Source organism: Hemicordylus capensis, chromosome 4 (assembly GCF_027244095.1).
Source record: "Hemicordylus capensis ecotype Gifberg chromosome 4, rHemCap1.1.pri, whole genome shotgun sequence".
NCBI lineage: Eukaryota > Metazoa > Chordata > Lepidosauria > Squamata > Cordylidae > Hemicordylus > Hemicordylus capensis.
The window spans coordinates 307,162,483-307,234,571 of NC_069660.1; the positions used below are offsets into that span (position 1 = coordinate 307,162,483).

The 72,089-nt window shown below is 45.0% G+C and overlaps 1 protein-coding gene across 5 annotated transcripts; it reads right to left on the minus strand.

The window, feature by feature from the left end:
* Positions 1-493: 493 nt before the first annotated feature.
* HHLA1 (HERV-H LTR-associating 1) lies at positions 494-56,632 on the minus strand. 5 transcript variants are annotated; one of them, XM_053249515.1, is made up of 19 exons: positions 56,362-56,632; positions 48,101-48,204; positions 42,728-42,787; positions 39,035-39,115; positions 37,767-37,850; positions 37,592-37,675; positions 37,235-37,318; positions 35,648-35,704; positions 32,806-32,892; positions 29,420-29,512; positions 27,823-28,074; positions 23,544-23,786; positions 22,418-22,492; positions 20,107-20,184; positions 17,229-17,297; positions 15,560-15,628; positions 3,500-3,650; positions 2,029-2,111; positions 494-797 (listed from the first exon to the last, which is right to left on the minus strand). In XM_053249515.1, the coding sequence occupies exons 2-19, from the start codon at positions 48,174-48,176 to the stop codon at positions 754-756; spliced, it is 1,770 nt and encodes a 589-aa protein (XP_053105490.1). In that variant the 5' UTR covers positions 48,177-48,204; positions 56,362-56,632; the 3' UTR covers positions 494-753. The 5 variants fall into 5 exon arrangements, 4 of the variants coding, with proteins under 4 accessions (XP_053105490.1, XP_053105491.1, XP_053105492.1 ...); XM_053249516.1 differs by lacking the exon at positions 56,362-56,632 and adding an exon at positions 50,193-50,303; XR_008307032.1 differs by lacking the exon at positions 3,500-3,650.
* Positions 56,633-72,089: the final 15,457 nt, after the last annotated feature.

The window sequence follows — 72,089 nt, forward strand, 5'->3', positions numbered from 1 at the left end:
ACCTTTATCATCAATTGTTATGTAAGCCAGAGGGCACTGTGTTTCTAGTCAGTGCTTTTAGGACCTCTGAACCTCATGGAGACCCTGAGTTGTTGTAACAAAAAGAACAGTTGTGTTCTGAGACCTGTCTGATCCTTGCATTTCCCCTGCTACCAACACAGTATCAAATATATATGGCGGCCAACATTCCATGCAATGGTACACCGAGATTTGGATACAATGGAAGTAGTGCTGCACAACTGTCTGGAAGCCATTTTATGTTGCTGCACAACTATCCTGTTGTACAACAACCTCAGGGTTGCTTTTCCAGTTACACAGGAGACCCAGGGGTGGGGGGTGGGGGTGCTACTCCGCCATATCACTACCCAGAATGCCGACCTGTTTTTTTTTTTTTTTTAAAAACACCTCCAAGATGTTATTGCAATATTATTCTTACATTTATTTATTTATTTTCCAGAACTAGTTTAACACTGTTTTGAACACTGTTAAAAATCCCCAACTTTCATCCATTAACAACACTAATAAATAAAGTACAATATACAAAAAATTGGAATTGTTTCATTACATTGAAATTTCTGGTTTTGAGTTTCACTTTCTAGTAATATGTTCTGTTTAATCATTATGAGGAAGAGAAAAGATTCTACCCTACAAAGAGAAAGAGAGCTAAACTTGTCCTCATTTCTTGTTCTTCTAAGGAATACAAAGCGGTGATTTTTGCAAGTCTTCTTGTTATCAATGGTTCCTCCTGAAGATTCAGATAGATTTACAAATGCTTGCAAGGCATTTTTGCTTTAAAGCTGGAAGGAGAGAGGAAAAAAGCCTAAGAATCTAGTTTGTGTATAAACAGATGGTTAAGAAATGTACAGTGGCATTACCTTCGTCCCCCTCTGCTGAGTACCTTGAGGATGTTTAGAGGGCAATATTCCAGAGATTTATGGCAGGGAGCAGCCAGCTAGAATTAATCACCTGGGAACCTAAGGACCTGAATGGGTCTGGCTGTCCATCCTCTCTCTAAGTTACCTATTCCTTATTCCTTCCACCCATTTGCCCAGAGTTTCTGCCCAGTGGCAGGAAGCTGGGAGGCTGGAGGGAGAGTCTGGGGAGTGGAAAGTGGTTAAATGATCAGAAAGCCCATTCACAATTGCCTCCCCTGGGGTCTAGAGGATGGGAGGGTGGAGTCCCTAGTGGCTCAAGACCTCTGTGCACCTAAGGCAAGGTGCCAAATGCGCGCGCGCACACACACACACACACACACACACACACTTTTAAGCAGAGACAGGCAGACATCTTCTACTTGGCTGATGCCCGAATGATCTGTTGCCTGAAGTGGCTGCCTCACCTTGCCTCATGGAAAGGCTACCCCTGGGTAGACTATCAAATTTGAAAAGGAAGTGGCATGAAAGATTGAAATTGCTGTAGAGAACATGGCCAGGGGATGGGACAGATGGGTAATAGAAACTGTAGATGCCAGGTCAACTGTAGTGATAGGAGAGAAAAGGGGCATTCAGGGTACCAGCTACAGTGGGGGAAATTACCAGGTCTATTAGAACATAAGAACAGCCCTGCCCAAGGCCTGTCTAGTCCAGCACCCTGTTTCCTACAGTGGCCCACCAGATCCCTCTGGGAAGCCCCACAAGCTGGAGATGAAGGCATGCCCCTTCTGCTGTTGCTCCCCTGCAACTGATATTTGGAGGTATCTTGCCATAAATTACATGGAGGTAGTTTATACATAAGTATGTATGCATTTGCTAAAGGCTAGTAATCCCATTGAATAGTTTTATTTTTTATGTTTTGTTTGAATTACAAGCTGCTCTGATGTCCCAATAAACATGCAGTCTATACATGTTTATTAATTCTTATTATTCTACTGCTCTCAGAGGTCGGGTGCCATGATTTCCAGCCACTTCAGATTTTGCCTTCCACACTTTTAGTGGTAGGTCTATTCACTTCTGCTGGCCAGATAAGAATTTGCCATATTATATTTGAGAAGAAAACATTAAAAAAGAACAACATACAATATCTACTTACTGTTTGAGTAAGCCATTCTTTTGACTTTTTCACAGACATATGCTGCATTTCTCAAAAACCAGGAATAGTTGTCAATGCAGTACCTGCACGTGTAATCAGAATCAAAAGATCAACAGAATGTTTTTATGCATATACTTCACATATAAGCCCCAATCTAGTAACTCCGTAAGCCCCCAAAGCTCCAAAGCACACAGAGGTCAGTGTCATAAAAATGGGGACTGCAACATTCATATCCATCTCTGTAAATTGGGCCAGTATAGCTTGTTGTGCAGCATCCTATGCACACTATTTAGATAATGTCTAACTGACTTTGGTCCCACTGAAATCCAAAGAACATAAATTAGCCCTTCCTCTAGGCAGCACTTTCCCTCTGCAACCCTCTTTGTTGCTTTGCCCCCATTTGGAGAGCTCTCATATGCATGTCTGCTATATCACAAGTGTGGCGATAGTGTTGCATGGGCAAGATAGTGGATAGAGGAAGTGAATCATCTGCCACCAATTGCTTCTCCCCTAAAAGCTATATGCACAGAGCTGCCTTCCTTTTATGGTGGAGAAGTAGGGACCAGCCCATGTTTTCGGCTGAATTAATTTCATCTTGAGCTGGAGAAGGCTGGTCTGAAGGCAGATAATGGGGTCGGAGGCAGCGCCGAGTTGCCGAGGGCCCTAGCACAAAGCCCTGGATGGTTTCCCCAGCCCTTCCGCCCTCTTTGGAATCTTACCTGAATGGGAAGGGTGGGGGAGGACGATGCAGCCAAGGGCCTGGACATTCAAATGTCAAAGAAATTTGAAAGCTATTTCAGGATTTCCCCGGAAATTTGCCTCATGTGGTTTCTCCTCAACATTAGCAACAGCAGGCAGCTGGTGGTGGTGATGTGCAGGCTGGTGTGCTGCCACCTCCTTCCCTCTTCCTCTTTGCATATGAAGGGTGGTGGTGGCAGCAGCAGAGCTCTTCACCCTCCTCACCCCCAAAAAGTGGAAGGAGGAGGAGCTGCCAGCGTATCCCCCCCCCCGCCCAGTTCACTGAGGGAATGTCTTGGGTGGGGGAGAAGCCAGCAAGTCTCGAGAGAGTCCCTCTTGAAACTCCAACTCCTCCTCCTCCTCCTCACCATGAATGGGTTTTCTTCCTTCTCTAAAACCCCTACATCCAACAGAACCCATAATTTGGGTGGCTGGAAAAGCTTTGCTAGAATTATAGCCATCTGGATTTTACCAGGCAAACCTCAAGAGAATGTACTGGCCTCTCCCTCTCCCTCCATATTCAGTCACCTGAATAAAAACTGAGGTAATTAACAAAAGCCAGCAATACCAAAATGGGGGGTGCAGGACACCTCCATGGTATACTGGGAGTTCATTTTATTACTTTGAGATAATCCAGAAGGCTGCTCTGCTTGTTCTGTGCTCCAGAAAAAGAGGATCTACTCAGTGGGTCAGGCCTGATAATGAACAAGATGAGGCAGGTCCTACTTTTTACCTCATAGCTTCTTCTCTCGAGTATCTTCTTTGCCGCATACAAAGGCACTGCTGGAAGAATTTGCATAGCTCCATCACACAAGGGTTGATCTTTTGATCCGTAATGACAGGGGTGGTCATGAAGGTCTGTTTCTTGGCTGCCTGTGGACATCCTAGGAGAAAAATATAATCCAAAGGTATTGCTTGACAGCTGCTCCTCAGCCTGACAGATCAAGATCACAACAAGAAGATGCTTGAGGATATATTGCATAGTTTATTTCCAAAAAGAGAATCACATTTCTTCACAAGGAGGAACAGTTCTCCAAAGGGTCTTCAAAGCTCACAGCCACATGATACCAAGGCATTCTAGGAGCGCCTTCCTTCAGCCTGTCAGTTGCTAGGGTGAAAGAACTCCATTATCGATTCCCTTGGGCTGACACCTCTACTGAAGTGTGATTTCTTGACAATCCCAAACTCTGTGATTTGTGGAAAAGAAGATATGCTGTCATTTTGGGGTGAAGACAGATGTAATGTGTTTAGTGGAGTGGACCTCCTCTGGGTCCCTTCATTGCCTTCAAGACAAACGTACCTTTTGGCTTCAGGATCACACTCTGAAAAAGCAACTGTTCTAAGAGTCTCTGAAGTAGAAAGAAGCTGCTGGTTGGCTGGATGTATAGCCAAGAATCCTGCCTTACTCACAGTGAGGGAGCATGCTGTTAGTTTCTCTTTTAATGTTACATTTGTCTTCTAGGATTGCCTAGCTCAATCCGAATTGAACTGCCTTCCTACCATCCAATTGAATTAAGCCTGAATCAGACACCTACCTGCAACCTTGGAGAAGCCACAACACAGTATATCTGTGTAGACATACTGATCTAGATAGATGAATGTTCTGACTCAGTATAAGGCAGCTTCCTATGTTTTTACTGAGGCAGGAGGAAAAGCCATCCTACCCAGTGGCTGCTTCGCACACTAGCATTCTCCCTGTCTCCTACCTTAATGTTTGCAAGCATACAAATGAAAACCAGGAGCACACCCAACTCTCCTACCCAGTTGGTGGTTGTGTAAACAAGCTAATAGTTTGGCCTACGATGTACATGGTAAACATCTTACAATAAATGAAAAGAAGCAGCCAGGCTTGCACAAGTGGTGACCCCACAAGTGAAATGCAGCTCGCCTGCCAAGTCATGGGGCCTGTCAGCAGCTGCTTGACAGCTTCCACCAGGCAGCAACACAAATATGAACACAAAAAATATTTATATACCGCTTTTATATACTGAGATGAACTGTGCCCTGTGTAAGCCTCCATCTATTTCTGGTGGTCTACTTTTAGCTTGGTGATGTGCAAGTTACAGGAGAACCTAGTTATTCGCAGAACTGCTATCTGTGTGGTGTCTAATAACACCCATTTCCTGTAGCCATGGTTCCTAGTAGGGGTGTGCACGGAACCGCCACACTGCGGTCCGGCACTGGGGTGGGGGGGGTAGCTTTAAGAGCGGCGGGAGGGTTTACTTACCCCTCCCGCCGCTTTCCCACTCTGGCGCCATAGTCTTCAGAGTAATTGGGGCGGCAGGATACCTCCCTGCCACCCCTTCCCCGCTGCTGCTCTGCAAACCACCCAGGAGTGCTTTGCGCACGTGCGCGCACATCAAAAGCAGCGGGAGGGGTAAGTAAACCCTCCCGCCGCTCTTAAAGCTACCCCCACCCCCGAACCGAACCACCAAGGTCAGGAACGGTCCGGACCAACCAGTCCGGGCCCATCCCTAGTTCCTAGAGGCTGGAAGTGACTGCAGAGGTCACTTCCACCCTCCATTTTGTCTTTAAAAAGCCATTTTGTGGCTTGTTTCTTCACAAAATTGGATCCCCCCCATGGTTTTTTGAGGCATTTTGTCCTTTCGAGGGGCATTCAAATTCAGAGATGTAAGTTTTGGGTGGTATAAAAATGTTTTAATAAAATAATAACAACAACACACCACAGTTTGCCATTCTGGGCCGCTTTCAGCCTTTTAAAAATTTTTCCCCTTCACCCTGGAATGTAACCCCCTTTCCCCATAGCTGTAATGCCTTGTTACTCACAGTCCCGTTACTCATGGTAGTAGCAGGAGAATGGAACCCCCACAAGTAACGAGGTTCTCCCTGTTCATTTTCTTACAGAAGATAATTCTTCAGTGAATCAGGATCATCTTGAAGACAAGAATTCAGGGCATCCAATTCAACTGACTGATGGGAGACTGAAGGACAAAGGATAACCATCCCCCTTTTCACATAGCACATAATTTAATTTCTGGGATTTGCTGTCATAGGATATGGTGATGGCCACTAGCTTAAAAGGGATTTGACAAATTCATGGAGAACAAGTCTATCAATGGCTATTATTTATGATGGCTGTGTTTATCTCTGAATACCAGTTGAAGGAGAGCAACAGCAGAGGGATGCTATGCGTTCATGCCGGGCTGTGGACTTGCTGGAGCCGTCTGGCCGGCCACTGTGGGAAACAGGATGCTGGACCTGATAGCCCTCTGGTCTGATCCAGGAAAGCTGTTTAGGAGACACAAACCAGTACTGGTAGCCAAATGCAAAATCGCATCTACAGCCTCCTTGCTGTCATTGGAGCTCTTTTGGAGAACTATTTGAAAATCAAGACTCAACTGTATGTTTCGTGAGTTCTCTTAGCTATAATCTCTTTGGACAGGGTAATTGGATTAGGGGGCGCTTCACATTCTTTATGGCTCTGGTTGTGTTACACGATAGGAGAGGTTAGGAAGGTTACCTTTAGAGTAATGAAGCGCTGTTGACATACACCTGAGTTGTCAGAGGCTGACGTGAATTTAATATAAAATGGCATTTGCTGATGGCAGAGAATTAAAGCTGCCGTCATCTTCAAAGCAAAGGCTACGGAAATGCTTCAAGAGCTGCACAGACTAGCAAGCAAAGTAAAATGTGGTTCTTTCAAGGCACACCAAGCTTCAGCCCACTCATTTATTTGGCCAGAGTCCAAATGGCCACTCAGCCATGAAGAGCAATGGCTGAGGTCCAGATTAACACGGTGCAAGTGCAAATGTGCTGCACTAGGACAAGGATGTTGCACTGCCTAGTTCTACTAGGTTGGCAGCTTGTGCTTCAGGCTGGTGTTGCACCGGTGCAGCAGAGTGCCTTGCACAGCCTGGTTTATATAATATAATATAATATAATATAATATAATATAATATAATATAATATTATATTATATTATATTATATTATATTATATTATATTATATTATATTATATTATATTATATTATATTATATTTCTCTCAAATTTGTAGACTTTCCCAGATTTCCATCTCTGGATGGTTTAAAAAAGTAAAGTTATGCCATCAGTGTCGACTCCTGGTGGCCACAGAGCCCTGTGGTTGTCTTTGGTAGAATACAGAAGGGGTTTCCCATGTTGACATGGAGAAATAGATTTGGGTGTCTTCAGCATACTGATAACACCTTGCACCAAATCTCCTGATGATCTCTCCCAGCAGTTTCATGTAGATGTTAAAAAGCATTGGAGACAATATGGAGCCCTGGGAAACACCATATAAAAGTTCAGATTTTGATAAACAACAGTCTCCAAGGCACGCCATTTGGAATCTGCCTGAGAGGTAGGAGCAGAACCACTGCAAAGCAGTACCTCCCATCCCCAACCCCCACAGATGCTCCAGAACTATACTATGGTTGATAGTATCAAAAGCCACCAAGAGATCCAAAAGGACCAACCGAGTCAAACCCTTTCTGTCAATTCTTAATTGAGGACCATCCGTCAGACCAACCAAGGCAGTCTCCACCCCATAGCCCGCCCAAAAGCCAGTCTGAAATGCATCTAGATAATCCATTTCCTCCAAGACTATCTCGAGCTAGGAGGCCACCAACCTCTCAGTTACTTTGGCCAAACATGGAAGGTTGGAGACAGGCCTATAGTTGCTTAACTCTGAGGGATACAATTCAGAGTTCTTCAGAATAGGTCTAATAATTGCCTCCTGCCCTCCCTCAGGGAAACATTTATAATCTCTACCAGGCCTTCTACAACAAACAACAACAACAACCCTGCAAGGTAGTATAAGCCATGTTGGACAAGGGTGAAGAGAACAGGTGGTAGGCTACATCTTTCCAGGCAGCTTATCAACATCTTTAGGAGTCACAAACTGAAACTGATCTAGCCCAGCCACATTAGAGGAGTTGCTGGACACCTCCGCATCAGACACTGCAATAAGTGTAGAGTCTGAATCCAAGCCGGACTGAATACGAGAGATTTTATCCACAAAGAACATTTAAAATGTCACATCAGGTAATTCGTGGTTCCAGATTCTGATTCATGGGAGAAGGAGCCCACGCTAGCCTTCTCACAACCCTGAACAACTCCACTGGATGCAATACAGACAGAACAAATTTGCTTCTTTTCATATATGCTGCAGGGAATGATGCAAAGCTACTCTCTGTTGTTCTTGTGGAAACACAGTGCTTGAACAAATAGGCTGAAAGTGCATGAGATATCATCAAAAGCTAGGATGCTGGGCCCACACTGCAGACAAGAAGCCAAAAGAAAGGTCAATATGCTAGTCCTCTGGGAACCAAAAGGAGGTAAAATACTCTTTTTAATCCCGCTGCATATTGCAACCTAAAACATTCAACAATGAGCGGTTTCATACGAAATTCTTAAACCCAAAACGGTGTGCTTATTGTTCGCTCATGAGCAAATGGCAGAACTCAGAAGTGTACAGAGAAACCAGTAGCTTCCTACTCTCTTTCACAACCACTGCCTTAAATGAAGGAAAACATTTCAGAAACAACAACAAAGTGTCTGGTTTCATTTGTTTTAATATTAAAGAACTAAGTAAATGCTACACATATGACTTCCCCGCACAAAATAATTTTTCTTGGGATGAAAACTTGTGAGATGAAATTTTGTTCAGTCACAGTAAGTGACTTTGAGTCTGGAGAGCCTTTTTTGGACCCTTATCAGAAAAAAGTGGAATGTGCACTTGCTTAACCTCTTTAGATGCATCTCCTAGGGCAAAGGAAAGAACCATTCAACTTAGTCATGTGGGTAACTAGATACCTGGAAGCATCTGTTCCATCTTTGCATTGCACTGATACCTGTTCCATCTTTGCATTAAACCCCTGCAGAAAAGCCAAGGATAATGAAGTATTTCAAAAATGAAGAGGAGAGGGGAGTGTTCTCAGAGGTTGAGAACAGTCAAATACATCCATTTCTTCTTCAAAAGACAACAGCCTGGGTTCTGCTCCTTCTCCTCAATTTCTCTGCACTCCTTGTCATCTGTTTGAATGAAGTGTTCATGTTCTGGCAAGCAAAATATATGTATTTAAATGGGAGAAAACAAAAGGAACAAGAAAGATGTTGAAAAGAAAATTGGTTACCTGATGTCATTTCCAGACATGGAGGAGTAGTCTTTAAAGCCACGCCTTCACCCCAGGGCGCAAGACTGGTCTTCTGTGTGTGGTGAAAAAAGCTTGGAGACAATCTCCATCATTGTGCCTTGAAAGCCTGAAGTGATAACACGCACTTGCTTTTTGGTATTTCTTGTCAGCCATTTTTTTGTTTCCCCATGTTCTTGGGTCAGCCTTTGAGTGGGGTAGCTACCAATGCTTTCAGTACACTGCTCTTCACAAATGGAGGTCCATGTTGGCTATTAATATGCATTTTAGCCTACTTTCCAGAGGGAAGACCGCCACTCAAAGTATAGGCAACACTCCTTTGTAAATCTTCCACTGACAGTCAGATACAATTAAATTAACAGTACATGAGAAAGGCTCCTAGGGAACCCTGATGGGGGTATTATCTTTTTTTACCCATCCATGTTGGTTCAAGATGGTGGACATCTTGTCAACTAATAGACAACACCTTCTGTAACCCATGTGTTGATAGCTGGATATAAACTAGGCACATGGGCCCCAGGTCAGCATCACCATGCTAAAAACGCATAAAGTAGGCTCCATTTGTTCTACATAGAACTAATTATTAAAGTATGATACCTCCATGCATCTAAGACACTGAGAGCCATATTTTCAGGTAGCATCATTCTTCCTTCTGTTGCCATGCAGTATAATCCTGTGCATATCTACTCAGAAGTAAGTCCCACATGGAGTTCCGTGATACATACTTTTAGGCCTCACCATGGTCTTGCTTCTAGTCTGTTCTGTTGGAAAACAGGTGGCACAGCTGCACGGGAGAGGCCGGCTTAACTCCATAGCCAAGGTTACAGTGGCCCCTCCTGCCTCTAGCCAGCCATGCTGCAAGCCCTTGCTGTGCAAGATCTGTGCCACAGTACATGGTCAAAGAACTGCCAAGAATGACACTGGCTGACAAGCAGATTGATCAAGTTGCACTAGCTAGTTCCGCTAAGTTGGAAGTTGCTTCCTCCCCAGCTAACCGAGCAAAGAGGCACCTTTTTAAAAGTGGGGATTCTCTTCATTTAGCAGGGGGAGAGCAACTGGCCCCATCCAGCCCCAGCACAGCATCCCTCCGTAAGAATGCTTATGCTCAAGGAGACGAGAGCTGGTCTTGTGACATGACATGACATGTCCCCTTAGCTAAGCAGGGTCCTCCCTGGTTGCTTATGAATGGGAGACTTAATGTGTGAGCACTGTAAGATCCTGCTGTAAGATCCACTGTAAGATCCTGCTGTAAGATCCACTGTAAGATCCTCCATCCTCAGGGGATGGAGCCGATCTGGGATGGAGCTGTCCTGGGAAGAGCAGAAGGTTCCAAGTTCCGCCCACCCAGCCGGGTCCTCCAAGATAAGGCTGAGAGAGATTCCTGCCTGCAACCTTGGAGAAGCCGCTGCCAGTCTGTGTAGAGTAGACAATATCGAGCTAGATGAACCTATGGTCTGACTCAATATATGGCAGCTCCCTATATTCCTAAGCTGCCGTTTATAGAAACAGCATACATAGGATGAAAGTATGCTAACTGGGCAAAGAGGTACCATTTAAGGTGGTGATTCTCTTTCTTTAGCAGGGGAGAGCAACTGGCCCTATCCAGCCCCAACACAGCATCCCTCCAGTGGCTGTTGCTGGTGTCTATCCTATATTTCATTTTAGAATATGGGCCCTTTGGGGACAGGGAGCCAGCATTATTTTATTTTATTGATTTATTTTTCTCTATGTAAACTGCTTTGGGAACTTTGGTTGAAAAGTGGTATATAAATGTAGTAGTAGTAGTGCTGCTGCACGAACATTGCACAGAGAAAGGAATATCCGGTCCAGACTTTGTGCTAGTGGAAGATGTTGACACGTCACACCACCTTGTTTACGTCCTGAAGAAGGTCTTCTGTTAGCAGTTGTGCAATACTGTGGAGCATTACAACTGTGTGCAGATCGGCAACCTCCCTCTATGTGTATAACTCTCCACGCCCTAGTGCAACATTCATCTGGATGTCAGCTGCTGCATTTTCAAGTTTAGATTTTGAACAAACAACAACAAAACTAGGATTGTATAAAGTCCATTTCCCTTCTGGGCAAATGCATGTTGATAATTTTATGGTTCAGACAAGAAAAGAGAGAGAGAGAGAGAGAGAGAGAGAGAGAGAGAGAGAGAGAGAGAGAGAGAGAGAGAGAGATTGTTGCTAGCAGAGCAGAAGTGGACAGTAACTCTCAGCCAGGGGTAAGCAACATGCTCTCCATGTGTTGGTGAACTACAATTCCCATTACCCCCAGCCACAAATTGGTACAACTGGGGATAATGGGAGTTGTAGTTCAGCAGGCACATGTTGCCTACCCCTGTTCTAAGCTTTTGACATGCACAGCCAACACAATTTTACACAATTTATGTCATCAGGGAGGTCTAGAAAGTTGCCTTACCAAAAATAAATAAATAGATCTCTGGATGTTAAACACTCTACTACATGGACATAAAAGTATGCACTAGTCATATAAACACTCCTCTCTAAATACCCTTCTATCAGCTACTGCAGCTACACTCAATTCTTTTGTGGAGGGACAAGAGGTGTAAGGCTATTAAACCTTCTTTGTCATTAGCATTTAATATAAGGTCTCCATGCAAGACAGGCACCCCTGGGTTAGTCCTACAGCCGTGCACGTCTGCCTCCAATGCCGGCATCGATATTGCTGCAACAGATCCCTGTAGGGCTGAAGTGCACGGAGTGCTTCTCTGCTTGGGAGACCTAGACTGGGTCACACAATCAGTGTTTTTGCAGGTGAGCGGGGAGGGAGCCCTGGGCGGCTGGATCGACTGCCCACACGATTGCCGGCTCCATGATGGAGCCGGCGGGGGCTGGGGCCGATCAGCCCCCGGAAGCTCCAGCATGTCCTGCGCGAGCACGCAGGGCATGCTGGTGAGACCCCCCAGAGCTGGCTTTTCGCCTCCCTTCCGGGGGTCTCCTCATGAGCAGCCACGGCGTGGAGCTGCAGCATGGCTACCCACGATTTAAAAAAACTGGGTTTGTGGAGCGCTCGCTCCACAAACCCAGTTTTAGGGGCGGGCTACTTAGGCGGGTTAACCACCTGGGCGCTCCTAGCCCAATTTTGCCTGATCGTGAGAATAGCCCCCTAGAGTGGCTGCAGAGCACACATAGGTCTGTGCTCAGGGGCTCCCAACACGGGTGCAAACTCTTAGCACTGTGGCTTCAGGGCAGAGGGGAAGCACCTGATATAGTGCATAATAGCTGTGCAACAGACATTTGGTAGTAATGGCTGCATTCACATGTAACACAGAACTGTGGGTCCAACTGACCTGCAGTTCCACGGAGTCCCCACCCACCCCCTCTTTCCTGTTAGGGGAAACGGGTTCTGTGGGCTTCCTTCTTACATGAAGGACAGCCCACACAGCCAATCATGGCCGGAGTTGAGGGAGGAGTTTCCTCACTCAACTCTTGTTGAATGGGACGCAGCCTGTGGTTCCGAATTTGGATGCAATGCAGGCTGCATCTAACCTTGGGTTGTGGTGACGAAACTCTCTACAACCCAAGGGTTCAGACTGGAGTTTCAAAAACAGAACCTCGGGTCTGTCACCACACGGAACCAGAGTTGCACTCAATCACACATAACGGTAGGATAGCCCCTGCCCGCTGAAACTCTGGTTCCATGTTATGTGTAAATGCAGGCAACATTTATGATAAGAGAGTTACCCTTGTTAAGTATCGACCAGCATTCTCAGTTGTATCAGCATAAGCTAGAGATTAGAGCCTGCAATATCTTTCCAACTTCACCACCATCACACCTAGAGAAAGTATTCAATTCCAAATGTTCAGATTCAGCCAGATCCCTCATATAACATGCCTCATCAGCTCCATCTTAGTCAAGTTACTTCATGTGCATATGCTCCACTGGCCCCTATAAGGGAAGTCCCAGTGGAGAAGCAGGCCTGGCACTTTTGGCTGGGAGAATTCCTGTGCTTTTCATAGCTGCATGGCAGGCAGAAATCCAGCAGGTACAGCTTTCCCTGTGGTCGTTTGCCCATATCAGAAAGAGCCATATCCACTCAATTTCTGCTTGCCATGCAGAGAAGCCCTGCCAGGAAGAAGAAAAAAGGAGGCAACCCTAGTTGGAAGATCAAGTTAAAGTTCACTGAAACAGAATCTGCCACCTTAAGGATTCGGGGCACAAGCAACACTGTGCCTCATTGTCACCAGGTGAAGATGTGTTAGAGAGACATTTTAGAGGAGATGCATTCTCAGGGGAATGTACACTCTTGGAGTTCAGCCACAACCGCAATTGGGCCCCTCAACACAACTTGCTCTTCTCCACTTTCAAACAAGGGATTGCAGCTCGCTGCTGTAATGGAGGCAAGATTCAAAGAAGTTCAATGGGCTTGCTCTGCATGAGCCTTTTGTTCGCCCATCTTCCTTCCCATCTTTCCCATACAGAGCTTTCCAGATGCATAATGGTGGCCTCTACCTGTCTACAGGTACGGACTGCCACTGGAAAGATGCACCCTTATCTTTCTCTGCTCCCAAATCTTGGTCAACTCTGTGGACCAAGATTTACATTGGGACGTAGGAAGTTGCTTTATACCAAATCAGACCATTGGCCCATCTAGCTCACTATTGTCTACTCTCCAAGTTTTCAGGCAGGGATCTTTCCCAGACCTACCTGGAGATGTCAGAGACTGAACCTAGGACCTTCTGCATGCAAAGCAGATGCTCCATCACCGAGCTGCAGCCCCACCCCCCAAACATATGCAAGTGGCTGATATTCAATATAACCTCATTTACTCATGTGGGCTGGCCTTGAACACACAGGTGCCCGAGATGGGATGCAGTTCTGTATGCTCTTCAGCCAACACCCATGTCTTGTGGTAGTAAGCGTGAATTGTCCCCTTTGCTAAGCAGGGTCTGCCCTGGTTTGCATTTGAATGGGAGACTATATGTGAGCACTCTAACTTATTCCCCTTAGGGAATTGGGCCGCTCTGGGAAGAGCAAGTGCATACTTGCATGCAGAAGGTCGCAGATTCCCTCCCTGGCATCTCCAGATAGGGCTGAGAGAGATTCCTGCCTGGAATTTATGCCTGAGGGCAACCAAGATGATCAGGGGCCTAGAGCACCTTTCTGAGGAGGCAAGGTTACAACACCTGGGGCTTTTTAGTTTAGAAAAAAGATTGCAGGGTGACATGATTGAGGTCTATAAAATCATGCCTGGTGTGGAGAAAGTAGATAAAAAGAAATTCTTCTCCTTCTCACAGAACACTAGAACCAGGGGTCATCCCATGAAATTGGTTGCCAGAAAATCTAGGACCAACGAACGGAAGTGCTTTTTCACACAACGCATAATCAACTTGTGGAATTCTCTGCCATGAGATGTGGTGACAGCCAACAACCTGGATGGCTTTAAGAGGGGTTTGGATAACTTCAGGGAAGAGAGGTCTATCATCAGTTACTACTCGGAGGGCTACAGGCCACCTCCAGCCTCAAAGGCAGGATGCCTCTGAGTACCAGTTGCGAGGGAGTAACAACAGGAGAGAGGGCATTTAAGATGTCTTTAAATACCAGTTGCAGGGGACCAATGGCAGGAGAGAGGGCATGCCCTCACCTCTGCCTGTTGGCTTCTCAGAGGCATCTGGGGGCCACTGTGCAAAACAGGATGCTGGACTAGATGGGCCTTGGGCCTGATCCAGCAGGGCTGTTCTTATGTTCTTAAACCTTGCAGAAGCCACTACCAGTCTGTGTAGACAATTCTGAGCTCGATGTACCAATGGTCTGACTCAGTGTAAGGCATCTTCCTATGCCTCATGTGTTCTCCCCAAAACAACCACACCATTCTACTGATCAACTGAAAACCCCACATCTCTCTTCACCATTACCAGAAAGACTGTGGTGCAAATATAAAATGGGCAATGCTTCCTTACAAATATTGAGGAAAATCCTGTTTGTTTGTTTGTTTGTTTGACATTCTGTGTAAATAGAAATATAATTCGGATGGCTTTTCAACTTTTGTTTTTCTCCTCTTTTCTTTCCACTCATGAGAGCTTCCCATTTTTGCTTCCATGTACCCAAAGGACAGCTGGTGCTCAGTTCTTGCAGACAGGATTGATGTGGGTGGGTACCATTTCCCCTGCCAGGTTGCTGGGGAACAAAGACGGAGTCTGGGTTCCTAGCCTAGATGCTTTAATCTCCTTTCCACCTTTGGGGAACCCTGGAGCAAGACTTCACTTGAAACAAGCAGAGTTTTGCTTCCTGGGGCAAATTCATCGACACAGCCGAATTAGCCTCAGGACTAAAAACTCAGTGCAGTTTTTAATTATCCCCACATGGCTACAAAGACATACAGTGGCTCCCACAGGGATCTGGGATACATCAGATGCTGAGCAAGTGAAAGGTATCGGCAATAATTGAAGCTATGGGACTCATTTTGAAAAAAAGCTCTCGTTTCTCTCTCTCTCTCTCTCTCTCTCTCTCTCTCTCTCTCTCTCTCTCTCTCTCTCTCTCTCACACACACACACACACACACACAGAGCCGTGAACAAACTTTGTTCAGTAGCACAACCACCCATATGTGAATCATGTACATGCTTCCTAAGAGAAGCATGAAAGAAGACAGGTTATATAGCAGCTACTGTCACACAAAATGCAGGTACTTACTGGAATGGACCTTCAGTAAGATGCCAGGCTTTTGGGGAGGTGTAGAGGCTGTAGCCAAAGGCAAATTTCCTAACAATGAAAGGAAGAAGAGAACCAAAAGCATCAGGCAGATTGCATTAGACACTATTCTATGTATGCTTTAGAGCATGGTCCCCACTGAAGTGGGGCTGCAGTTGTAGAAGTATCCAATAATATTTCTGTGTGGAGAAGGGGCTCATTCTTTTGCCAAGGCTGTGCAAAGAGGCTCCTTTTTAAAGTGGTGATTCTCTTTATTGAGCAGGTGGAGAGCAACTGGTCATAAGAACAACATAGGAACATAGAAAGCTGCCTTATACTGAGTCAGACCATTGGTCTATCTAGCTCAGTATTGTCCTCACAGACTGGCAGTAGTTTCTCCAAGGTTGCAGGCAGTTCCTATCCATCCCTGCCACAGAACCCCACCAATGGTTGTTGCTGGTGACTACCTTCTGTTTCTTTTTTTTAGCTTGTGAGCCCTTTGGGGACAGGAAGCCATTTTATGATTTATTTATATCTATGTAAACCACTTTGGGAACTTTTGTTGAAAAGCGGTGTATAAATATGTGCTATCGATCTATCATTCCGCACAGCTCCATATCCTTAGCACATCTGACAGTAGAGCAGTGGCCATGATCTGTTTTCCAGGAAAATTTAGAAGTCTGGTAGTTTATCTAGTATAAAGACCATCATGGTGTATGATGGCAGATCCTGTGCAAGGAATTTGGGACAGGAGAAGCCTATATGATGGCTGGGGAAGCCTGTATGATACCTAGAGATGGCAGTGAAATCCACTAGGCTTAGTGAGGGATGGGGCCATAGCTCAGTGGGAGAGCATCTGCTTTGCATGCAGAAGGTCCCAGGTTCAATCCCGGCCATCTCCAGGTAGGGCTGGGAAAGACTCCTGTCTCAATCCTTGGAGAGCTGCTGACAGTCAGTGTGGATGATACCAAGCTAGATGGAGCAACAGTCTGACTCAGTAGAAGGCAGCTTCCTATGTTTCCAGTCCTGAAAAAAGAGCTTCCTACATTCATTTTGTGGAGGCAATAGAAATCTCCCAATCCCCTAAGTGTGAGTACTGGGTGCAGGACCTGCTTGAACTGGCGGCACATGAAAAATGGGCCTCTTAAAAGTAAATAAATCAGATAAATGTTCAAAATCTGGGACAACTTCCTCGAACTATTCTTAGAATAGAAACCCCTTTGATCCATCCACACCTACCAGTGCAATGGTGAGTATCCCTTCACCTCATCCTCCCCTTTCTGCTTTATTTCTCCCACTTTCTCTTTCCTCTTCTCCCCCCAATCAGTGCTGGGGGGAAAAGAGAGGGCTGGGCTCAGGGCCGGGGTGGGGGGTGGGAATTGGGAAAGGCGTTGTAAAATACAAAATGTCAAAAAAAATTAAATCAAAAAATAAAAAGAAGAAGTGAGCATTACAAGGGCTTGAATGCTTCTCTCGCTCAGATTAAAATCCTTTCCCTCCCTTTTAGCTCACCTCAGCCTTTGAGTCACCCCTTGAATATCCAGGCACATACAAAGCTGATGCTAAAGCAGACCAGACTACTAGATCACGCCCTCCACCAACAGGGAATCGGCAACCTTGAAGGCTCATTGGAATGCTGTAATTATTTCCCCACATGGAGAAATAAGCTCACCTGTCTCCATTTGCAGAGGTGCTTTGGTTATTTTGGAAGCTGGACGTGTCAAGAATGCAGAGGTTCCAACTGCAGGAACAAAAGCACAAAGACGTCAGCATCCACGAGTGTGAGGATAATGAGGATTATTTCTGTGACACCAAGGGCTTCACAGAAACAGATTAAATGCCTTCTTCAGTCAGATTCTCATTACAAAACTATGATTTGCAAACAAGTGAGCATGCAGCCTGAGCCACATCTCTTTATACAGAACCCAGTTTCACAGATTTAAAAGGGGCTTCTCCCTTCTCAACAAATGCTCCACACGGGACATACAGAGGTAGCCATGACGGCTGCTCGGTTCAGTTCAGTTCATTGCAATCTTTGATCAAATACACAATCAGTTCAAATAAATCTACCCTGAGGGTAGATATCAAAATAAACACATGCATGCATATACGTATAAAAAATCAGTTACACAGAAGATTGAGATTTTTAAAAATAGGAGGGACGATTAAAATTGGCCGTTTCTGAAACACCATGAGCGAATTTTAATCGCAGCTGTACAGAATTTGGTTACTGTGTGCGAGACATAAGTGTGTTTATCAGAAATAAATAAGTTTATATAAAACTCATCCCAATTGTCAGGGTATCTAAGAATGAGAGGAGCAATATATTTTGAATGCAGCTCACGATAGAAAGAACAATACAGGAGCACATGGCCATCCATCTCAATATTCTCACTCCCACAAGGGAAAAGTCTGTCCAAATAAGCAGCTCTCCTATACTGACCCTCAAGTACTGCAGAGGACAGCACATCCAGCCAAGCCAAGTCAGGGCTCTTCTGTGTCCTGGATATATCAGGTCATACAGGTATTTAGCTGGTTTTTGCAAGGGCTTGGTGGCTCCCAAGTCTTACGAGGCTTGGTGCCTGGCTTAAATCTGTCTGATGTTTCATATCAATAATACACCTCTGAAGGATTACCACAGCGTTGTCATAGCCCAGAGGACATTACTGCTGCAAACCCTCCTCACCATCTTTTCCCATTGCTGTGCTCCTGCTAAGGTAAGATGTAGAAAAGGGGGCCGGGAACCAATGAGAAGGGCCAGCAACCTCCAGATGTGCCAATATTACAAATTCTCAATCTACCTGGGGGCGGGAGAAGAGCCGTACATTTTCCTAGAGTTTTCTGGGAAAGCTTGAAAAAACAGAGCAAAAGACAAGACAAGCTGGGGAAGATCACCCATGATGACTGATAGCACTGCCGCAAACTGGTTTCCAACAGTCTCCAAAGGCAGCCCCACCTAGGGGTGTGCAGAACTGGTTCGAATCAAACCTGGTTCAAGTTGAACTGCTCCAGTTCGACTGGTTCAAGCTCCTCCCAAAAAAAGGGGGGCTGGTCCGAGTTTGAGCTGAATTGGGCCTGGTTCAAATCAAACCGGTTTGTCCTGGTTCGACCAGTTTGGGATGCCTGTAAAGGGGAATCTGGTAAGGATTCCAAGCAAAGGGGGATCCCTAGAAACTAAAAAAGGGGTCAAAAAGGATGGGCAGGAGGTACCTTAAGTGTGGTGGCAGCTGTGAGCCAATGGCGACTTCCCTAGGTCCTGCTGGTGCTCCTCACATCAGTGCAGGCCAGCGGGGGGCCCACCAAACTAATGGACTATATAATGCAATGAACTAGCAGATAACCATCCATATAAGAGAGACTCTGGGTTTTCATAGGAAAGGGCACATTTTTAGAGGCATGCCAAACAGACTGTCCTCCTGGATGCAGTCACAATCCAGGTTCACAGCTTGGAGACATTCCTGGCTCCACTACTGATGCTTGATGTTCAGGTGACACCTGTGGCTCAGAGTGTCTTTTTCCCAACTTTGCCAGCTGTATTCTTTCCCAGAAAACAAAAACCTTACCACAATAAAGCATGCTATGCTAGCATCAAGGTTGGACTACTGCAATGCACTCTACATAGAACTGCCCTTGGAGATGCATTTAGAAACAGCCACTGGAGCAACATGCAGAAGCTTACTTCATGCACAGACATCACCTGGAGAAACCATATTTTATTTATTTATTTATCTATCTATCAAATTTGTACACCGCCCCAAACTTTCGTCTCTGGGCGGTTAACAATAACATAAAACAAGTTTAAAACATACACAAAAACTTAAAACAATTTGGACAATTTAAAAGTCAAAACAGATTAAAACCTAAAAATTTAAAAAGCTGAAAAAGTTTGGGTGAAGAGGTGGGTTTTCAAATGCTTCTTAAAAATTGTATGCACTCAAAAGCACTTTCTACATCTAACAAAGCGGGCTTTGGACAACAAAAGCTTATACCATAATATATGTATTAGTCTCTATTTTATTTATATTTATATACCACCCTTTGTCCTAAGACCCCAGGGCAGTGAACAGCAAGATAAAAACAACTCAGTGAATACAGAACCAATGTAGCTAAAAATTACAAAAGAGCAAGGGACTCTTGTAGACTAAAACAAAAATTTGTTGATTTGAACTGAATGTAACACTGCATAATTTGCATGAAAGGGAAAGCCTGAATAAAAAGGGCAGTGTCCATTTTCCACCTAAAGGTTGGGAGAGAGTGAGCCATACAGGTTTCAGCTGAGAGTGAGTTCCACAGCCTAGAGGCAACCACTGAGAAGGCCCTGTCCTGAGTGCTTGACAAACGGGCCTCAGCAGGTTTCAGCACATGGGGCAGAGCCCTCCCAGCTGATCTGGTTAGGTGGGTAGATTCAGCTGGGAGCAGGCGGTCCCTAAGTGGCTCAGCCTTTAAGGTGCCACAAGACTCTTCTTTGGTTTTGCTACATGCAGCTAACCCCTGCCTTGGAATCTCTCCAATAGATGGCATGGCAATTACATAGTATGAGCTCAACTCACTGGAAGGAGGGCGGGTCTTCAAAGCATCCTTCCCTTGTTCTGTAGAAGGAGAAGCCAGTGGCAAAGGGACTCCCATGGCTGAAAAGGAGGAATGTTAAAACTGGCTGCAGACTAAAAAAATAAAATAAACCTGTTGATTTGAACAGAATGTAATAATTTACATCAAAGGGAAAGAACAATAACTCAATATGGATTTTAAACTGCTGCAGCTTAAAGCAGGGCTTGTCAAACTCGAGTTCCCAAACATTGTTGGACTACAACGCCCATCATCCTCAGCCACAATGGCTGAAGGGAATTGTAGTTAAATAACATCTGGGAACCCAAGTTTCCTCTAACAGTGATCCGCTACTTTAACCCCTCCCCTCCCTAGTATGTAGTACACCGCTCTGGGCTCCTTGGAGGAAGAGCGGGATATACAATGTAAAAATAAATAAATTGGTCCTTGGATTATGATAGTCATAATGAAAAAATGTTAGTGAAACTTTGAAAAGGCTGATCAAAATTCAACCATTTTTTAAAAAAAGGCGATTCCTTACAAATCACTGAACTTCTAGACATTTATTTAAGACATACCACCTATAACAAAAGTCTCAACGTTGCTCACAATCAAATATAACCACCAAAAAATGTAAAAGAAACATTTAAAACATATATGCAATTCAATTTAAAACAATAAATCAACTAAAATTCTACTAAAAGCCTGGCTGAATAGGTGTGTCTTCAATACTTTCCTAAAAGCCTGACAGATATGTCTTCAGTACTTCTTTTCTAAAAATGTTCTTTACGTATGAATCGAGATCTTAATTGTGCCCATTGGACCAGAATGCTGTAGTTGCCCTGTGATGATTAACCAGGAGTCAGTGCGTAATCTTGTTTTAAGAGCTATATAGGGTGCCTTCAATACACAGAGCTCCTCAGCTTGCAAATCAAGTCTTCACATTGGGACGGTTCAGACATCCATAAACTTCATTTGATTAGCCAAATCACAGCTGAATGTATGAATCGACTCCATCAAAAAGTTTTGTGTAGGCAGAGACAGAGGTTGCATCTGTAGTGTGAGATCTGTGTTGGCTCATAAACAGATACAAGTCAGTACTTGTTGACGTGGCTGTCAAATTATTAACACGAAGGTGTGAATAATCAGACAGCCCAATATTTTCATTAAACTGGCTCCCACAAACTAATAGGGATAAGCCAAAACTGTTAAATGTTAGGAACACTTCAATCAGTGTCAACAAACTCCTCTGACTATTTTCCAGCACTACATGCTGAATATTTCCCCTGCTCATTTACATTGCCCTCCCTCTCAATTGACTTAATTTGCCTTGAATCAATGGATTTAAGATGTCTTTAAATACCAGTTGCAGGGGAGCAATGGCAGGAGAGAGGGCACGCCCTCACCTCTGCCTGTTGGCTTCTCAGAGGCATCTGGGGGCCATTGTGTGAAACAGGATGCTGGACTAGATAGGCCTTTGGCCTGATCCAGCAGGGCTGTTTTTATGTCTTCAGTGTCATCATGTAGCCCAATTGATTGGCTGCAATGCACAATGAGGTCATCCCATTCACATCATGATTGCTGATTGTTTGGGGTCACCCAATGACTAATCCAGAAGGCAGAGAGATATCAACTAGGGGGAAATGGTGCTGAAGCAGCAGCAGCTAGATAAAACTGTAACATGTATTCCAAGAATGCACAGAAGTGAGATTGTGACAACTGATCACATCCTTGACTTCCATGTGTACAGCATACAGTGTGAAAGGGACTTAAGTGCATGTACCGCTATATTTATATTTATTTATTTATTTATTTATCTATTACATTTCTATACCGCCCAAACTTTTGTCTCTGGAAAGCTTGGTTGAAAAGATGGGTTTTCAGATGTGTTTTTTAAAAATTGCCAGAGATAAGGAGGATTATATCTTAGTAGGGAGCACATTCCACAATCTCGGGGCAGCAGCCGAGAAGGCCCGTCTCTGTGTAGTCACCAAACGAGCTGGCAGTAACTGGAGATGGATCTCTTCAGATGACCTCAATGGATGGTGGGGCTCATAGTGAAGAAGACGCTCTATTAAATACCCAGGGCCTAAGTCGTTTAGGGCTTTATAAGTTATAAAACTAGCACTTTGTATTTTGCCTGGAAACCTATTGGCAGTCAGTGTAACTCCATCAGCAAAGGAGTAATGTGGTCTCTCCGAGATGACCCAGAGACCAGTACATATGCATGTACTGTATATTCTCCAAACAATCAGGAATCCCTATCACACAGATGTAGGCACACATGATTTGTATGCATAGAAGCCCCCTTATTACCAGATGCATGGAAGCTGGAATATGTATCAGTGGTTGTCAGTGGTGGGGACATCAGGTATGATCCTGCTCCATACTCTGTGTATTTTAGTTGCCACATGAAGGGAATAGAAGAGGGTTAATGGCACTGGAAAGGAGGAAATGTACATATTCACACACAATAGATTGTATTTTAAAAAGTTAGTCATGACCAAAATTGGTGGGACTTGATTTATTTATTTTTTATTTTATTTTATTTTTGCATTTATATACCGCCTTTCGTTAAAAAGATAACCCCAAGGCAGTTTAATCATAACTAAATTAACCCCAAATTAAATTAAATTAACCCCATGACTAAATTAACCCCAAGGCGATTTAATCATGACTAAAATAAGCCACCTAATGGTGCAGCAGGGAAATGGCTTGACTAACAAGCCAGAGGTTGCCAGTTTGAATCCCCGCTGGTATGTTAGGGTTTAATTCCAGTGAGACTTAGTCATGACTAACTTTCTTTGGGTACAATCCCAGCCCATTGAAACAGATATTTTAAACCCCGAAATTGAAACTAGAAAACCTTCAGTTCAACCCTAACCCAACATGGCCTCTATCATTGGGCTCAAGAATAAACTTTTCCTACGTTAGTCTTCTAAAACATTTCAATTCAGCTGAGCAAAAGCAAGGGGAAGAAACATATTGTTAAGGGACTTGTAAGAATGTTTTAAATGACACATCCTACATGTTACTTAAGATTAGCAAGTGGAGCACCTGCCCCCCCCCCCACACAGTATGTATGTGTGTATAGGGGAGGGGAGCTGGTCTCGTGGTAACAAGCATGAATTGTCCTTTTTGCTAAGCAGGGTCCACCTTGGTTTGCATTTGGATGGGAGACTACATGTAAATGCTATAAGAAATTCCCCTTAGGGAATGGGGCCATAGCTCAGTAGAAGAGCATCTGCTTGCATGCAGAAAGTCATAGGTTCACTTCCTGGTAAAGTTGAGAGAGACTCCTTCCTGTAACCTTAGAAAGCCACTACCTGTCAATGTAGACAAGGCTAAACTAGAAGGACCAATCGTCTGACGCGGTATAAAGCAGCTTCTATTCGCAGAGTACATGGTTCTTTATTTAGCTTTCCACATTCCAAATACTCACTTGGCACTGGCTGTGTTTGATGTGGAGTGTCATAGCTTGTCAAAAGAAGAGTGGAAAGATCCCTTTTGGTAGGAGAAAATCCCCAGTTTTTGGGACCATCCGTCTGCAGCCACGAGGAGACCTTTAAAGATGAAACTTCAGAGCCTTTCAAACCAATGGTCTTTTGCCACGTGGTGAACTGTGTTGAGGTGGTTTCCTCACCTTCCACAGCAACAGTCCAAGCCGGTGTAGACATTTTTGGACCTGAAAAAATGAATCACATAAAAGAGATGAGAAACTAACCATCCTCAGAGCTTTCCTCATGAGATATCTCAGAGATCCACAGGCCACCTTAGCATTTTTGTTGCCTATAATGTAAAAGGGCTAAAGCTGCAATCCTGGGAGTAAGTCCCTTCAAAATGTGTAAGGCAGTGACCTATTACAAAGTACTACAGATATGCATATACGTCCGACGCCTGCTAACTGGGCAAAGAGGCACCTTTTACCATGGTGATTCTCTTTATTTAGCAGGGGGAGAGTAACTGGCCCAGTACCTCCAGTGGCTTTTGCTGGTATCTGTCTTACGTTTCTTTTTAGATTGTGAGCCCTTTGGGGACAGGGGACCATCTTATTTGTTTGTTATTTCTCTGTGTAAACCACCCTGAGCCATTTTTGGAAGGGCGGTATAGTAATTGAATTATTATTATTATTATTATTATTATTATTATTATTTCTTGTTTACACAGTCAGACAGGTGTTATTGACTGGTTTGTTTTATCCAGACATCGAGTCCTTCCCAAGGACCTGGGAGGGCTGAATTTTATTGTCAGTTGTTATAGATATCGTCGCAGAATATAGGCTGTTCCCAGTAAAGCTGCTTTTTGTAATTGGCTGATGGTGATTTCTGTGATCCCTACGGTGTTGAGGTGCTCTTCAAGGTCTTTTGGAACTGCACCCAGGGCACCAATTACCACTAGGATTATTTTGGTCTTTTTCTGCCACAGCCTTTCAATTTCAATTTGTAGATCTTTGTATTTGGTGATTTTTTCTATTTCTTTTTCTTCTATTCTGCTATCCCCTTGTATTGCTATGTCGATTATTTTCACTTGTTTTTCTTTCTTCTCCACTACAGTTATATCTGGTGTATTATTAATTAATTAATTTATTATTATTATTATTATTATTATTATTATTATTATTATTATTATTATTATTGACTTTTAGTTATCAAAATGGCTTGCATAAAGACATAAATAATAAAGAAGATGGTTCTCTGTCTCAAAAGGACTCACAGTCTTAAAATAAACATAACGTAGACACCAGCAACAACCACTGCAGGGATATTGTGCTGGGGTTGGAGAGGGCCTGGTGCTTTCCCACTGCTAAACAGAAGAGATTCACCATTTTTAAAAAATGCCTCTTTGCAGCTTGTGGGTCACCCAGAAGGCTTCTGGAACAATGTTCTCTGGGTAGATGGATCAAAATTTTAATTTTTCAGACACCTTCCACAAATGTTTTGCTTGGCGAAAAACAAGCACTGCCTTCCAAAGTAAGAACACCCATCCTGACAGTCAAGCATGGTGGTACAGGCATCATGGATTGGGGCTGATTTCTGTATCAGGACCAGGAGGTGTGTACGGATGGATTTTTGTGATTTGATTCCAGTTCAAATCAAATCGCAGAAATTCAAACTGATTTGTCAAGCAGGCCAGCCACTGCCAGCCAGTCTAACGAATCTAATTGAAAATTCACAAACAAGTGAAGTGCACTGCACACATTTTGCAACCCTGCCTTGAAAAACCACACTGCAGAACAGAGCACCGCACACACAGTCCCTCCCAAGGCAGAACAAATTTTGCCACACAGTCCAAAGATGGCCCCAAAAAGGGGGAGTACAGCAGGAGAGAGGGCATGCCCCCAACTCCTGCCTGTGGCTTCCAGCAGCATCTGGTGGGCCACTGTGCGAAACAGGATGCTGGACTAGTTGGGCCTCCTTGGGCCTGATCCAGCAGGGCTGTTCTTATGTTCTTGTGTTCTTAATCACTGACCCCGAATCCACTGCCAGCCACCATGCCTGCACTGCAGTAACATCATTGGCACAAGTTGCTCTCTCACATACAATTAGGACTCCATCGTTATTTGCAACAGCCCACACAGCACAGCAGCATAGCTATAAGCTCAACTTCAGCAACATATTCAGCCACATTTTGACTGAGTACACCTTGCAATGCAGAATGCAGCAGAACAGAACAGAGCAGAGAGTGAAGTACAAGCTACTCTCAAGGCCAGACGAGCTCATTTCACAGCAATCACAAGAAAATATTACACACACACACACACACCCTCCTTCCCCCCAGCCAATGGGGGCACAGTTGCCCATGCCAACACATGATCTGAAGGACAACAAGCCAACCAAGAAGCAAGGCAGTCTCAAGCCTATTGCAAGCTAGTGCCAGAAAACTAATCAGCATGGGGGAAAGGCCCACCAAAACGGCCACTTGAATCATGCAAATCGATTCACACCAAACAGGAACTTCCAATTTGACCTTGAATCAGCCCCTTCATTTAAGGGGTGATTCGATTTGTGGTCAGATCTGTGAATTGCCCCCCATACAGTGCGGATTGATTTGCAAGTGAATCAAATTGCACATTCCTTATCAGGAACTGGACGGCTTGCCAATATTGATGGAATCATGAATTCAGCTACATAGCAGAAAATTCTAGAGGACAATGTCAGGCCATCTGTCCATGAGCTGAAGCTGAACCAATAGCGGGTCATGCAGCAAGACAACAACTCTGAACATTCAAGTAAGTCTATCACAGAATGGTTGAAGAAAAAGAGATTTGATGATTTGGAGGGCCAGCTCAAAGCCTCGATCTAAACTCTATTGCCACAGAGCTGAAATGGTTTCCTATGGAAGAATGGGCCAAGATTCTTCCAAGCCAATGTGAGAGACAGATTCCCAGTTACAGGAAAGGTTTAGTTACAGTTATTGCTGCTCAAGGAGGTGACACCAATTACTGAATGCAGGGTTCACACACTTTTTCATACACGGATGTTTGTTGTTGCCTCTTTCTGTTGGGTGAATATTCAAAATATATTATTTTTGCCCAAGTTATTCATCAATTGGGGTGGCCTTTCTCTCTTATCGGGGTGTATCTTAGGATCTAATCATGTTTCGAACAAGAATTGTGCTAATACACAGACCATAATAGGGGGTGTCATGTGTATGACAACTCGGAGGGAGAGAGGAATGTGCCAGCCGGGAACCTGTGCCTTATCCAAGTGGGCCTCTCACCCAACGAAGTGAACACCTCTGGTCCTGAGCTAAGCCAGGCCAGGCCAAGGATTGTCCAGACAGGTAAATCAAAGAAGGAGGAGGATTATTTTCTCCCCTAATCTCTTTTATTGCAAGAATAAAAAAGAACAAGAGAAGTAATAAACATTGACCTAAGGTCAAGGCACACACTTAAGTAGAGGTATTCAGTTATAAAGACAGTAGTGAGTACAAAATACAAAACCAAAAGAAAAGACTAAAAGCAAGCTTTAGAATGAAACATAGAGTCCCTCTCTCCTAAAGCACAGGAACAGCTTGCACAAAAATCACCTTCCAAGATAGAATCCCACTGACAATCACTCCAGAATTTTCCCCTTTGCCCTGAGAACACTGCTCAGGCCTCTGATAAACAGTTTCACGAGCACTTTCAAAACAAGCCAGAAGCTGGTGAGCTCATAGTTATGCTCTCTGCTTCACCTTGTTTTAGCTAGGAGGTGAAAGTCAGATTGCTCTACAATAGCAAGTGTGCTCTGCACACACAAGTCAGTGCAGAAGCTGCCCAAATTGGCCTTACCTAGGTTCAAAATCGGCTCTTTTGCCAATTTGACACCCACCCAGTCGTGAGTGCTGGCCATAACAGGGGTTCACAAACTTTTTCTCAGCACTGACCATAAGGTTAGTGATTAAACTTATATAAGATTCGTGACTAAAGGCCTGAGGATGGAACTCCACATTTCGCAGAATGTCGGGCTACCACCGAAAGCAGCATCCAATCCCTGTTCTCCCCCTTTCCCCCATAATATGGAAGCTCATTTGCCCCATGCTGTGATGTCATCTCATTGTCTGTTTCCCCATCCTGTTCTACTTGGTTGACTGTTGGTAGCAAGGAAAAATGACACCACACCAGATGACATCATAAGATGCAAGTTAGTGATCAATGGCTGATTGAAATTCCCTTGAACAGTATTCACAGCAGTCATTCAAACATTTACTGTGTAACCTTCTTAACTCTCAAAACTTACTTGGTCCTGGCAGTTCTCCCAATGGCATTTCGAAGCCTTCTGTCACAGTAAAAAGAGGCCTTACTGCGGCCATTTTGGTAGGTGAAACATCATGTCCTTTTGAAGCATCTGTCTGCAGCCATAAGGGAAACTGTACAGATGGCATTTCGGAGCCTTTCAAACTCACAGTCTTCAGCAACGTGGGATGTTGCGTCCAGAGCATCTCTTTTCCTTTCACGCCACTAGTATGTGCCCATGCAGGCACCTTTGTAGCTGAAAAGTGAAAATTGAAAAAATAATCTAGCACACACTTGAATTTCAGTCCCTCACAGAATATGACTGAAAGCTATTACACTTAACTGAAACCAGAAAATGCAGTGCCTTGGGGAGAAGAAGCACTTGAAATATAGAATTGGACCAACCAGGTCAGCTGAACTGCATCCAGGGTCTCAGTGGTGGATGGCTTGAAACAGCATAGTTTCATAGCCTTCTTCATTATGAATATTGCCGCCTGTTAAGATCATCAGGGGAGGTTTGTCTGAGGGTGCCACCAGCTCGTCTGGTGGCAACTCAAAAGGTGAGCCTTCTCTGTAGTTGCCCCAGGGCTGTGGAACGCACTGCCTGCTGGGATTAGAGCTGCTCCATCCCTGATGGCTTTTAGGAAACAATGGAAGACACATCTCCTCAGCCAAGCTTTTTAATTGAAGTTTTTAGTTGATGTTTGTAGTTGAATGTTATTGATTGTCTTAACTGAATGAATGAATTTTTATTTACGGTCTTTGACCAAAGATTACAAAACAGTTAACAAGAAAGAATAAGAGAACAAACTTTCCATAAAAATTGAGACTTTAGATAAAAGGCCAGTTGGTCACTAAAAACCAAATATAGGTACATATATATAAAATCCCAAGAACCATATAAACTCTATTCCTTTGAGGTCCGTAATCTAGAAGCCACATAACAGAATTTGGCTACTACAACAGAAGTTGATGTATCCTTATCATTGGCTTTTCCCGTCAGGTCTTTTAATAATGGACCAATTATTTGATGCCTTATATCCTGATAAATTGGGCACTTCAATAAGCTATGGGCCATAGTTTCAACCGCCTGACCACAAGGGCATTTCCATTCTTCATAAGGCAACTTTACGTATTTCCCATAAAGTAAATCCGATGGAAAAACTGATATAAAATTATGTGGATTAAAACTGTGGGTTTTTTTGTTTTGTTTTGTTTTTGTTTTGTAACTGTAATTGTAAACCACCTAGAGACTTTGGTAGTAGGTGGGGGGTATATACACATATTAAATAGATAAACAAACAAATAAACAAATAAATAAAAACCCTCCCATCCAACTTCTCTTTCTATTTAGCTATTGGTTATCTATCTACAGTAGTTCAGGGCTACAGCATGAGGGGAAGGTGGTTAACCCTTTACCCCCATTCCAATACCCTGACTTTAATCTGGGGAGTATGAATGGACATGAACATAGAGGGCAAAATTCTTTTGCTCCTATGATTTTCCTTTCTTGCCTAACTGCAGCCAGTCAATGGCTCTCCAGTTAGTGAACAGCCCTAATAAAGCAATTAAATATTTAAATATCAAGAATACATGCGCACTTTTGAACGTCCATGTGTCTTCGGCAGTATCGCCTAGAACCTTGTCAGCCTCTACCCGTAGAGGAATCAGGCTGGGAAGGATGGATTCCAAATCTTGGAGAGAAGGAACAGGATCACTAGGACACCCAAGAAAATGCAGTAGCTTCTTGTTACACAGAGATTCAGATCTAATTCTAGTATCAATGAAAATATAATGATCTTTTCAGAAATCTGAACAGTGCAAGAACTGTATTGTTTGATCAGAGCCAGGGGTATAAATTCTAAACTCTGTTTGACATCGCGGCCAGCCAGCTATGTCAGGGCTCTCACAAGGTATGTGGAAGTGATGGCTATCCATTCTGACAGTCCCAAGGACTGGTATTCAGATATCTATGGACAGTCCAGTTAGCCGCTGCAGCAATTAGCCACTCCTGGAATGATTTCCCATGGATTATTTTTTTTTTAAAGTCCTCTAAGGCAGGGTTTCTTAACCTTGGGCCCCCAGATGTTGTTGGACTACAACTCCCAGAATCCCCAGCCACAAAGGCCCTGTCTGAGGATTCTGGGAGTTGTAGTCCAACAACATCTGGAGGCACAAGGTTAAGAAACCCTGCTCTAAGGTATGATCATCACTATATTTTGTGGCATTAAAATCTACAAATCAATTCAATCAAACTTTAGTTCAGTCTCTGACCAGCAAACACAAATCAATTAAGTACTGCATAACAGATTACTTCATTTTGTTACTCCTCCTAACCTACTGCTAAGTTGTTCATGGCACAACAATGAGGTTGGTGGCCGAACAAGAAATAATTTTTTTAGTGGCCAATAAGGGCAATTTGGATTGAGACCACGAAGGAGAGGGAGTTTAATCCTTTCCCCATGCCATGTGCCCCAACTGAAATCCCTACCCTGAAGCTATTTTCCCTGCAGGGCAACTCATACCAGTAGCCATAGACAAATTTTCCCTCTGGGGTTAGGTGCACAGTCAGAATCAGCCATTAACCCCAGTATCTGCAGCAATTCACTTTTAGAAAGAAATAATCTGTAGTCAATGAGCTGCTTTGCTATGGCTTTGTGGATGTGCTCTTTGCATAGTTAACTTACCCCTACATCCTCACCCAGGCCACCTAATGGCGCAGTGGGGAAGTAACCCACCTAGAGAGCAGGAGGCTGTTGGTTAAAATCCCCACTGATGTGTTCCCCAGAATATGGGAAACTCCTATATTGGGCAGCATTGCTAGAGGAAGATGCTGAAAGGCATCATCTCATACTGTGTGGGGGGAGGCAATAGTAAACCCCTCCTGTATTTTACCAAATATAACCACAAGGCTCTGTGGTCACCAGGAGTCAACACCGACTCGATGGCACAACCTTTCCTTTTCCTACCTCCGCACCCACACTGGGGAGGGGCTGTTGGGCCATTAAAATCAGAGCTCAGGAGAGTGAAGAAAAATGCTTGTGCTCCCGGAAGCTTCGACCGGAAGTCCTCCGGCTGTTGCTAATCAGTGGGAATAACGTTGAGCAAGAGGGGGAAATGGTCCGACAACCTGGTATAAGGCCATTTCTTATATTCACTGCAGAAAAGGCATCAACCGGGAGTTCTCATGTTTGGGTCCCCAGATGGTCAAGTCCATTGTGGCTGGGGATGATGTGAATTGTAGTCCAAGGACAACTGAGGAGCCTGTTAAGGAGCTTGGAGGGGAGATTTGTTTTTCTATTCCTTTGCAGCAGAATTGCACCGGTAAAAGAGACCACTGCTAATTGATATTGTCTGGAGACATGGCGTTAAAGTTTCAAACAAAGTAGGTGGTTTAGGAAATCCATCCGGGAGCTAGATAAGCCTGCATGCCTAGCTGGTTGCTATATGCAGCAAGTGGGGAAGAGAGAAAGAGGAAGTCTCTCTCTCTCTCTCCAGGTGAGAGAATGAAACCTGAGACTATCAACTAGTGGTGTGCACAGAACCACCACAGTGTGGTTCGACGCCAGGTAGGGGGCTTCCTTTAAGAGTGGGGGAGGGTGCACTGACCCCTCCCGCCGCTTTCCCCCCGCTGGCACTCTGTTTTTAGGAAACTTCTTGGGGCGGCAGCGTACCTCCCTGCCACCCCTTCCCCGTTCCTGGCCGGCAGTGGCGACTGTGCGTGCGCCCACCGCACGCACGCGCCCGCTGCACACGTCGCACAGAGACGCGCATGTCACGCGTGCATGTCACATGCATGATGGGCGTGCATCTGTGCGACATGCACGGTGCAGGTGTCGGTGCAATTGCTGCTTCCAGCCACTTCTGGCCAGGAATGGGGAAGGGACAGTAGGGAGGTATGCTGAGAAGATTCCTAAAAACGAAGCGCCAGCGGGGGGAAAGCGGCGGGAGGGCTAAGTGCACCTTCCCCCCACCCTTAAAGGAAGACCCCCTTGGTGTCAAACCGTTGAGCTGGCGCCTGTGTGAACCGGTTCGGAGGCCTTTTGAATGGCCTTCAAACCAGTTCATGCACACCACTATCTCCAACAGACCCAACCTTGAGAACCCCTGCATGAAACTATTCCTATATACTTTCCTTTTTGTGCCAAGGCGTCAAGGCATCAGGAGTCTACATTGTTGTGTCCAGGACCTCAGAAAGGCCTGCTATCAATCTCTGAGACCCCCTTTGTGCCCATAGCTTCCATATGGTGGTGGTGGAGCAATTCTCTTAGGGTCTATCCAAGTAGGGGGGAGTCATGGAGACCCCTTTGCTGAAGGCCCCCTGAAACCTGGAGCTGGCCCTGCTTTTTGCCTTCTTACTTCTGTTTGCCATTCTACTCTACCTGACCCCATTCCTTGCACAGGAACCCATTATAATTAGGAAGGAGGGGGTGAGCTTTTAAAGGTACCCACTTCATGCAACACTATCACAGTTTTCAGGGGTGCAGGCAGAAGGATCTTTTGAGGTGCAACTCCACCCTTAAATTTCAGAGTGGAGGAGGAGAGCTGGTCTTGTGGTAGCAAGCATAAATTGTCCCCTTTGCTAAGCAGGGTCTGTCCTGGTTTGAATTTCAATGGGAGACTGCATGTGTGAGCACTGTAAAATGTTCCTCTTGGGGGATGGGGCTGCTCTAGGAAGAGCACCTGCATGTTTGCATGGAGAAGGTTCTAAGTTACCTCCCTAGCATCTCCAAGATAGGGCTGGGAGAGATTCCTGCCAGCAACCTTGGAGAAGCTGCTGCCAGCCTTTGCAGGCAATTTCAAGCTACATGGCCCAATGAACTGACTCAGTATATGGCAGCTTCCTATGTTTGTAAGACACTTTTGAAGTCTGGGGAGGGGAGCTGAGTAAAATGAGTGGAGAACTCCTCATATGCTTAGGAGCAGGAACAATCCCTGACAGCTTTTCAGTATCAACAGCATGTTCATAAATTCAGGATATACTCACCCAGGAGATCTGACACATTCCCAGAAAAAGTGTAGTTAATAACAGGGGACTTCTCTATTGCTTCCCATAAGTCTGAGAAATTTCTGCCTGGGGGAAAAAAATGCAATTGATGAACAATCAACTTCTTTCAGTTAAGAGGCTGCCACAAGTGGCAACTTGGTAGTGGTCTGAGAACACATGATAATGATGCAATGGTCATGGCTGGGCCAAGTCCACAGGTGAAATTAGACCCAGAGGTCTTGTGTAGGAAGCTGGAGCCTGAAGTCCAGCAAGCAGAAGGGAAAGACAGGAAACAAGGCTTCTAGAATTCATCTCACACCTGTACTGTCCAATCCAGAGGATTCATACTGAGCCTGTTCTCATGGACATATGGGCAGAGGTGCTCTAACCCCTGGACCTTGGGGCTCTGGTCCATGGCCTCCAAGGCCCAGGTTGGCCTCCTAATGGCTGGGGGGGGGGCTCCTGCAGCCACCCCACGCCTGCCCCGCTGTGCTGAATCTCCATTTTAAAAAAAGAAATTTCAGCTGCTGCACTGCCAATGGGTGGCTGCCAGGGGGTGAGCTGAGCAGTTACCGCCCACCCCGCAGCAGTGGGAGTGAGCGCTGGGCCTGGCCATTTGGCCCAGTGACTTATATGAACTGCAAGACACTGTGCAGTTGAGAGAGATGATTGCAAGTCCATGATGTCACAGGCTTGCAACTATCTCTCTCAACTGTGCAGGTGGGGGGAGAGGGTGGACAGGGCCCCATTATTACCTAGGTGCACCCCAGCATATGGCGGTGGGCTGGAGGGGAGGCACATTCTAACCCTGTGCCTCCCCGATGATCCAAGTTGGTTTGACTGATCCAATCCCTGCATGATCTACCTGCCACATGTCCCAAGAGGGAAGAAAAACCCGAGCTGGGTCCATCAGTATCCCACAATTCATTGCAGAAGCAGGAGAGAGGCAGCCCTTAGTACAAGAAGAGCTCTCCTCTCACTGGCCCCGCTTTTCACCCAACTCTGTGGTTAAGGTGGCTGCCTGGGAACAGTTTAAAATGTGCCAGTGCTGCAGACCATCAAAAGAAAAGGTAAGATAGACTCAGTTTGCATCCTGCCTCACTTTTAACCTGGGTAGCAAATCTAGACTACCCAGGTTTGGAATGGCTGAGTTGGGAGGACTCCCACTGCCCTAGACAACCACAGGTTCCTGGGTGAACCCTCTCCTACCTAGGAATCTGTGGTTGAGAGAACAGGCTCACTGTCTGTCAAGCACAGAAAAATATGAATGCACATTCCATTCCATTTTTTGCCTGAAGATGTCTCTAAGGAGTCTTCTAGACAACTTTAAGGAGTGCTGTTACAAGTGCTATTTTACTCGGCTAAAGCACAACTCAGGAGGGTTGTCCTTTCTAGCCCGAATTCATGCTTTGTCCATATGCACAGCAGAATTCTTGCGTGGTTTTATCAGCGCCACCTGCTGGTCAGCTCTTGCTTTCTGTGAAGAACTATCATTCAGCAGAAAAGTAGTAATCAGTTCTTCATGGAAAGCAAGAGCTGGCCAGCAGGTGGCACTGCTAACATCACACAAGGATCCTCCTATATGGGCAGAGTATGAATTCATGCCGGAAAGGACAAAGTGTATGGAAGCAGAATAGAATCACGTTTGAAATAGTAGAGGTGCTCCGTAGTGTGGCTTGGAAGATCCCAAAGCCAGTGAGTACACACAGTCTATGGCAGTTCACAAGAATACTTCCAAGACTCCAAGCCCCAGCTCAAATCCTAGAGTCTGTGACTTTCGGCCTATACAACTCAACAAAGTGGCATGCATTAGGAGCCCCAATTTCTTCTCTAGATTCAGTTACTGTTGGTAGCCCTTGGGAAAACTCTACTTCCCCAGGACCACTGGGGCCTTTCATATGACACACTTAACATACTGGAGAAAGGAGGGACCTGGGTACTACTGCTGTCAGAGCCAAGTATTTATTTATTTATTTATTTGATTTCTGTACTGCCCTTCCAAAAATGACTCAGGGTGGTTTACATTAAAACAAAACTGAAATCAATTAACTATTAAAATCAAAAACTGTAAAAACATCATAAAACAATTATTAAAAGAAAACAGTTTTTAAAACCCTGGAACACCAGGCCAAATCTTTACAATTTAAAAACAGTTCAAAAACCCTGGAAGGCCAGGCCAAACAGATAGGTCTTAAGGGCTCTCCCGAAGGCCAATAATGAATTCAGATTGCAGATTTCTGCTGGGAGTGCATTCCACAGCCCAGGAGCAGCTACAGAGAAGGCTGAATCTCTGAGTCGCCACCAGACATGTTGCTGGTAACTGAAGGTAGACCTCCTCAGATGACCTTAACGTGTGGTGGGGATCGTGCAGAAGAAGGTGCTCTCTAAGATGTATGTTTTTCGTATGCATTTATTGGGAACTGGAGGGCCTGGAGGACCTCTGGGTGGCAGAGATGGAGTCTGAGAGTTCAATGGGTATATGACTACACTCAGATTGTGATATGAAATAAGCCAATTTATATCTCATTTGGCAGGGGGTGGAATAGTTCCACTTATTTCTGATCCAAGCCAAGCTGAGCTCAGGGAATATCTCCTATCTCTGCCTGTAAGTTGCCCTTTTATTTTGCAGCAAAGAGCAAGACAGACAGGAAGAAGGTCAGCCTAGAATGTTGTTTCCTGGCATATCAGCTTTTCATGAGCGGGGAGCAGGGAGGCATTCAGACATGTGATATCCCATTGGAAGTGATACAGCCCAAAGTGGGCTATACAACCTGATGCGTCTGAGTATTGTATTCCGCTCTAAGGAATGCATTTGGGAAGAGAAAGGGAGTTGCATGCTTACCTGTACGGCCTGACATGACGCAAATATAGACACAGTCTGTGTCATTACTCTGGCTCACTGAAAGACAGACGGTTCCTTGGCTTAATAAAAAATGCATCACTTTAGGATGAAACTGATGCTGGAATTGGTTTTGAGTTCACAAATACGAAGGCTATAACAATGAATTCAGAGACTGCAGAATCAAGATGTTTTTAGCTGGAATGTTATTAACTGTAGGGCAATGCATGTACAAGTTTCTACAGGAAACTAGAACCACCTACTTAATAGAGATGTGCAGCCGCAGGGGGTGGGGGCAGAGAACGGTCACTTTGAAATGAAGCAAGTCTGACCTGCTCCTGTGTGTGCCAATGCCGTGCGTGGGCTGCTGGAAGCAGCACCACAGCCATGTGGCATGGCTTTTTAGAACTGACAGCACTGCGGTGGGTGTCAGTGGAGGAGCAGGTAAGAGTTGCATGCCATTTTTTAAAGCGACCGCTTGTCCCTCGCCGAAATGATTCAGCTGCAGCAGCTTGAATCGTTTTGGCATCTTTGTAATGAGGTATCGAAACAATTGGGGCACATCTCTACTACTTAAAATTGACCTGATGCACCATCTGGTGTGTTGGAAGTTAAAGGGTGTTTGCGCTGTCTCTTGTCTCAGACAGTGGAGGACAGACTAGTGAGTCAGAGGGCTAGAGGGTCAAGACATTGGTCATCCCTTCTCCACTGCTCTGACACTATCCCTTTGGATATGTAGATTGCTAATCTCAGGGACTAACTTCCTTCCTCTCTCTCTTCCCTTCCTGTCCTTCTACCTTGCAACATGGCAAGCCCCTCTCCCTGCACCATGTGTGCAGACAAGATGCAGAATCCATCTGCATCCAGCTAGATAGATAGATTAGAGATCCTAACTCCTCACTTTCCTATCTAGAATGGAGTTCCTTAATAAATGCCTTATATATTGATTTGAAACTATGAATTGGCTCCAAGTTACTTTACTCTCAGCATACACACATGCCTAACTAAATTCCGCTGTGTTGTGCCTCTGTGCACTCTGCTATAATGAGAAAGGGATTCTCTCACCACAGAGAATTTCCAGCATGGTGAACAATTAAGCTGCAGGTTAGGAACATAGGAAGATGGCTTATACTGAGTCAGACCATTGATCTAGCTTACTATTGTCTACACTGACTGGCAGAGGCTCTCCAAGCTTTCAAGTAGGCATCTTTCCCAGAGAGTGAATCTGGGAGCTTCTGCATGCAAGCAGATGCTCTTCCACTAAGCTACGGCCTCATCCTCTAAAGTGAATATCTTATAATGCTCACATATAGTCACCAGTGTTTCCTCTATCAGGGATTCCCAGATATTGTTGACTACAATTCCCAGAATCCCCAAGCAAAAGCCATTATAGCTGGGGATTCTGGGAGTTGTAGTCAACATCTGGGAATCCCTCTTGAGGGAACACTGATAGTCACCCCTCCAAATCCTGTTCCTAACCAAAGCAGACTCTGGTTAGCAAAGGGGACAAATCATGCGCATTACCACAAGACCAGATCTCCTCTCCTCTATGTTGGGGCAAACATATCAATTATAAATACAAAATCTTACCTGACAGAATGGAAGTAGACTTGAAAATTTCTGTAAGATAATTGGTGGAGTTTCCAATGATATCCACTAGCAAAGCTGTAAAGTCTAGATAAAGAAAACAGAGTGCTTTTTGAATCCACAGTTACTTTAGCCATGGTTAATTTAGGCTGAATAGTCACTGAGGTGATCAGACCTGTATCTGGACTGGACTACAAGTGGCTGAAGGATTTGTATCCACTATACCAAAAAAACCCCAACAATGTTTCACTTAGGAAATAGGATGAAGGAGAGACATTTAATAGGATGAAGATGTCCTATCCTTCAGGTAATGCAACCCCACTGCATGCCAACATCTCCCTAATCTGTTCTACTGCTCACCTGTTAAGTCGTTTGTCCTGTTATTTAAGCAGTAGCAGTACCTCATGGGGAATTTCGTGGGGTCAATATTTTTCAAGTTGGAAACTGTGAAGAAAGTAGGGGCAAATTAGCATAAAACAGGCTGTGGAAACACTGAAGAGTTTGAGAAAGAAAGAATTATTATCAGACAACTTACTGTTATAGACAACGATGGAAACCTTGTGGAAGGCATATGAACTATAAGAGGTGATGCTGAGAAGAGAGAAGAACTTTCTGGTACCTGCAGAAATAGAGACATAATTGATCATCACCCTATTTTTATTTTTTACAATTAGCAAAAGAGAGAAAGTTGGACTGCAAATGGCCTTAGTGTGTAGGATGTACATAAGTTGTGGAAACAACTCTCAAGTTTAAATGTCATTCTTCACTGTACATTAAAGAAAAAAGATAGGAAGAGAGCCAGTCTGTTGTAGTGGCTAGATCAGGTCCAGGGAGACCCGAGTTCAAATCCCCCATTCAGGGTTCAAATCCCCCACTCCCATACTCTACATATAACCTACATACATGGACCTTCCAGGGCCGTGATCCCAAATCCAAGGGATCTCTATCATACACATATACTGCATTTACCTGAATCCAAGACAAGGAGGCGGTTCCCACGATCAGTGGGAGCTGCCTGGGGAGGGTGAGCGGAGAGAACGGACTTAGCATACGAGCAGAGAGTCTGCTCCGAGCGGCCGAACCAGCCGCCCACACGACTGCCGGCTCCGTTACGAGAGCGCACAGGGCATGCTGGTGAGACCCCCGAGCCAGGAGGCTGCTTTTAAGCCTTCCGGTAGGGGGTCTACTCATGAGTTGCCGCAGCGTGGAGCCACGCTGCGGCAACTCATGATCAGAAGGCCCAGGTTAGCGGAGCACTCGCTCCACTAACCTGGGCTTAGGGGAGGGATAGTTAAGTGAGTGACCCGCTTCCGTGAGACGGTCGGCCCAAATCCGTCTGGTTCTCATGGGCTGCCCAAATCGGGCTAGGCTCCCTTAGCCCAATTTTGGCAGACTGTGAGAATAGCCTCTAGGTTTTTTCAAAGTTCTTTAATGTTAGAAATCAGGGAGGTCATCTTAAATACAGAGTCCTCTTCCTTTCATAAAAATACAGGCATAACTGTATTTAACCTCTGTTAAATACATTTCAGTTTGGGGAAAGAATCTATATATGTATCTCCATTGTGGGTATGGAGCCTTCCCTACTGTTGGAGTGAAGAGGGCATCCTCTGCTCATATTGAGTATTGGCAATGCTGTATGCACACTGGGAATCCCTTGCTAACATTTCCTCAAAATGCTGGGTTCACACAACATGATTCTGGCCTACATGTGGCGACTTCCATGTGTGAATGAGCCAGCGGATCAAAAATTATATACAGGTGTATTAATAGATGGCAGTAAATACTGGGAGGAGGCAGAACTACCTTTGAGGGCTGTATTTAGCATCCCATTTACCAGCTCAGTCAGGTTAATTGCCGCCAGATCAACCGATTTAGCCGGCAGCTCTGGAAAAGAATAAGACATTTCTGATTAGTGCTGACATTCAGGGCTACAACGCTATATCATATCTCAAAAATGCAGAGTGCAGGGGGAAATGATCCTTTGCCCATATGCAGAAACCCGAGGTTGCTTCAGGCTGAGCATGAAAAACCAAAGAAGAAGTTCACACTGCTGTTTCTCACAGCATCAGTTTTAGGGCCAAACTAGCCATTATCTTAAGCATATACTCTGCAAGTGCTGATTGCTTCTCAAATGTCAAAGAACTGGACAGAAACCTGGTGGACTCAGACAGGGGCTTTAACCCTACCTGTAGGACCCTCGGGGATACATTTGAGGGTGACACAGTTGGCTCTAGAAGGGAAAGGAGAAATAGGGGAAATCATCCCTCCCACATTGGGTGCATGGATTTTGGAGCGGGAGCGTACAACCTTAGACTGGATGTCAGCCACTAGGCCTGTGCTTTGACTGCTCCAACTCTGGATCAAGTACACGGTTGCGTCAATGCAGCATTGAAGTGGCCACTCACAGTGCAGCTTTCTCTGCCCAGAGCTGCATGCTTCCGGTGTGTGGGTCTCCTTTACAGGAAACCAAGCCCCATATCATCCTGGTGGCAGCTGGGATGGTGCACAGGTGTGGCAGAAGGTGGAGGGTTGTCTTTCCAAAACCTTTCCCCATAGACTGCTCAGGGAAAGCGCATCGCTCCCCGCACACACCTCCCACTGCACCCTGCGCACTGTTCTAGCCCCCGACAGGGCAGTACAGGACACAGCTTCCTTTATAGGAGCCTCCACGCTCCAGAAATGCATAGTACTACACAGAGACAGCTGTGTTGTGTGCAGTTGCCTCTGCACGGCACTGGAGCAATGGGGCACTTTATTCAGATCTGGAGCAGTTGAAGGACAGAGCTATCAACCAGTGTTTCCAACAGAGCCACCCTGGAAATGACTGGGATCATACATGTCACTCCTATGATACGGTACAATGAATGTGATACAATACGACAAATATTCTTGGAAATGAAAGAAAGAAAGAATGACAAAAATTCGTCGTCATATCACATCATACATGTCACTCCCCCCCCGCCCCGCAAAATCCTACCATTTCTATGCTAGAATTCAGTGATGTGATGGTATTCAGGAAACCCCTTTCACTGAAAGTGGGGCAGGGGAACAAGACCATGCTTGCTAAGCACATGCCTTTGACATCCACACCTTTCCTTTTTGTGGGAAAAGACCCTTTGCCACGCTGGTTGGCCACCCCCACCCCCACATCTGAACATTCATGCTTAGTGAGAAAGGACCGCATGCATGGGCAGCTGCATGCATGTAATTCGCCCCATGGTTTGGGGTGGGGCATCGAGTCCTATCCACTTCCACATCAGGTGGGGCCATCAGGTATGATCTATTCAGTAAATGTATGGAGGGAAATACATAGGGCTAATGTTGTCACCTTAAGTGGCACAGTGGGGAAATGCTTGACTAACAAGCAGAAGGTTGCCGGTTCAAATCCCCGCTGCTACTATATCGGGCAGCAGCAACATAGGAAGATTCTGAAAGCCATCATCTCATACTGCGTGGGAGGAGGCAATGGTAAACCCCTCCTGTATTCTATCAAAGAGAACCACAGGGCTCTGTGGGTGCCAGGAGTCGAAATCGACTCGATGGCACACTTTACCTTTAATGATTCAATGCAAACAGAAGGAAAGCTTTTCTGAGAACGGAATGTGACTTCCTCAAGCAAGGATTTATCGGGCATTTCCTATGGGTCGTATTCTTCTGTTTTGTAATTTTTCTTCATTAAAAATGCATAAAGAAATAATTGCTCCTCTGCTGGTTGCTTTTCAGGTAAGTTAGCTGACTTTGATGAGGTTGCTTTATTAACAGATCAAATCCCTAGAGTTATTCTAGCTGTAGCAAAGTTTGTGTCGGTGGCAAAGTAAATGAGGAAACAGCTGACACATCAAGGCTTCTTTGTTTTAGAATAATTGACTACTGTTTCTTTCCTTGTTGTTTCATTACTGTTCGGCTGGTTTTACCTTGATCTGCATATTGCAAAACAATTCTGTGATTATATACTTAGCTCTAAGCAGACATTGAGGCTGTGCTAGCAATCATTACCAGGGCAGGGAAGGTGGGTGATGGGCAAGGCAGGGATGAACCTACTTTCCCTGCAGATGACCAACAATGTCCTCTTAGGTGTGTCATTGCGCGCCCACATGAGCTGTGTTGCTCTGAGCATTGCAGATCACTGGAGGTTGGAAAAATGAGTCCTGGCCTCCAGGAATCCTAAAACGGACCGCATAAGCAGTGAGGTACATTGAGGGGTTCCCTCGTGCAGTCCCAGGACACACATGACCTTTTACACAAGGGTAAAAAGGCAGGTTAGTCAGGGCAACAGCGCTGGGATTGGCCTTGATCCCAGTGCTCCGCATGAGCAGACCAACTCAGGCTGGCCGGGCTGCCCTAGCCTGGGTTAGGCTGCTCATGAGAATATCCTCATTGCCTTATTTGAGTGTGCAGATGTCTGTACTCTCATACATGTTTTTGTATGGGTGACGGTACCTCTGTTCATTTTAAGTGAAACTGAGAACAGGCTAGGGATGTGCGAATTGGCTCGAGGTCAAGCCGGTTCAGCATCAAACTGGTCCGGCTCGAGGGCTTACCATGCAAAGCCATGCAAATGGCCAGGGAACATGCATGACTGCCTCCAAAATGGCCACCACTACTGGGAAAAGGGCCAGAATGGCTCAAAAAATGAGCTGAAATGGCCCTTGCAGGACTGGGGGGAGGCCAGTGGGGGGTGAGAGAGAGACTGTGCCAGCACCTCCCCAAGGCCGCCAGACCCACAGCGGTGAGGGGGTGGGTGGGTTCAGTGCCACAAAACTGAACATGCCCAGTTCCGTTTGAGTCCTGTTTCAGACTCGAACCAAACTGTGCAAACCCGTTTAGTACATACCCCTAGAACAGGCCCCTCAAATACATGATGCAGATGCACCTGTGTTTAACATAATGGCCACATTCACACATAACACAGAAACGTGGGTCCAATGGACCCGCTGTTCTCCTCCACCCTACCCCCGCTCTCCTGTCCGCATTTGGATGAAATGGAGAGCAGCCTCTCTGCAGTCAGGAAGACTGCTTCTCTAATTTTCAGAGAGGAGGGTGAACTGGCTGTGTGGGCTTCTTTCTTGCTTGAAGGACAGCCCACACAGCCAACAATGGATGTCGGGTCTGAATGAATGCAGCCTCTTGTGCTGCATTCGGATGTAAACAGAGGCAGACTGGAACCCCAGTTATGAACAGCAAAACTCACTACAACCCGAGGGTTCAAACTGGAGTCTGCCAAGCAAAACCTTGGGTCACTGGACACGTGGGACCAGAGTTGCATGCATTCAGATATAACGGTAGGGAAACATTTGCCCCATGCAACTCTGGTTCTGTGTTATGTGCGAATCCGGCCAATGTGTAAATAGCTGTACCTGTGCATAGATCTGCACCTGTGTACACTGGACCCTCATTGTACAAGTGTTGAACACAGCATGTGAACAGCATGTGAATAGGGCTCTTTGGAATTTGAATTCTAGTCCATTGACTGCAATAAACAAATGTGTGATTTACCTGCGGTAGCAAGCACAGCTACCCGTTCATCTTTCTTGTTTTCTTCCTTTGTGCTTGCAGCTGCAAATGACATTAAATTAGAGAAGCAGGCTTTGTTAAATCTATCCTTCATGTCAAAATCTAGAAAACTAGCATTAAAAATTTGATTTAAAAACAACATGCCTAAAAATGATTAAGGGCCTCTTTGGGAATGAATGCATCCATGATGTGGATTTTCCAGAAAATATTGAATCTTTTCTAGCAAGTGCACTAAATCACATTTAGCATTTTGACTTACATATAGTAAACAAAACTATTTTTTTTAAGTATGCCAAGTTAATTTTACAAGCTGTATATATATTTAAAACATTTTTTTTCCAATAGCCAAAAGTATTTGAACTTAAATATTTGATTAGGGGGTAAACAACTAACAAAAAAGTGCACATAATGTGGTCTAAATGTTATATTCAAGCACATTCAAAGGTTTACTTGAATGTCACAATTTTAATTGAATACTTATAAATATTTTGAGAGACAACTACTCTATAATAGCATATACTGGATCGTATCCAAAGAAAGTTAGCCATAATTAAGCACCATTGAGATCAATGAGATAGTTAGTTGGCACTAATTTAAGGCCAAATTCAGACATCACACAGAACCTGAGGTAAAACCACCTCAAGCTGGCCCAGTGCGATGTGAAAATTATTGAAGGAGCCAACCATGGACGGATCCAATTCCTACCCTCAACCTCCAGATGAACCCTCCATTTGAAGTAAGGTACACTTACCAAACTGTGGGTCTGGAGGCTGGAGAGTATCATCCAGTTTGTGCAAGCTGTCCAAACTGGAGTTAAGGGTAGGAAGCTCCTCCCGCTCTTCAACTCAATTGGCTGCCATGGGTTTCCTTCCTGGGTCAAAAGAAGCCCGTGAAGCCAGTTCCACCCCCTTTTCAATCTTCTAGATTGCTGATCATGATTGCGTGGGAGCGCAATCATTTGGGATCATGTTGGGAGCACACACAGCTCCAAAACCTGGGTAAGACACTTGTCCTACCTAATTTTTGGTTGTGTGAATTGACCTTATTGAGTGTTTGCAGGTTCCTCTGTGTTAGTCTCTTTTTTGCTAAAATACTTCCCAATCACTTCTTACATTTCCTTTTAGGCATTTTCACTCCAATGCTGATGACCTCCTACCTTTCTCATGGTTTTCATGACTGGCTTAGAACAACACTTCCTTAGCATCCGTCTCCAAAGGCCTCTCCTCATCCTGAGATATACTGATGGCATCTTTATCATTTGGACCCATGGACAAAAGGCCCTTGAGAAATCTCACCATGGCTTCAACCATTCCCACTAAACCACCACCATGAGAGAGCCAGCGTGGTGTAGTGGTTAGAGTGCTGGACTAGGACCAGGGAGACCCGAGTTCAAATCCCCACTCAGCCATGAAACTAGCTGGGTGACTCTGGGCCAGTCACTTCTCTCTCAGCCTAACCTACTTCACAGGGTTGTTGTGAAAGAGAAACTCAAGTATGTAGTACACCGCTCTGGGCTCTTTGGAGGAAGAGCGGGATATAAATTTAATAATAATAATAATAATAATAATAATACAAAAAGCAGCTTTACTGGGAACAGCCTATATTTTGCGACGATATCTATAATAACCAACAGTATTGATGATAAAATTCAGCCATCCCAGGTCCTTGGGAAGGACTCGATGTCTGGATTGACAAACCAATCAATAACACCTGTCTGACTGTGTAAACAAGAAATAATGAGCCTGGACTAGTCAACACAGCTGGTTCGTTTTCTGGAAAGCACAGTGCAACTGCTTGATGGACATATAAGCACACCTTCTATTGGAAATCCACTGACTTCTACATATGTTTGTATACTTCCACCAAGAATACAATACATCACATGATGTTTATAATCTGGCTCTATGATACAACTGCATTTGTTGCTGCTCAATAGAGAGAACTCACAAATGGAGAATTTACACCAGGCATTCTTAGAATTACAATATCCACCCCACATATTTAAAAGACAGATTGACGAGGACAAACTGGTACCTACTATTGGACAGACAGAGAAGAGAAAGTGACAGCATACCACTGATTGTCACCTATCACTCCCTGCTAAAAGCATTTCTGCATCATCCGCCTGCAGTCCATCCTGGACAATCATACAATCATAGAATCACAGAATTATAGAATTTTAGAGTGGAAAGGGGTCTTGAAGGTCTTCTCATCCAAGCCCATTCTCAGTGCAGTTAACTGAGAGAGCCATCCTGCCTCAGTTTGAAAAGCCCCAGAGATGAAAAGCCCACCACTGCATGAGGAAGAATCCTCCAATTTCTAACAGAAATGACATTTCCCTCTCCCAGCTATGGCTCTATTTGCATATAATGTGGAACTGACGTCCCAATGGACCCACGGTTCTCTCCCCACCCCCGCCCTGGTGCATGCTAACCTCTCCACGTTCAGACATAATCCCCAAGACCTGAACTGCAGTCAGGGAGACTGCAGAGTGGAGCAGAAACTGACTGCACAAGTGCAGGTACAGGCTGCAAGGCTTCCTCCTTCACATGAATGACAGCTGTGGCAGCCAATTGGAACAGTGGGGAGGGAGGAGCTTCCTTCCCTCAGCTCTGGTTTTGGAGTAGGCTGCCTACTGTTCAGTGTTCGGATGTAACGCTGCTGAATGGAACCCTCAGGTAGAAGCAGCAAAATTATCATTGCACATATCACATGCATTTGTCCGGTGAGGGTTGCTGCTGGCTCATCTGGTAGTGCCTCAGGGCTGGGCCTTCTCTGTGGCTGCCCTAATGCTTTGGAATGCACTCCTTGTCAGAATAAGAGCTTCTCCATCTCTGATTGCTTTTTAAAAGACCTGTCAGACACACACCTGTTTTCTCTTTATTTTAAACTGTTTAATTATTTTTATTCTGTGAAAATATTTTGCTTTTATTTTTATTTTGTAATTTGGATTATGTACACTGCTTAGAGATGTTTATATCAGGTGGCATATGGATATGAGATAAGCTGGACTGGAAGAAGATGAGCATGGTTTTAAAGTTGGAAGAAGAAACATCAATAACCTGCTCTATGCTGATGACATCACTGATAGCTGAGAATGTGGATGATTTGCAAGCTCTAGTAATGAAAGTCAAGGAGGACAGTGAAGAAATGAGACCATGACTAAATATGAAGCAGGCTAAACTAAGGACAATGGGTACAGCATCCAGCCTCAGAATTGATAATGGAGACATTGAAGTGGTAGATAGCTTCTGCCTTTTAGGATCGACCATCAACAGTAAAGGATCCAGCAGTCAAGAAATATGCCTCAGACTAGCACTTCGTAGGGTTGTAATGAAGGCCTTGGAAAGGATATTTAGATGCTGTGACGTATCTACATCTACAAATATTAGAATCATTCAGGCAATGGTTTTCCCTGTGACACTCTATGGATGTGAAAGCTGGACTTCGAAGAAGCAAGATAGAAAGAGTATTGACACGTTTGAACTCTGGTGCTGGAGAAGGCTTTTGAAGATACCATGGACAGCTAGGAAAACAAACAAATGGATAATTGAACAAATCAATCCAGAATTTTCACTCGAGGCACAAATGACCAGGCTCAAACTAACTTACTTTGGACACATTATGTGAAGACCCAGCTCCCTTGAGAAGTCTATAATGCTGGGGAAAATGGAAGGCAAGAGAAGAAGAGGATGACCAGCAGTAAGGTCGATGGACTCGATTATGACAGCAATGAATGCACCACTGTGAGACCTTAAAGGCCAAGCTGAAGACAGATCATCCTGGAGAGAACCTATCTATGTGGTCACTAAGAGTTGACACTTGACGGCACCTAATCAATCAAATATGCATACAATAAATAAATAAATAAATAAATAAATAAATAAATAAATAAATAAGCAAGCTTCACATAATACTCACCCACTGTACTGCTTTTTTTTTTTAAGGTATACCACTGCTCTTAATGGGAGAGGGTGTTTCTCTGATCTGCAGGGTCCTTTTGTTTAAGGAAATCTGCACCTCTGTGGATGGCAGCAACAGCAACCCTTTGAAGGAGTGTGGGTCTTCCCGGTGGCTGGCCTCTGCCAGTTTATTTTATTTATTTATTTAATACATTTCTACTGTATATCTAACAAAACCTACATCTCTGGGTAGTTTACAATAAAAACACAATGAAAACAAAATGGAAACTGCCCCTGCTAACTGGGCAAAGAGGCACCTTTTACCGTGGTGATTCTCTTTATTGAGCAGGGGGAGAGTAACTGGCCCTATCCACCTCCAGCACAGTACCTCCAGTGACTGCTGCTGGTGTCTATCTTGTGTTTCTTTTTAGATTGTGAGTCCTTTGGGGACAGGGATCCATCTTATTTGTTTGTATTTCTCTGTGTAAACCGCCCTGAACCATTTTTGGAAGGGCGGTATAGAAATCGAATTATTATTATTATTATTATTATTAATAATAATAATAATAATAATAATAATAAACATTAAAACTTAAAACAAGGTTAAAAAGATTTAAACAGTAATTCTAATTAAAAGCCAGTTGCCATTTCCCCCTTTCTCAGAACACACTGGGGAATGATGAATATCACAACACAAAACAATTCCCAGAGTGTTTGGGGAGAAAAACATGACGCTCATCATTTTTCTCCCACAATGCACCACAAATATTATGTTATGACATTCCAAGTGTGTGCCAAGGGAGAGAAAATGGCAACCAGTAGAAGCCAGCTACTGAGAAGACCTGAAGTGCTTCAACACGCTGTTGCTTCTACCACCCACAGAGGAATGGGGTTTCCTTAAAGAAAAAAAGATGAAATTTTGGAGCAGATAATTGCAGAGGTGCGACATTTTCTAAAAGCCCAATGAAGCTAAAAGTTATGCAACCTCTCCCCAAAACTACACTAATTCAGCCTCTGCTTGGTCCATTCCTGGCCCATCCTATCTGTCTATCTATCTATCTATATGAAAAAACATGTTTTCAGCAAATATATTGAGGTCAGCACGGAGATACCGTGTGCCTGTGGAAATGGTGACTCTTTAACCTATCAGCCTGAAACATAGCAAGTCTAATCCCTTGGAGGACAGCCAATATGCCTGGAGATTTCCAGTGCCTTTGGATAAAAAAAACAGAGAAGTTATAGAATAATGGTTGGTACCCCCCATGGAAAGTAATTAGAAACAAAAATGAATAGGAATAATTAAAACAACTGAAATAACAGCAAAAATACTTGTGACTGTAACAAATAACTAACCAAACTTTTCAATAACAAAAATGAATAGAATAACTAATTTATTTTTTAAAAAAATTATTGCACTTCTTTTCTGAAGATTTGCATACATACTACTACTTACCCAAGTTGGAAACAAAGAGGAGGCATAGAAAGCCTATAGATAAATTAACAGCCCCATGCAGAGGGAAACATGGCATTTTGGAATCTGGCTTCCACTTATGGAAACTGTTTTGGGAGAAAGAGAGAGAAAAGGTGGGGGTTAGCAAGAGAGAGGTGTAATACACTTTCCAGAAATGGCTTGAGCAAGTTGGTTGCTTTGGTTCTGATTTAATATAAAGCAAAATGGCTGGGAATGATGGGAGTTTAGTCCAACAATATCTGGGTTCCCCAAGTTCGAGAACTCCTGGCAGAGCCTAGGAGCTGGTTCAGTTTCTTAGTATGACGGAATCTTCAGCTTTTCAGAGTGTGACAAAGCTGGGAATTGACTTTCCAGATCGGCAACTTTATCATGGCAGAAAGTGCCTAAAGTTAAGCCATTCTGAGCACTGCACCAAAGTGCAATTTTCTGGGGACACATATAATGTGCAGTAACTGTGAATCATCAGGAGCAAAGCAGAGGTGCACCTAGGTAATTTTGGAGCCTGGACCTAAAGGCCTTGGGAGCCCCACCCTGTCTCCTGCAAATTAAGCACCATCATGCTTAGCTGGGTGACCACACCACCTGGGATAGACTAGAGAGGATTTAAGGGGGCCCCAGGGGCTATGGAGGTGCTGGACTTTGGCCATGAAGTCCAGGGGTAGGAGTGCTTCTGGCTGAAAAATGCCACTGGATGTATGAACAACACCTTCTGCCACTGTCCTGATGTCACTGTAAATCACGAGATCACCACGAGAGCCAGCGTGGTGTAGTGGTTAGAGTGCTGGACTAGGATCAGGGAGACCCGAGTTCAAATCCCCATTCAACCATGATACTAGCTGGGTGATTCTGGGCCAGTCACTTCTCTCACAGCCTAACCTACTTCACAGGGTTGTTGTGAAAGAGAAACTCAAGTATGTAATACACCGCTCTGGGCTCCTTGGAGGAAGAGCGGGATATAAATGTAATAACAATAATAATAGTAATAGTAATAGTAATAAATGGTTCCCTCCTATGAACAACCTCCCCTGCCCCCAGACAAAGTATAGCAAAGCTCCATTCAGTTGCCATTTCGAACAACTCCTGGAGATAAACATGAGTGAGCAGTTAGCTTGGAACTGAAGACAACCAGAGTTGTATTGGATGGCCAAGACATACCAGATGATCAGCAAATATGATCGTGGCTTATCATACATCTAGCTGCCCTGCCCACATTGGCACACACGTTGCTTACAAATTGGGCTGGCTTGCACTTGGTGGATGGGAAAGCAAACTCAAGATGGGGCCAGGGGCACTGTTGGGATGGCAGCGGCAGGGGCGTAGCAAGGTTGGAGGGGGCCCAGAGACAAGATTTTAAAATGGGCTACTCGCTGATATACACACACAAACACGCTTCACAATCTAGTTTTTTTTTTACTCTCTGCTCCTGCCAATCTCCAAGATACTCAACCTAATTCATAGGGGGTGCAAAATGGGTGGGTGGGGAATCATGTGATGTGCCTCTGGGGGGGGGCCTCTAGGCAGTGGGGCCCCAAGACGACTGCTTCCCCTTGCCTAATGGTAGTTACGCCCCTGGGCAGCAGCAGTTTCCCCTGCTGCGATTCAGACCCTGTGTGATGATTCATCAGGAGCACCAGAGCAGTACCTCATATTGAGTGACTCCTGTGCTAAACAACTCTGCGGGTTTCTACAGCACCCATGCATGCCAACAGCAGCAACTGCCACAAACAGAAGGATCTGAATCTACATTGCCCCAGTTTCTACTTTTGACCACAAAGTTGCTGATTCCCTGACCTGACACCGAGCGGAGTGGGTGGGGTGGTGGACACATTACCTCCTTGCGTCAGAACTGGGACTGGAATACCTGACCCTCTGAGCTTCTACCTCTATATAATGGCTTGCCAGCTTGGACTAATAATAGTTAAGTTCAAGAAGCGCCCAACAGTGTATTCTTCTCTTAGGGCAGTACTTTCCAAACTGTGTGCTCCAAGAAGTGAAATGAAGACTCCTCTTTGTTCCAAAGCACTCACCCAGCCAGAAGGTTGCCTGTTGGGTTTGACATGCTGGATTACCTTACCTCTTTCAAATCCTCAAGCTCTGCTGTGGGCTGGTCTTCCTGCCATAGCCCTGCATCAGGACAACTGGAAATGGCCCTGCTCCAGATTTCATTAGTGCAGCAGCAGCACTCAAACATTGGAAATCACATGTTGCAGCTCTTGCTAGACTGTACTACATTGCGGGTGGGTGAGTGTGGCAGGTTTGAAGGCCCTGCCCTTCCAAAGATTACGTGCCCCACAAGCATATCAATAAGATTGGTAGACAAGAATTCTTTCCCCTAACATTTCACACACACACACACACACACACACACACACACACACACACCCATGTGTTGTGTGTGAATTAATATAATTCTATTACCTGCCCAGTGCTGCAAGTCAAAGATGCAGCATGCAACCTCCTCTCAAGGCAGTCTGATAGATAGATAGATAGATAGATCCCCTCCTCATCAATTGTTGTGCACATGATGAAACATGGCCTTCTTGGTTATTGCCCCCAGGGCTTTGGAATGTTTTCTTGATGGACAGTCACTCTTCAGGTTTGCTTGCTGTCTTTTAAAGGCAGGTAAAGATTTGGCTGTTTCCTCAGGACTTCATCCTTTAAGGCATGCTGGTTTCCTTTTTCCTGCTGACGGTCCTGCTTTTGTATGCTATATTTATTGTTTCCTTAGTTCTGTGTTTTTAATTTTTAAATAGATTTTATGGTAGTTTATAACATGGTGTGAACCACCTTAGGATTTGTCATGAAAGGCAGTATATAAATTTAACAGTCCATCTATGCTGTCACTTATTTTAGCTTTTTGCCTGTGTAAGAGTTAGAAGCACCTCCTTGCCAAGGGTTTGCTCCCATTAGGAAGATTACCCAGAAGGCCTCTCATGCAGATCCCAAGGGATGAGATACTGTTCAGGTGGGTGCTTCTTTATGCTTACATACGCAAAAGTGAACCTTTGTGTTTTATTGTGGTTTTTAAAAAATGAATGTTGCTGTAAACCACCATGAATTCCCACCATATGTGCAGAATGGTGACAGAAAAGAAAAAAGAAAAGGAAAGGAAAGATCAAAATGAATTACAGGCAACACCACCTGTATGGGGAAAACTCCACATGAAACCGTTTGAGAACCTGGATTCCAAACCTGGACTCCGAGAGCTAGTTTCTGAGACACTCTTCACTTTTCATAGGCCAAACTGGTTCCACAGATCAGAAACTTGGCCCCAAAGAAAATCCCAATCAGGTTAGCTTTGTGAGATCTGCAAAATAGCCACTCTGTTTGGCAGAACAATTATCCGAGCCTCCGTTTATTGCAACATTTTGGAATGAATGACAGAGAGAAGACAGACCAACGCCTTTGAAGTCTATTAATAATGGACAGAAGAATGAACCGGTCTGTCAGCCCAGTGGCTGTCATTAGTGGTTCAGTTCAACAAATGGTCACAGATAAAAGGAGATGTTTCTCATATGTCCCTGAGTAATTTTCCAACCAGGTTTCAAGCGTCTTGACAGCACATGAGGACTGAGAGAGTACGTTGAATGGTGTAGAATGAAATGAGAATGAGATTTGACGAATATATTACATGTTGGTTAAACTAGACAGCTGTATTCCAAGACAAATATGAGTTCCCATGAAATTTGTAACCGATTCTTAATTTTTTCCATACAACTGTCCTTTACCAGAAGAGTCTGGTTTTTTGTATTTGTTTTGTAGCTTCTCCCTGATAATTGCACTCCATTTTTTCGCTCATTATCTTTTAGGGGGACAGGTTCGCCCTATGCAGTCATTATGCTGGATGTGTGCTCACATGTCTGTATGCACACATATGTTTTTATCTGGATGACAGTATATGTATTCATTTTAAATGTGAACCTGGATATAGGTCCTCTCAAATGCAGGTCCAGATAGGAAGTGTACTGCTGTGTGTGTGTTTGACAGAACATGTGAATAACTGTACGGGCACACAGATCTGTACCTGAGTACAGTTCCAAGAATGGGGCATGCATGCTACTTCTGAGTCACTGTGCAGCCGTTGGGGGCATATTTTGGGGTGGCATAGAGGAAGTGGTGCTCATACTCCTGGACTTCGGGGACGAGGTCCAGGGCCTCCACATCCCCTGGGGGCCCCCAAATTCTCTTTAATCTGTCCTGAGTGGTGTGATTGTTGCTGGCTTGCACTGAGTGTACAGCCAAGTGTGATTGTGACTTGTGCCGGGTGCTTTAGAGACAGAGGGGGAAGTGGGGAAAGAAATATGTGGGATGGGAATATGTTAAGTTGCATGTTGAAATGTTTCTGCTAATGTGCATTTGCCTAAATATACCTGTTTTATATTCTTAGGTTCTTGTGAGTTCAGTTGCTTACTTTCTTGTGAGTTCAGTTGCTACACATTTGCTGTGTGTAGGGGGCCTCCAAAGCAGGGGGAGGCCTCCAGCTGTGGGTTGAGAATTTCCAAAGGCCTTTAGGTCCAGGCTCCAAAATTACCTAGGTGCACCTCTGCATAGAGGGCTTCCTACTAAATGAGCAAAGCGACACCTTTTAAAGTGGTGATTCTCTAATATTTAGTCAGGGTAGAGCAACTGGCCCAATCCACCCTCAGCACAGCATCCCTCCAGTGACTGTTGCTGGTGTCTATCTGATGTTTCTTTTTTGACTGTGAGTTCTTTGGGGACAGGGATCCATTTAATTAATTAATTAATTTATTTATTTATACAGACCACTTTGGGAACTTTTGTTGAACAGCGGTATATAAATATTTGTCGTATTTGTAACTGAGTAGCTAGATGCTAGTCAGGCAAATAATCAGTCAATAGTGACCAGTTGCACAACATGTTAACATCAAATAAATTGAATCTGGGCTATTTCATACCCCAATAATAAACTTATTACTTGCAGGTAAATCCCATAAAAAACAATGGGACCTCATGTGAAATGCCTTTTAGAGGTGTGCCCAAAATGGTTTCACTTTGAATTTTTGGGAAAGCCATCTGATTTAGCAACTTTTTTCTAACACTTAACCTAAGTCTATTGTTTTAAAAATCGTTTTAGTTACTGATGTCTGTCAGGTACAGTATAACAGAGAGAGGTTTCAACATCAGCTGCTCATTACCAAAATCAACCTAAAGCAGTGTGTATGCTATGTTTCTTTTATCAATCGGATGTTTGCTCCTTTGAATATTGGTGCCAGTTAGCTCAGCTGGGGCATATGAAGACGTACGGGCTTCCCATGCTATCCTAATTGACAGTAGCAAATTGTTTTTTCTTGTAGGAAGAAAATTCATATTCATTCATATTCATTATATATACACATGCGGCTCGGATTACAAATAGCTGGCATACTCCCCCCCTCCCCGCCGGATTTTATTGTACACACTAGTAGAAGAGCAGGGGTTTAGAGGTTGCTTATGCTTAATAGAGATTCTCCTTCTCTAGCTCTACTCACATTTTATGTTCAATACACAAACAATCTGTACAGTGCGTGTTCATGCAGATCTGTACACAAGTACAATTATTAACACACTACATTGAATGCATGCACGGTTGTACACTCCTTACCCGTATCCTGTATTTCAGGTGGCCTGCAGCCAGGTTCACTTTTTAAATGACCACCACATGTATCGTGATTCACACAAAAAGAAGTACGAGTGCACAGATACCTGTATGCTTGTGCAACGTAATGTCTGAATACGGCACTCTTTCTCTTTCAGTTTTATAAGTGTGAAACTGTTTAGCTAAGCATTTTGGCTTCTGCCCACTTCAGTAACACAGTTGTTACATAAGTAAACACTGGTGCCTGGGTAACATTTTAAAGAGATGGATGGATGTTTTTAAATGTTATATGTTTTGAAAGTTCCCGTCCCGTTATAAATGATTAAATTGTATTTTTTTGAACTTGCTTTTTCATTGCCGCCGATAAGGAGAGATCACGCAAACTGTGTTGAGCATAAAAACGGTTAAGTTGAGTACTTTTAGCCACCCAGAGAACAATCCTAGCTAGCCAGAGAACTATTGTTATGGGGCGGACATACAAATAATATTTATTTATTTATGAATAAACACCCCCCTTTCTTCAGCACTTTGAGGTCCACCTCCTTGGGGGGCTTTTTTGGCTCCCAGAAACCTCCCATCCAGACTACATAGCAAGATCCTCAGCTGTGCAAGTAGAATTCCATTCATGTAGCAGGACTTTCCTGCCCCTTCATCCCAATTGCAGCCCCCACACCACCAAAAGCTGCAATGCTCTTGAGTGTCAGGGCACCCTCCAGAATGGCAGAGGATGGAGCCGGTCGGGGTGGGGGAGATCCCAGTGGGAGGCGGAATCAGTGGAAATCAAGGGCCACCTTTCTTGCGTGGAAGTCCCTTTTAGGGATGTGCACGGCCATTCAAGCAGCCAGTGGTGGGGCAAGGAGCGGTCCCCTTAAAAAACAGGTAAAGAGCTTCTAACCTACTTGTCCACTGCCCTGCCACTTTTCCAGTGGTGGTTCCCACTTTCCAAAAGGCCATGTGCCAGGGGTATAGCTAGGGGTGAGGGGGCCCCTGTTTGACCCTCTCTCTGGCAGCCCCTCGAAGTGAGGGAGATAATGAAGAAAATAGGGAGGGGTGGAGCTGGGGGGGGGGCTCAGGAACTGGGGGCCCTGGGTTCTTTGAATCCCTTTGCTCAATTATAGCTATGCCCCTGCCGGGTGCAACTGCGGTGCTGTTCCCTGCAGCCTCCATGCGGCATCGGCACATGGAAGCTGCAGGGAATAGCACCGCAGCTACGCGCAGCCTTTTGGAGAGTAGTCGCTGCCACTGGAAAAGCAGTGGGGCAGCAGACAAGCAGGTGAGGAGCTCTTTACCTGCTTTTTAAGGGAAGCACTCCCCGCCGTGCTGAGCCAGTTCGAATGTTGGTGTCCAAGCCGTTTCAGCGCTTCCCAGAGGAGGCGCCGAACCAGCTCGTGCCCATCTCAAGGGATGTGCACATCTCGTTGACATCTTAAGGGATGGAGACGCTCTGGGAAGAGTAGCTAGGCACCAAGTTCCCTCCTTGGCATCTCCATGAGAGGGCTGAGAGAGATTCCTGCCTGCAACCTTGGAGAAGCCGCTGCCCGTCTGTGTGGACAATACTGAGCTAGATGGATCAATGGTCTGACTCGGCATATGGCAGCTTCCTATATTCCTAGTCCCTTTCCACTCATGCTTGGTATCCCTCGATCCAGTCCTGTTTAACTTCAGTCACACAACAGTACTGGAAGTTCCCAAATCATTCAGTAGGCCTCTAGATAATGTCCCAAAACCTCCCATCTAGCCCCTCCCTGACTTGGGAGGCAAAGATTCTTAATGGTGCATTTGACATCTTAATACCATGTTCTTTCATTCAGCCTTAAGACAGCAATATTCGATATGCACATTTAGACACTCAATATGGCTAGAATTTCAATTATCTCTGTTATTTTTGACCCAAATAGAACAAAATAAATTTAAGCTTCAGGGTATTAGCCTATTAATTTCACCAGGAATGAATCAGCTTAACTCCAAATATATTAATTTCATAACCTTCTTAGCTGTTTGAGTTACAGTAAAGGGACATTAGATGCAATTGGGATTAAGTGCCTGTTCATTGTTCTAACCCGACAGGTGTGTCAAGCTAACAAAAGTATTAGCCACGCTTCGCTTGGACCATTAATGCAGCAAGTAACTTAAAATGTGCTCCTTTTTTGTGCTGCTACAAAAGACATATCATTTGCCAGGTGTTTTCCTCTTGGTATGGCTGTAGCTGTGAAAGTAACAGGAGATACTTTGTTGTATGTCAATTTTCCGGTTTCAGTTCAGGTCCAGGTTGCCAAAGGCCACTATTGTAGATTTTAAGCAAATGTTTAAAAGCGAAAAGAAAAAAAATCTAGATCTACTCATCCTTGATCATATACATATATGCATGCATGTGATTTTCCCCACCCAGCCAGCTTAAATGATCCTTAGATTAAAGTTGGAAATCCAACTTTAATTTATATACCATTGAAAAGCAGTCTAGTAGTAGTCATGGTAGCTTTAAAAAAATCCTATCCTGTTGCATGTATCATTCTGTTTGGTCTGTTAACATATTAGATCACGATTTGTAACTTTCAGGAAAGGGCTATATTTATTTTGAAAGAATGCAGAGTTTTTTTCTTTCTCTCTCTACTCCACCATATCTATGTATCTTTTAGTCTCAACTTACCTGGCTTCTGCGGATGGTGTTGATAAACTCCAGCGAGTGCAATCAGCCAAGGAGGTTATCACACTCCTTTTGATGAAAGGTAACTAAGCTGCAAATGGACAGGCTTGATAACCTTGCTTTAAAAAGAAAAGTCTGTGAAAACTGAAATTCCAATCCCAAAGGGACGTGGGATAAGTGAAAGGTTCTCATAGGCAAGCAAAGTGCTTGTGGCACAAACTAGAGTGACTCCCTTAGCAGGGATGATTTAGCAGGATGGGACATGAAACCACATTTGGCAGTAATTACTTGCCCTGAAAAATAGAATTGAGTGGATTCTTTTTTCCCACCATTTAAAGGGACAGGCACTTCCAGTGTCATCAGGGAAAGGTTGCTCCTGACAGCTTGACCTTGGAAAAATGTTTTTGCCACTATTATTGTATTTACCCAAATTGAAGATGATTTTGAGTTAAAGATGACCCCATTAAAAATACAGATTAAATATAGGCTATACTGTATTTACCTGCAAGGCAGGAGAATCTGAATTTAAGATGACTCCCTGATTTTTAACATGAAAGAATTTGGAAAAAAACCTAGTCTTGGATCCAGCTACAGTAACACTTTAATTTATCTCTGAATTTAGTTTAGCTCATTCCAGACCTACACTTCAAGCCAAACACAACCCACCAGCCATGTATGGTGACCTGTCAGGTGCTTGGTGCATACATGCCCTCCAATGCTGCAAAGATTTTTAAAAATATATTTAAATTTATTTGTGTCTTGTGGAGGATTTCAATGCTTCTGCCAATAAAACCCTAACCATAAAACAACTTATTCATCAGCAGATCAACAGAAATGCAAAAGTGGGGGAAGCCAAGCAATATCAATAACACTAGAAACAAGCAAAAACAGAAAGACGCCCACAAGCCAAAATATCACCAGAAGCGGAAACATGGCCATTACAAAATCAGCCTCCCCTGCAAAAGCACAACAGGAAAGCCAAGTTATTTATTTATTTATTTATTGATTTATTTGATTTCTATACTGCCCTTCCAAAAATGGCTCAGGGCGGTTTACACAGAGAAATAATAAATAAGTAAGATGGATCCCTGTTCCCAAAGAGCTCACAATCTAAAAAGAATCAGTGCCTGGAAGACTAGAAAGAGGGAGCAAGTAGACCACGGGGGAAATGGCTTTGCACAAGGTTGTTGCCACCACTGGAAAGGTCCTGCAATGCTAGAGGATGTCCACTTCAAACAGGAAGGGGGCCTAGAGCAGAGCCTTGGATGATGACCTGAGTGTATGGGAAGGCACATAGGAGTAAAGCTGGTCCTTAAGGCAAAATAGGGGCATTCTTGTAATGCCTTACACCAAAGATCGCTGCTTGAATGCCCTGTATTATGTATTCCTGAAGGCTCTACTCCCTCTGTTGTATGCTGTATTCATTTATTCTACAACATAGCCGCCACTGCATTCACACATAACACGGAACCAAGAATCCAGTGGCTCTGCCCCGCCCCCCACTTACCTGTCCACATTCGGACAGGACAGGACCCGAACTGCAGTCAGGGAGACTACAGAAATGAAGGGGAAACTGGCTGAATGGGCAGCAGAACTGGCTGCATGTACTTCCTTCTGGAATAAAGGACAGCCCCAACAACCAATTGCAGACAGAGCGAGGGAGGAAACTCCGGTTAGAGCTCACTGCACCATTCGGATGTAACGACTGCAAAATGAAACCTGAGTTAGGAGCAGCAAAACTCACGAAGCAGCAAAACTCACTACAAACTGAAGGTTCAAACTGGAGTTTGAGGTGGGAAACCTCGGGTCGCTTTTGTGTCCAAACCATGCTTGCACACATTCGGACATACAAAAAAATTCAACCTCAGGCCCCTTCAACTCTGGTTTTCCATTACATGTGAATGCAGCACTCTCTCTTACATTTAAACATTAAAACAGCATTTGTTTCTTTGATTAAAGTTACATTGTAAAGTGTGCCAACAAGTCGATTTCGACTCCTGGCACCCACAGAGCCCTGTGGTTTTCTTTGGTAGAATACAGGAGGGGTTTACCATTGCCTCCTCCCGCGCAGTATGAGATGATGCCTTTCAGCATATCCCTATATCGCTGCTGCCCAATATAGTACCAGGGGGACTCGAACCAGCAACCTCCCGCTTGTTTGTCAAGCATTTCCCTGCTGCACCACTTAAGGTTAAGTTAGATTACAAAAACAGAAATTGTCCGACAATATGCTTTCCCAGATCAGAATGCCCTTCAGCAGCTGCAGTGTGCAAAGCTGTGTGCTCCATTATTCCTTAATGTTCAAGTGCATGTGTTTATACACATGTGCACTAGGGACAATATGCAGCAGTGCTCCACTCAGAGATGTGTCTTCTGGAGATTCTCTGTGGAAGGAGCTGAATACTGAGAAATAACAACTCCAGCAACTCACACTCATAATATTTTGTCAAGGAACCCCCCAAATGTAAGTATTGACAGAAAATGGGGGATGGTTTACCAGGGACAGGTGACAAAACCATAGACAGGCCCTGATAAATAGGAACAACTGAAACAGACATTGTTGAAGATGATGTTCCTTGTTTACAGGCCCAGGCAGGCAGCAAAACCCCTGAATGACCTAAAAACCTCACATAAGTTGGCGTGTTTTGTTTGATTATCTGCTATCCCTTTACAGTGGGCTCTGCCACAGGATGCGGTGCTGGTCACCAGCTTGGATGGCTTTAAGTGGGCCTTAGGCAAACTCATGGAGGACAATGGCTCCTAATCCTGATGGCTAGAGTCTACCTCTTTATTCAGAGGTGGGATGCCTCTGAATACCAGTTGCAGGGAAGCAGCAGCAGGAGAGGGGACATGCCTTCATCTCCTGGTTGTGTGGCTTCCCAAGGCATCTGCTGAAACAGATCATTGGACTAGATGCGCCTTGGACTTGATCAGCTTTGGGCTCTTCTTATGTTCTGATGTTCTTATGAGGGCCGTTTCAGAGTCCACAGCTGCAAGTTGGCGGGACTCGCTGGTTGCTGATGAATGTGTTCTCCTTTGCAACCCACAAATTGTGCGCCTCTCATGCCACCAAACCCAGAAATTCCAGGTTGCCAAACAGTGCTTCTGTCCATCACCCAACACCTGTAACCAAGATTTGATGTTGCAGGGGCGGAGCCATAATAGGGTGGGTGGATTCATAGAACCCAGACCACCCAGCTCCTGAGAGCCGCCTGACTCACCCTCCCTCCGAGCTCCAGCCAATAGCCATCTCCCAGCCTTGTTTGTTGCTCGGTGCACATTTTGTTTATTGTCTTCATGAGGGAGAAAATGACCAAAACGTGCACCCAGCCATGAACATGTCTGGGTAATGAGCTCCAGAGGGCTCATGTGGCCCTTCTGGGGCTCTGGCCTTGCCCCCTTGCACATGTTATCACACACAAGGAGTACCACTGCTGTGCATGCACTGCACACACCCATCAGGGCAGTCAGGGATGGGGGCGAACATGGGCCCCAATCCCCTTGCTATGCCTCTGTGAAGTTGGGTAAGGTATGTTAGGTGGCAGAGGGAAATGCTGCTTGGCAACCCATCATTGGCAACCCATCATTGGGTTGCTTGGCAACCCATGATGCTGCTTGGCAACCCATCATCTGTCCCCTGCTAACTTGGCAAAGAGGCAGCTTTTAACTTGGTGATTCTCTTTATTTAGCAGGGGGAGAGCAACTGGCCCTATCCAGCCCCAGCACAGGACCTCCAGTGTCTGTTGCTGGTGTCTATCTTATGTTTATTTTTAGATTGTGAGCCCATTGGGGACAGGGAGCCATCTTATTTATTCATTATTTCTCTGTGTAAACCACCCTGAGCCATTTTTGGAAGGGCAGTATAGAAATCGAATTCATCATCATCATCATCATCATCATCATCATCATCATCTCTGGGTTTAGGTGACACAAAATGGAGCTATTCCATGATCACTAGAAACCAGGCTAAGGGAGTCCAGCCCAGTTTCTATTGATTGTCAGAACCACTGCTGCTAGCCCACCTAAAAGCCCCTCCCACTCAACAAGGTTAATGGAGCAAGCGCTTGCAGCCACAGCTGACAGGTGGGGGGAGAAGGGAGGGGGGACCCCAGGAAGGCACCGCACACTTGCTCACTTGCAAGGTGCCTTCCTGGGGCTCCAGGGGCTGAGGCATTGCATGGTGGTTATCCCCTTCCCCTGACCCCTGGAGCTCCCCCAGCAAGCCACGGCCAGGCATGGGAGTGCCCAACCAAAGCCGCTGCTCATCTTGGCAGCTGATCCGGACACCCAGCAATGAGCGACTGCTCATGTGTGCAGAGGGCAGCCTAAGCCTGCTCTCCCGGCCAAACCCCTTGAGGCTCTACACCCCAACCTGAATGTGTATACTTGCCAGGAACCAGTGCTTCATGGCAAATTACTTATGGCCATGTCCTGTGAAGCTGCCCCGAGTCTCCCATGGGCTGCATTTGGCTTAGTGGGTCACACATGTTCAGGCCTGATGCATCCTCTCGATCAGGACTCTAGGAGAGGCAAGCTGGTCTTGTGGTAGCGAGCATGACTGGTCCCCTTAGCTAAGCAGGGTCCACCCTGCTTGCATATGAATGGGATACTAGAAGTGTGAGCACTGGAAGATATTCCCCTCAGGGGATGGAGGGAACCACTCTGGGAAGAGCATCTAGGTTCCAAGTTCCCTCCCTGGCAGCATCTCCAAGATAGGGCTGAGAGAGATTCCTGCCTGTAACCTTGGAGAAGCTGCTGCCAGTCTGTGAAGACAGTACTGAGCGAGATGGACCCATGGTCTGACTGAGTATATGGCAGCTTCCTATGTTCCTATAACTCAGTTGGCATTTTGCTTGTTCACTGAGTACACGGTCCCTAAATAATGGGGGGGCGGGCAGATAAAAAAAGTAGTAAACCTCATTCCTCTGCTGTAAAATAGGCTTGAGGATATAACATCAAGTGCCAGTTTGGATAATACTTTATCCGCTGACCCTAGAATTTGCAATAAGGACTTCATAAACAGACTGTGAGCATATATGGCCTCCCCCCTCCTCAGTGTTCTGGGTAACCTTTCCCTAGTCACCTGGTCCTCCCCACATGATTAGGGGACGTCTTCCTGGAGCACTGGGAGGGGAGAATGATCAGAATGCTCACAGTAAACACTCAGCCTTATTGCATGTTTTGGGAGCAGTGGATAAGTATTGTCCAAACTGGCCCAGAACACTGATGCACTTTGTCCAGTAAAGAGCAATTTTCTGATCTGTGAGTGCGGGATAGGTGGTGCTTAGGTGCTCCATTCTGACCCAAAGTCCATTTTGGCTGTATCTGAGGCTCAACTGATAATCTCCATTAAGGTGAGAGTTCAGTGCCAGCTCCAGGTTTCTGAAAAGCTTGGGAAAACTGCCCTCCATGGGCCTTCTCCTACCTGGATGGGGTCCGAGAGAACTGCTCCACCAACACCACACACAGGAAGCTGCTGAAGGGTTCTATAAAAATAGTTAGCCTAACTAACGCCATTTTGCTTCTGGAACCAGGCTTGCAACTGTTAGGGGAAAGTTGAAGACTGTCTGCTGAGCTGTAAAGGTCACAGAAGGGGATTTTTCTGTGCCGACCACAGAACAGCAGCTAGCTGCTGATAGGTGCATTGCTTCAGCTAGAAAAACCGCAAGAAGAGGAAATAAAAGGTCAGAGGCCCTTGCGTAGGTGCGAATCTATGAAATGTGTATGATAAAGGTATAGGGAAACAGAGCAAGCTTAAAACAGCCAACAAAGCTACTTTGCTGGGGGAAGGAATAACCTTATATGGGGAGGGAGGAAATGGGGTAAGCTTGTTTGTTCAGGGGTATAAAAACTGTGTGTAACCCTTTCTGGGGCACGCCACGTTCTGCCTGCGTGTATAGGGTGACGTCCGGTTGCTTTGCTCAGCTGAATAAAGGAACTGAAAGATCTCCTTTCTCGCCTCTTGTTAATTGGCAAGTATCTCACAGGGGACGGGAGGCTGTCTTGCCCAGGTTAGCTGGGAGGACTAGGGGACCCCTAAAAGGGGACCCCAACACTGCCTCGTATGAGTCAGAACATTGGTCTGTTTAACTCATTGCAGTCTACACTGACAGACGGCAGCTTTCCAAGGTTTCAGGCAGGAGTCTCTCCCAGCCCTACTTTGAGATGCCAGCTACTGAACTTGGGACCTTCTGCATGCAAAGCAGATGTTCTGCCCTCTCCAGTGGTCCTCCACACACAGGCCCAGAGGTGGTTTCAGAGCTCAGCAATGGGCCCTTTGGAGGACCCTGGGCCCTCCGCAGTTGCCCAGTTATGCTCCCCGCCCCCACAACTCTGGTTGTGTGAGAGTTGTTCAGCCTGCATTTGCTGAACAAGGTGAGAGAAACCTCTCTAATAAAGGCAGGTTTTGTGGATGGTGACTGAATACCTTGGAGGAAGCAACAGTTGCTGATATGTCTAAATGTACCCCCTTGGAGGTTTTGTTGCCATTGACCCTTGCTTAATATTTCATCAATTATGCTGGGTAACGAAAGCAGCCAGGATAATCATCCATCAAGCCTCTCCAGTTGAGGAATAAAGGTGTTCCCTGGGACATCGGCCAAAGTGTTTGAAGTTTGGATGTGAAGATAATTTGACTTTCAGCAGGAAGTACATCACATGGCCATTTCGTTTCAGGACTTGGCCGTTTCAGCTCTGCCCGGCTGCAAAGCGAGGCGCAATTAGATCGTTCTGCTGTTTCCCTCAGACAGCGAACAAGGAGCTTTACAGGGGGGCAATCGTGCATTTCTGAGGGAGGCACAGCTCAAATAAACGGCGCAACGAACTTTCTCAGGGCTCTAGTCTTTAGCTTTTGTGTTTACTGGAATTGGGGACATTTCAATCAATTGCTAAAGGAAGAATGAAGAAAGGCGCAGAACCTCCATGTTAAGAAGCAGTATACCTCTGGGGACAAAGGCCAGAGAAAGGCATTCTCTGTCAGGATCTTTGTGTTGTGTTCCGTCTATGAGCATTTGCTGTGGGACTAGTTAAACCTATGGACTGCTCCAGGGAGTACACACGACTTTTGGCTGCCGCTTTCGTGGCCTGTGGGGAATTCTGGAGCTTGTCTGACTTCCCTGGCAGAAAACTGGTGGCCTTTCTTGCCTTTGCCATGCCACATGCCCACATGAGCAGTGGGGCGGTGAAGGCAAAAGCTGGGAGCAGGAAGACTCCCCCCTTCCACATCCCAGGACGCCCTGCGCTACAAGCGAAGTGGCTGCTCGCATTAGAGCAGCTGCCATGCATCGTGGGACACCTCTTTCACCTGGCTTGCTGCCAGAAGTGGCAGCAGACTGGGGGAAGCTGTTGAACCCGGCAGCGATCATGTACATGATAGCCAACCAAGGTTAAGCAAAACACAGATACCCTTAAATTCAACTAAACACTGGATTCAGAAGTGGGGCTAAGCACAGGGGAAGTGCCAGGATCAAGCTCAATCCCAGTGCTTCACCTGTAAAGCCTATGGATGTGCAAACAGGTTTGATGTCGAACAGGTTCAACATCGAACCGGTTTTCGACAGTTCGGGGTCGAACCGAACCATCCCCTGTTCTCTCTGACCCCAGACCAAATACCCCCAAATGTTCAGGGAGTTCACGGACCATTTTAGTAAAATAAAAAATGAACAATAAATAATTTTTAAAATTGCAGGCATATGGTCTCCAAAATGACTGCCGGGCCGCTGGGTAAAAGCTGAAAACCGACCGAAGAGCCGGCCGAACCGGGCAGAGGGGGCAATGGAGAGAGTCGGTGGGGGGAAGGGGAGCTTCCGCGGACTCCCCCACTTCCTGAGACTCCTCTGAGGGGGAATAAGGTAAGATATTTTTTACTAAAATGGTCCACAAACACCACCACCACCACCCCTGGATCAAACTGAACCAGGGAGGTTTGAGGGGGTGCTGGACCGAACTGGCCCGGTCGGGTTCAAGTCCGGTCTGGACTCAAACCGGACCAGGCCAGCTGGTTCCATGCACATCCCTAGTGCAGCCTAGGCCAAGCTGAGCCGCCTCCTTGTATTATTCTTGGCTAACATCCAGATCGACAATGCACTAGTGCAATAAAAAAGATGCACCCATGTAAGAACTGCGTAGCTGAGAGGATGCTCAGTTTCTTGCTGTCTCCGTTCAGCTGTGCAAGTGGTGTGCTTGCAAAAGAATAGTGGAGAGCTGTACATCATTCCCTGCAACATATACAGACTGTGGAAGAAGTTTCATAATGAGGTGTGCCACGGATTGGACTAGTACGAAATGCAAACTCCCGACTTAGTGTCTGACATACTGCATAATGTCCTGCACATCATGGAAACACAAAAATTGTGCAAACTGAGTTACATGAAGGCCAGGACATTATGGCTGAATTCGCACATAATGCGGAACTGCGGGTCCAATGGACCTGTGCCCCCCACTCTGCTCTCCTCTCCAAATTTGGACGTTCAGGAGAGCTGCCCCTCTGCAGTCAGCAAGACTGCAGAGAGGTGGGGGAGCTGGCTGTGTGGCCTTCCTCCTTGATAGAAGGACAGCCCACACAGCCAATCGGGCCGGAGTTGAGGGAGGAGCTTCATCTCTCAACTCCAGTTCCGTAGGGCTGAAACTGTGGTGCCAGTACTCAGATGCAATGCGAGCACCGCAAAACTCCACTCTGACGGAAGGTTCAGAGTGGAGTTCAGGAAGAGATACTGTGGGTCCTTTTTCACCATTAACTCCAATTTCCAGCATTCAGATGTGTGGCTATGGAAATCAAAGGTGAAGTAGCCTCCTGTTTCCTATTACATCTGAGTTTGGCCTATATATAATGGCCTCACAGTTATACAACTCTGCTTGTGCAATATTTGCACTTGTGAAGCAGCACTCTTGTGCATCTTCAGAAATGTTACATTCCACAGTGTGCATAACATTGCACAGTATGTCAGCTGTTTGAACTCACTAGTGCAACATCCTTGCACTATTGCAGAATTAGGCTGCATGTAAGCCATTATCATCATTGGTGGACATTTTTCTTAATGCTACCCTGGTGCTATAGTGGAAGGACATTTTTTCCAGTCCCCCTTTCTTTGTGAATCCTACTGTGATGCCCAACATATTTTAAAAGAGAAATAAGATCCCTCTAGACTGCGAGTAATTGAAATTTCTATTTATTTATTAATAAGTGGTGCAGGTTTTCTTAAAGACAGAACATAAAAAAAGGTAAGAATTATTATTTGCATTATATATATCGGTATATATATTGAAATAAAGATATTAAAGTTGTTCAAATGTTGGACAGTGCTGGAATATAAATTACACATACCGTTTAAAAAGTACAGGAAACAATAGAAGAGAGAGCACTAAAGGCCACTTGTATAAAAGTTGTTTTCCCTTGTCAGCCAGAATCGGAAAAGCATCTGTTTGTAGCATGGAGAAATAGCTTGAGTGAGCAAGGCACACATACAAGTTCGATGAACAATAGGCTCTACGCTAGAAAACAAAACACAGGTGATCATCGAATGTGAAGAGTTTGTTCTGAACAATCAGGGCTGCACTTTGGTGCGGGGGCCGGGCGGGGGGAGAGGTGGGATTAGACCACGCCATTTGTCAAAGGGAGATTGTTTGGAGTCCCTGGAGTAAGTAAATTTTAAGAAGCACTTTATTTTGAATCTAGCAAGGGCTGAAGGGATCATAGTATTGGCTCCACTGACTGGCTCACTCCCATGCCTTTCTGGGCTAGGACTAGCCAAATGTTCTCGGCTGATAAATTTCAGCTCAGATTTGGGTGGGCAGGGGGAGTTGGGAGAAAGGAAGGAGCAACTATCCCCAGCTTGCTTACTTTTGGCCACCAACCTTTTTTTACAGCAGCGCTTCTTCCGCTGGCCACTGATTGGCGGTTGCCAACTCCCTCCAAATTCCCTCTTAGGAGGACACAGCAACATCAGAGAGGGCCAATCCGAGAGGGGAATTTGAGGGGGGAAATGATAACTGTTGGCCACCTGGAAGAGCACTATGGCCAGCACCAGCAAGCTGCTCCTTCCACTCCCATTCCAATCCTCCACCTCCAAAAATTGCTGAAATGACTCCTCAGCTTTAGGCTCCTTTAGATTTTAGTCTGAAGGCTCACCATACCTGGGAGTGGCGGGGCGAAGAGGGAGGAAGCCGTACCTCAACCACATCACTCCTCCCTGTGTGAGGGGTACTCTTGCAATCACAGGTCCATCTGCCATCACGGAGAGGGCTTTTCCCTCTTCAGAAAAGCCCTGTTGGACCCTTGAGAGATGGGGCGTGGCAATGAGTGATGTGGCGGTGGTGGTGGTGGGGAGACTTTCCCCCCCTTTCCCCACTGCTCATGTGTATGGAGAGCCTTCAGACTAAACTCTAAAGGAGCCTTTTGCCACCTGTGAATGGGCTGGTGACGTTTGAGAGGCATTACTGCTTACCCCTAGTCTAGGCACTGGTAAAAGGCTCTTAACCCTCTTCTCCCCAGTGTGAGAGGCAGCAGATTTCAATTATAAGCCTTCGGTTAGGGCCTGCTTTAATTTTCCAAATAAATGATAGCAGCAACAACAATAGCAGCAGCGGCAAGAACTACAGAGGTGCTCTTTGCCAGATTCCTTTTTCTGGGTCAGCTCATGCAAGAGAGAGTGGCTAAGATATATAGGGCAGCTTCTCACAAGCACCAGAAAGTAAGTTGGTGGGAATCTCTAGTTCCCAGCAAGCATGTGCTCCGAGAGCAAGCAACTAGTTCTACTGATTTCTGGGTCATCTGAGCCTGTCAACCTCTAGTTCCCAAGCTGCACTTTCCTCCGTGAACCATACATTCCTAACCTACATTTCAAGTTGGGTGGGGAATGTTGGTGGCAGAGGGAAGTGTGGCTTGGGAACTGGAGGTTGGCAGATTCAGACCACATGGAAATGGGCAGAAGTACCTGCTCACACTGGAAGCTCTCACCCTCAGGGAACTAGCTCTCCCTACCAACTTACTTTCCAGTGGAAGCCACACATTCTAAGGGGAAAGGTCTTGGATGGGGAGTAATTTCATTTTTTATTTTTATGTTTATATCTCACTTGTCCCTCAAGGAGGCCAGAGCAGTGAACATGGTTATGTTTATCCTCACAACCATCCTGTGAGGTAGGTTAGGCTGAGAGAGAAGTGTCTGGCCCAGAGTCACCCAATGCGTTTCATGGCTGAATGGAGATTTGAACTTGGATCTCCATGGTCCCAGTCCAACACTCTAACCAAAGTGCCCCCAGGCCACCAACTACCTATTCCCAGACACTTCTACCACTTGATCCTGTGCATGTTTACTTGGAAGTAACTCCTGCTGGATTCAGTAAGGCTTAGGATTGCAGCTGTGTGGCAATTGTGATAAGGCAACATATGCTCCAATAAACATTCCTAGGATCACAGCCCAGATCTGTGTATGTTTACTCAGTTCTTCAGTTCAATGAGACTGGAGCCCTCTTCAGACATTATGAGCACCGCAGGCACACGTGGTTGCAGTGGGCAAAAATGGGGAGGAAGTCCCTCCTCCCCGTTGTCAATCACCCCCTCATGCCAACGATCCCAGTTAGGGTGCCGTTCACCTGAAGGGGGTGCCATTGTAACTGTGATCCTTGACACAAGGGGATGCTTCACAGCAGGCCAGTGGGACTTCTTTGTCTGCTTTAACGGTAAGGGCCCAGGGTGCTCATAACATCTGAAAGAGGGGGCTAGGCTCTCTAATAAGTGTGCAAAGGCATACCACCTTACAACCCGATCCTGCACCTATTGACCCAGAAATGTACTTAATAGAGAGTTCTCCCAAGTAAATGTGCATAGGAGCATCTTACATATACTTTTGCCTGCTGCAGTCCAAACCATGGCATGCACGCGCATGGCTTGCATACATTGCAGAAAACTGCTGATCCATACGCTACTTGTGAGCCACTCTACAGCCCACCTGCACAGCTGGCAGAGGTGGGGCTGATCCGTGGCTAAACAGCATGGCATAAATCACCGTTGTGACAGTACTCCCATCATTCCCAATGGGAACACGGTTGCAACTGTGACTATGCACTCTTTAGAGCCAGTGGAGCAGCCCCGCCTCCGCAAACTGCACACGTGGGATTGTAGAGTGGCTTGTCACTCACGCAGATCAGTGGTTTCCTGCCATGTAAGCCAGGGTCTTCATCTTTGCATTGGCTCTGTTAGAACAGGCATTTGAAAAGGTCCCCTTGAGGTTGACAAGAGAGACGCTATTGGATGTTGCCTCTAGGCTAATTTGGTGGCTCTTGTTCCGGTGGAACATCTGTAGGATTTTTAAAGGACATTAAAATGATTAAGAAAAGGTTAGCAAAAGTCAATCAAGATGACAACGGGCCTTCCACAACTCACAATGACATTTTGCCAAACTTCCAGATTTGCTCTGGCTAAACGCGTGGTTCTCAGCGAAAAGAAAATCCAGTCTCTGTGTCTCAACAGTAGTAAAGAGAAAGAGTCCAGCTGGAACATTTGATGGCAGAGTGGACTTACCCAGGAGCAAGTTTCCTTGAGATCAAGAAGACTTACTCCAGAGCAAGCCGGTAGCAGTGGGAAGGGGAGAGAGAGAAAAGACACACACGCTTATATGCTTCCTTATTTCAACAGGGAGGAATATGCTCCCTGTTAAAACAAGAACCTCCCCATCTTTGGCAACTTTTAAAAAGGCACCGAAGACACATTTATTTACCCAGGCTTTTAATTAGATTTATGGTTTTAATTTTTGATGTTGGTTTTAAACGATTTTAATGTTAATGATTTTAATGTTTAGATGATTTTAATTGTAAAATTATTTTAAGAGACACAAGTTTTGGGTGGTATAAAAATGTATTAAATAAATAAATAAATAAAATTCAATGTGAGGTTGCAAGGTCCTCCTTTCCTGTATTAAACAATAAATAAATTCCTTGAAAATAGGAAAAAAGAAATGAAAAATAGATGTCAGGAGGGGGAGGTAAGCCAAGTTTTAATCTCTTCCTGATATGATTCCTAGGTGTTTGGGTTTTTCCTCCCAGTGGGGGAAAGTTCAAATAGGCACATGCATTTTGAGATGGTACAGTCCAACTGTTTCATGAAGTAATCAATAATTTGTTTGGAACAGGCCTCAGATTTTTGAAGTCAACTTTCCTCTTAGTATGAATTGATGTCCCCTCACCTAGGTTCACATTACAACTTGGGAGCTGGTGCAGTGTGACTCCTTCTCCTACTGTAATGTCAGAAGCCCCATATCATGTTGGAGGAATTTTCCCGTCCCAGTGCTACCTCTTGGAAACCTCTGATATGGGATTTCTGAGATGAACTTTGGGAAGGAGCCAGGTTGTACTAGGAAAAAGAAGATCCCATGGAGCCATTAAAAGGGGGATGATTGATCTCAAATTACAGGGACTTTAAAGAGAACATGTGACCATACCCATGCAAAGCATGGGCTCTACTATTAATCCCTGGCCTCTCCTGGACCTTTTTGCTAAGCCAGGACTACAGCTCTCATAATCTCTTCGGCCATTGTGGTTGGGGATGATAGGAGTTGTAGTCCAACAACATCAGGGGACACAAAGTTGAACTGAGAATCCCTGTACTATACAAAAGATTTCAGAGGTCCAGCATGAACAACATGCTGGACCTCTGATTTATTATTTATTTATTTATTTATTTGATTTGTATACCGCCCTTCCAAAATGGCTCAGGTAATGTAATAGGTCCAATGTTAGGTCCAATGCTATGATTTAATGTGTTATGTGTTTTTATCTCATGTTTTAATGTGTGTTGTAAGCTGCCCAGAGAACAATTTGTTATGGGATGGCTAACAAATAAAGATGATGATGATGATGATGATGATGATGATGATGATGATGATAATTAACAACATGCTGTGCTCTCTGGCCCACTGCTTTTCCTTCCTCCAAATCCTTTTTCTTTTTTGTTCCTTTCTATTTCTCTTTTCAGGCACATTATACCAGAACATTGTTTTGTATTCTCCCCCTTGATATTGTTAGTTTTTATTATGATTATGCACTGTAAGCTTAGTTGGTTTTTGTAAGTAGAGGAAAGGTGGGGTGTAAGGCATTTCATACTTATTGGTATACTGCAAAAATCTATGCAAGTTTTAAAACAAGTGTACAGTGTACACAGGAGCCCAATTCAGACATTATGCTGTGTGAATGTACAGATATCCATACACTTTGTACATGTGTTTGTGTGAATGGTTGTACCCATGTTATTTCAAAAGTGAACCTGGATATATGTTCTTCAAATACATGTTTCAGAGAGGAAGTGTACTTCTGTTCCTGAGTTCAGCATAACGTGACTGGCTGTACCTGTGTACAGATCTGTACATGTGTACACTGTGCACTCATTGTACGAGTGTGCTGAACATAGTGTGTGAACGGGTCTGGATACAGATCTGTACACAGGTATATTATACAGATGTTATGTTGGACATAGGAACAGCAGTATGCTTTCTATCTGTACCCATGCATTTGAGGGGCCTCTACCAAGGATCACTTTTTAAATGAATGTAGCACAGTCATTGACACAGTAATGTGTACAAGTGTTCAGACATCTGTACACTCGTACAACATAATGTCTGAATAGGGCTTGTGTGTCCAACCATTTTAAAACAGGCATGGCGAACTCAGCCTCTGAGGAGCCAGAACAGGGTCCTAAAGCAATTCTTTATTCATCCCTGCAGCCCAAATTAAAATCTTGTCCAGTTTCATTCAAAAAGAGACAGAAAAAAATTCAAGCGCAGAGCCAAGTTATCATGAAGTACAATCTTCAATACAAAAGTTGCCATGAGCCGGTTGTCCACAAACAAAACAAAACAAAACCCCCATACATCCCACTCTTTCATAAAATTCTGCACTTGTTCACAGCTGTTAAGGTTATTCTCATGACCATAATAGAGGCAAGGAGGGCAGGGGAAGGGGAGGCAAGTTTCAACCTACCTTCCACCCAGATGAGTAAGGAGCTCCTCTTTGGCATGCTGGGGCACACCCACATGATCCATGCTGCTCCTGGCAGCGTGAATCACTGGAAATGGGAAATGAGTCCCAGGGTAATGAGTCCCAGGAAACAGGGGAAACGCGTCTCAGGAATCCCATAATGCACCGTGAGGCGCGCACAGTGCATTGACAGATTCCCCCATGAGTTGCGTTCTCTAGGCGCCCGACTCTGTGTGTCCGGGCTGTATGCAGCCTCAGCACATACACAATCCTGAACCTGTGGTTGAGGGCGTGATCACACCTTCTAACCCAGTTTAAGGGCCAGGGTTAAAAGTTGAGCTAGCGGGGTGGAAGTGCCGGAATCAGCAACATCCCTGGAGCGCCACACAAGCAGCTCGGGTTGGGCAGCTCATGTGAATAGCCTCCCGGTTTCCCCAATCGGCGGCTGCTTTGTGCCAATCTCCTCCCCCCACTTGGGCTAATCCACTGTTCGCTCCCAGCCAATTAGGGAACACACAATGAAGATGAAGGCATCAAAGTGTCAAACAGCCAACCCAATTTGCCAAACAACCATCTAGGCAACTTTCTGTTTCGCTGCCCCACACAGGCAGTTTCACTGCCCGCCACTGCCAGACTTTTGCTCTGATCCAGTGGCAGCAAAATACAGTTATGCATGTGCAACCCTAGCCGGCCCTTTTCATGAAAGACACCCTCCTTAAATGGGATCAGCATTAAAGTCTACACTTTAAGATAACTCCTAGAGCCAA

Coding starts and splice junctions, on each gene's coding strand:
- HHLA1 (XM_053249515.1), bottom strand. CDS start 48,176: ATGCCATGTTTCCCTCTGCATGGGGCTGTTAATTTATCTATAGGCTTT. Junction 32,893..35,647: donor CGTCATGTCAGGCCGTACAG/GTAAGCATGCAA, acceptor TTTTTCCCCCAG/GCAGAAATTTCTCAGACTTA. Junction 15,629..17,228: donor ACCTCTGCAAATGGAGACAG/GTGAGCTTATTT, acceptor TTTCATTGTTAG/GAAATTTGCCTTTGGCTACA.